Below are 70,535 nucleotides of genomic sequence, written 5' to 3'. Positions count from 1 at the left end.
GCTTTGTGTATTGGAGGAAAAGTTTAATATCTGGATTGTAAATTGTTCCTAAAGCTTAAATATTTACTCATACTTTTGTAAAATCAAACTTGAAGGGACCTACATGGATTGCACTCATTGATAAACAGTGTCTCTTGATGCAGCCAACTGTATATTGCAGGTGGAGTTATTTATAGTATCCTCTTGAATTTCTGTCATGAATCATTGTGCACATGGAGGCTGCATATGCAGGGAGTTATCTGAGTTGTTGGTGATTTCCAGATCTGTTTGCTTTCCTATGATGATGGGACCCATGCTCCTGTCAGCACAAATCAACTCATAAATATCTGCATTTCGGCTGGGAAGTATTGAAATTAATGTTTAATTTTCTTATGTCCTAGTGCTTCTGCTTCTTGTGCATGGTTGTTTGAACTTGCTTGTGCTTTTTTTTTTTTAAATGCCAAATAAACCTTCAGAAATGGAAGCTAAGTGTGTTATATGGATTTAGCTGGAAATGTGACTTTCATCTCCAAACACATTTTCATTAGGGCTTTTCTTCAGCTTGAATCTTTTTGTTCATCTCAACTATGATTCACTCATATGTAAGAGTTGCCTATGTGAGGGAAGGTGACCAGTAGGGAGAAATGACATTCTTCTATATAGGCACAAATGTGAAAGAAACAGACTTATCTGATAGGTCTTTCTAAGAAAAGATGAGAGGCCTGAAAAGGCCATGTATGCTTATGGTAATCAGCAGACATGAGAGACTAGATAAAATAGAAAAATACTAAACATGATGTTTATAAGGGAAACAATAGACTCAAACTCAAAGCACCAACAACAGAAAAGAGGGGGAGAATTCTCCATCTACTCTAGATGTGGGTCTGCCTATGTCAGGATCTCAGACATTGATCTGCACATTGAATCCGGTCAAGCTAACACATGAAGAAAACAGTGGAGATTAGTGCTGGGAGAAAGGAGATATCCCGGAGAAGCAATGAACACCAACAGTTAGGAAATTCATGAGGGAAGACTGACCTCTGCTGATGCCCAGGCAGAAAACAACCCAACAAGCAGTCTGTTGGAATAAGAAGACACTGCCTGTTCACAAACTGGTTTAACAAGTTTGAACCAATCTCAATGGGACAAGAACCTCCTTACATCAAATTATAATGAGAACACCGAGGATACAGAACAAACAATAGAATAAATAGGACAAAAGTGACAACTTTTGTGTAAAATGAAACCCAACAGAAGAGCAGACTTCTCATCAGAAACTAAGCTTCAAGGGAAGCTGGAATGAGATTACATCTGAAAGATAGTAACTGCCAACTCTGATTACCATCTGTAGCAAAATTATCCTTTTGAACCTGGAAGAAAGAGAAAAACTTTCTATGCTAAACATAACTAAAGAAGCTCATGGCCACTAAGTCAGCTCTACTGAAGTAGGTTCAGGATTGGAAAGGGGACTCAAACTGTTCTTATCTCTGAGAATCCAAATACTTCCCTTAAGAGAAAGTTTTTCTGTTTCTAAGTGGTATTTTACAGAAAACTCCACACTTTTGATATCCCCGGACTTGGTCCCTTTCTCTGGGAATTCGGGTAAATGAGAGACTATGGAGGTAAAATGGGGCTCCACAGAGCAGGAGACAATCATTCATCTGATGCCTGTAGCCCATTTCTTTCTATTTGAATGGCAGTTTTGGACACAAAACTGTATTCAGTTTTTTTAATTTGAGTACTTGTCTTCTTGAGGTCATTTTCAATTCTTTATATATTTTGGATATTAACACTCTATCAGATGTGCAATTGGTTAAGATCATTTCCAATTATGTAGCCTGTCACTTTTTCCAAATGATTGTGCCCTTTGTCATAGAAAAGCTTTTCGGTTTCATGAAGTCCCATTTTTAATTGTTGGGCTTAGTGCCTGTGCTATTGGTGTACTGTTTCGACAGTCTCTTCCTATGCTAATCAGATTAAGAATATTCTCCACTTTTCTTCTATCAGATTCAGATTATCTGGAGGCCAGTGCATTGAAAGATAGTGGGAAGGGGTTTATGGGAAGGGTTGGAAGGAGAAGAAATGTTGCAACAGTTAAATTATAATCTGAAAAAAAAATGTAAATCAGTAACAAAATAAATTTTCATAGAATGAAGTGAAATCATAAACAAAACATAAAGGAAACTTATTGTACAACATAAAGATATGGTGATATTTTATTTGTATTAAAATGTTATTTGTATGTTAATAAATAAAGTTGCCCAAGGGTCAGAGCTGTTAGCAAGCCATAGGAAAGCAGGGCAGTGGTGGCATATGCTTGTAATCCCAGCACTTGGTAGGCAGAGCTAGGTAAGTCTCTGTGTGTTCAGGAATACAGCCAGCATTGGATACACATGCCTTTAATCTCAATACCAACCATAGAAGACCTGGAGGTCTATACAGACAGGCCGTGATGAGGCGGTCATGTGGTTGGGTTTACAACCAATGAGAAGGCAGAACAGAAACTCCATATAAAGACTTTAACACAGGAAGTAGAACTGGTTTGGAGAGATAGGACCACCACAGGAGGAAGGGTAAGGTTTTAGCCCTTATTTCTGACCTCTTGGCTTTCTTCTTTGCATTGGTTCTGTTTCTTATTTAATAAGACGGTTGGTTACATCTACACAAAGATAGTTATAAATTGCTTTAAGTGCATACATTCAGAAACCATTTAATGATGCACTGTTGAAACATGGATTAAGAAGAGCAAGTAGTCCCAGCATTTAGGAGGCAGAAGCAGGTAGATCTCTGTATTTGAGGCCAGCCTGGACTAGAGAGTGAGTTTCAGTATAACCAGGGATACTGGTTATACTGAAAGAAACCCTGTCACAAGAAACCAGAACTAAAGAAAAAAAAAAAACAAATCAACCCCCAATTAGTAAAAGGAACCATTATGATCAGTACATGTTCTAGTCTATGCAAATGAAAACAAAGCAAAACAAAACAAACCAAGAACACAAACAACCCACTTACTACCTGGGCCTGTAACTAAATAGAGTTCTCAAGAGAAAAAATACAACTGGACAAATGGCAGAGAACTTTTTTTTTTTTTAACATCCTTGTCTGTGAGGAATACTCAAAACAAAAAAATACTTTGAGATTTCACATTACCTCAATAAGAATGACTAAGAGCAGCAAACAAACAAAAGGAAATGCTAGAGTGGGGATTGAAAAAGGGAAATACTTATTCACTGTTGGAGCAACCACTATGGAAATCAGCATGAAGTTTCCTCAAAAATCTAAAAGTATATCTACCATATGACCCATCCATACCATTCCTGGACATATTCCCAAAAGACTCTATATCCTACCCAAAATACACTTGTTTATCCATTTTCATTACTACTCTATTCTCAATACAAAAAAAATGGAAACAGCATAGATATACATTAACTGATGGATGGATAATGAAATATACACAAAGGAATATCATTTCATTAAGAAATAGAATTATGAAATCCTTAGATAAGTGGATGGATCCTGAAATAATGGTTCTGAGTGAAGTAACTCAGGCCCAGAAACACACTTCTGCAAGTTTGTACTCACATATGCATGCTTCTTTTTTAATCTTTAGTAAATGTGTTTAAACTGGTGTACACATAGAAATCAGAAAACTGATATGGCTTTGGGAGGATTTCAAGAAAACACATGGTATGAAGGAGGAAATGGATACTGGAATATGAAGGGTTTATGGAGTGAAGGATGGACGGGCAGGTTAAGAAGGGAGTATGAAGAGGGATAACAAACAAAATCTTTCATATGCCTTACAGAAATCTACTATTTTAGAAGCTTCCTAAAATATATACCTATTATGAAAAGAATTTAAATGGAGTTGTCATGTATCATGAAAACAATGCTTCTTCCAGACACCATCATCTACCAATGAAAAGAATCAGTGCCAGGTAAGGGAGGACTCTTTCCAAAGTGGCAGTCAGTGGCTCCTATAGTTCACCCCAATCCTTAAAGCCTATTGCAATTGCTCTTGGATACACTCCAGAACTTGATGGTGAGACTCTATTGCTGAAGACATTTGAGTCATAGGGCATGGAGAAATCAAGCTAGTGCTGATCTAGAAGCTTTGGCACTACTAGCTAGATTTCACCATGCTTCAGGATTCCATATACATTACTGGAAAAAAGCTTGTGAGCTACAGTCATCACTGGTATAGCAAGATATGGATACTGGCACAGCAGCAGAACGATTGTTATATGATAACCAACAGTTTTGGTACCTGGCATTCCCAGTATCCTGTGGTCTCCACTGCAACTAAGTCTTCATCCTCACCTATGGCTGTCCTGACCTTTGCAGAGAGACTCTGAACCTGCCACATAGTGTTGAACCTCAGCAGCTCTCCATGACCCCTCATGCATTCAAAAGTTACCATGTGAGAGACTTCTACCCTATGCTCTGTTGTGAGAATTCATTCTGTTCATCAATGGCTTTGGCATACAAGCCATCGTGTGTAGCTTTGTCTGCATATGTGACCTCTGAAGTGCTGAGGGAGAGTCATCATTTGTGCTCTTGAGTGGCCAGGACCAGGTCAAGCAGTGTGGAGCAGCTTGCAGTTGGTCCCCACCCCACCAGAAGCAGAAGGACAGGACAATGGTAGCTGGACCAGCATGATTAGCAGCTGTGTCTTCCTTGTTCTGTATTAGTGAGTCTGTATCCACATTGCACCCTTTCAATAAATTAATAATAGACCTTTGTAGATTGTTGCATTATCTGGTGCCCAATGTGGGGCACAAACACAATGTTGAGCCCCATTTGTTATGAGAATCCATGAGAGTCTGTTCAAGGCTCTCAAGAATTTATTAAGGTATAAAATAGAAATAATACATTCACTGATACAGAATAAGGAAGATGCCACTGCTGATCTTGCTGGTCCAGCTGCCACTGTCTTGTTCTTCTGCCCAGGGTGGCAATGGGGACCCACTGTAAGCTGTTCTATGCTGCTTGACACAGTACTGAGCTAGGGTTTGTTTATAAGTTGTTATAGGGTTGGGGGTGGAACAATAAAGTTTAGACTCAGGAATCTCTTTTGGAATAGAAAAAAAGGGGGATAAATAGGATAATAAGGTAGATTACTATATCTGTCAGTAAACTAAAATAGCAATTGTCAATTTTAGATAATTTGCATTAGTATGGATTCTTGTATATTGATACAAATATAAAATTATTTTCCTATTCCTGTTTAAGATAATTTGTATACTGATACAAAGTCAAAACTGTATTTATCATATTGCACATGTTTTCCAACTTCTGTTTAAAACATTTTCGTATATTGATACAAATGTGAAATTATTTTGCATAATGTATGTATGTTTCTACTTCTGTTTAGGATATTATTTTGCATATTGATGCAAATTAAGCGTATGTTTGTCATATTGCACTATACATTTCTACCTCTGATTAAGGTATTTTTCTATAATGTTACAACTTCCATGTCATTGTCCTTAAGCTACACATCTTTTTAAAGATTATCTATTTTTATAATGTGAAGCTTTAGTGTTTAAGCTATATAGGTTGGTAAGAATTGCAGGTTAATTCACTCTGCCCATGACCTTGGGCTATCTGTCCTGATAGAGGCAGTGCTTCTGGCCTGCCTACATGACCTCTTAAAAGAGAAAATGGAGGGGGTCACAATCTCTCTTTGATGTGGAAGGCTTCCTGATGCATGGTTCAGTGAACTGTTTTGGAGTTTTTCTACATCTTTCCCTGGGAGACAAAGAGGCAACTGCATCACTTCATTTTATATTTGTGAGTGTGTGGTCCCCCTTTTATCCTTTAATAAATAAGTCTTCCCAGATATCCATGGATTTCTTACATTATCTGGTGCCCAACCATAAAACAAATATTTTAGCAGACTTCCATAAATTTACAAAGACCAAAGCTAAGGGTATCAATAAATAACATTATAATTGAAGGAATAGATGTGACTATAATTACATCAGAATCATAGCATTCAAATTGGCCACTTCAGGAGGTAGATGTTCAGCTCCTAGGGATTTGAACTCTCTCTCAGGTAAAACAAAGAATGAGGTGGGTTGAATGCATAGGGTTAGAAGGACAGAAAGGAAGGTTGAGACCATATGTGGCTAATGTAGCAGTGAATATATGGGGTCATGATATGTTACAGCAATGGAATACCCAGATTAATACTCCTCCAATCTCAGAAGCAGACCATAGACCAAGTCATGTTTCTGGGAATAATATTATAAGACATTATAAAAAAAAAAGCAGTCACCAACCATTCAGGCTGTACAAAAACAGGGCATAACAACTGTTGAACTTTAAGAGGTATCAATGACCCTATCTTTAAAATGGCTAACTGATAAACATGTCTGGGTTGGGCAGTGGCCTATGACATCACAGAAACTACAGGTCTTGGAATAGTTTGTTAGGAGCAGCTAAATGCTCGACATATTGAAGAATAAACCATACCTTGGAATTCTCCTGTATTTGTTATTGTGGAGACTACCTACCCAGGGGTAGCATGGCCCACGGTAGTCTGCCTCTCCACCAATGATTAATTCAGATAATGTCTCACAGACATGGCCACAGGCTAGTGTTATGGAACCGATTCCTCAATTTAGGTTTCCTATTCCAAGGTGGCTCATGTTTGTATCAAGTTGACAAAAACCTGTAGCTTACAATTCCAAAATCAGCTAAAGATTCCATGGGGAAAAAAGAAAATGACAAACTAATGTCCATGATTAAATATTTACAAAATATTTGTAAACCAAATTCAAGAACTCATGTAAAAGTTCACTCACCATAAGAGGACTTCATTGTAGAAGGAATGGTTCAATATACATAAATCAATACATGTTGTAAGTAATGCAAATGAGTTCAAGGGAAGAAACCATAGGATTTTCTTAGTAGGTATAAAAATAGATTTTGATGAAACATAACACCATTCGTGATAAAGTTCTTTAAATGGGAAGAAACATAATAATAAATATATTTTTATTTATTTTCAACATAATAAGGGATATATAAAAAGACATTTGTGAAAAAAATGAGAAGAACATGAAATTTCTATATTTTTATTTAATTTAATGCTACAGTCTTCACTAATAAAATAAGACAAGGTAAACAAATAAAAGAGATGTGAGTAGTAATGAGAAGTCAAAGCCTCCTTATTTGCAGGGGACATGATTTGACATGTAAGTGAGCCTAATGCTCTACCAGAAAACACTGAGAACTGAGAAGTGTATACAATTAAATGGAAGAGACCAAATTAAAGTACAATAATCAGTAGCCTTCCTCTGTATAATTGGCAATCATTTTGAGAAATAAATCAGTGAAATAACCTCATCATCAATAGTTTGAGAAAATTATACCTTGCGATTCATTTAACAGTGAATTTGAGAGACTTTTACAATAAATGACTAAAACTTTAAAGAAACTGAGAAACTAAAGAAAAAACAAATATGGCTAAGGATATCGATAATCAATGCTACTGGGAATGGTCCATTTTACAAAAGCCAAATGTACATTCAATGCAGATTATTAAAACTGTGTGTCATTCTCCAATGAAATAGATAAAAATCATCTTAAGTTCTTAAGAAATACAAAATATCCTGCATAGCTAAAACAATCCTAGGAAAAAGAACACTCCTTGATGAATCCCCATGCTAGATTTTCCATAGAGTAGAGCCATAGGAATAAAATAAGCATAATACAGACTAGAAAAACATCCATGTAGATAAAAGTATTCAAATATTACAATAGAAGCCATGAAAATAAATCCATGTGACTACATCCCACTGACTGTAGACAAACATCCCAGAAATACACGTAAGAGGAAAGATAGTGAGAGAGTGGGAGATCTGAATTTCTACCCCACCCCTCATCCCATTTTGCATGGTATTGAAAGGAACTGTCTGTCCCCTGACAGTGCCTGGTGCCCGCTACACTTTATCAACTGGGTGGCAAGTGAAACTGTGTGAAAACCCCTGGCATTGATCAGAGATTTACATCAGCAGTTGGGATGCCCTCTCAAACCCTTTAGAAAAATCAGAGCCCAGAAGCTTCAGCCTGGTCTTAAAATGCTTGAATCCCCAAGAACATCATTCCAGTATTTCTAGTAGCAATGGAAGCCAGGGAGTGATGGGGAGTAAAAACCAACCAGCAGAAGGGCTGCTAGGTGCAGGTCTGTGGAGGTTGTACTAGGCCTCGGTAGTTTCCTATGGCTGTAGAACTAAGGCATCCTGATGCCTGAAGATACTTAACTATTTCTCTCTCCTTCCCCTGCTCCTCCCCAATCTCCCTTCCTCTCTTCTCTCACTCTTCCCTCTTCCGCTCCTGCTCTTCCTTCCCCATTCCCTTCTTTTCCTTCCTCCTTCCTTGCCTCATTTATATTTTGGGGAAAGGTCTTGTCCCATATTTAGACTGTCCTGGAGCTTTGTGGTCAGTTTCACTGTGAACTCAGGATTCTTCCCTTCAACTCCCTGTTGCTGGGTTTCAGCTGTGCCCCACCACACCGGACATAGCTTTCTTTTGTTTTGTTTTGTTTTGTTTTGTTGTTTCTTTCAGTTATTTGAGTGGGAACATCTCCTTTAAAGGTTGCCTTGTGACCCTCTCTACTTCAAGGGGCAATTGAGAGCTTCTCACATGGCCTCCCTTTTCCTCCTCTCAGGCTTGTCTCATGTGTCTAAGTGGAGAAATCTCCTCGCTTTAAGAGATCATGGGGTCAATGAGGCTAACCCATCTAATCATATTGTCTGAAGGCCTTTGTTTGAAAACTTCATTCCACCTACAAAATTTCTTCATAAACTACTAAGATTGTTGTCTTACTAGACTAGATCAGTCTCCAGTGACTGGGAATCTTGAGGAGCCATCTTGGAATTCTGCTTGCTACAAGGGTTTTGTCCTTGTTCTGTCTGCAGTTGTGAGGCTGTTGTGCATTCTTCTGCATTTATACTGATTCCAGTTCACTGAGATATTGGACTGTGGGGTTGTGTCTTCTGTCACTTTAGACCCAAGTCATCCTCAGTCTCTTCCAGCTCCTCCCTTGCTTCTTCTCTCTTGGGCTTGTAAGAGTCAACCAGCATGGAGGATGAATAATGAACAATGGACAATGAACAATGGTTTGTTACCTTTTACCTTTATTTTTTTCTCTGATTCTCTTGAGACAAGATTTATTGGTATGCCCATCATGTTTATGTTTTCATGAAAACCATTGAACAAGTCTTTAATTTTATAGTTTTTTAATATTCTTTCCTATTAGGGAAAAAATGGCATTTCAGAAGTCAGAGAGTAAAAACCTTTTTATTTTTCTTTTTTATTGATTATAAATTCTGTCTTTGAAAATTTGTGGGTAAATGGCACATACCTGACTGGATGGGAGGGAGGATAAGGTCCATCAAATTCCCTGTGAGTTCTATGCAGTTCAGAGGAGAAAGGCAGTGAGAACATGCAAAAGGAAGCTAATATTGTAGATAGTGGGCTGATGTTTCCAGGATACAATGTGGGGTCGCTCCCTTCAGCTTGTTCGCAGCCTCCTTCACCCCCTTCCACCCATGATCCATGTAGTTCTAGTTCCCAAAATTAGAGTGTGACTTTTTACCAATATTTTGGTATAAAGAGAGTTATCAAAGCAGGGTTGGGTAAAGATTGCAACATGAAACAATTAAGAGTTCCAGGAACAGCTTCTGCCTACCAGCTATTGAGGAAGGTGGGAGGGCCCTCTTCTAGTGAAAGTATTCTATGGCAGAACTGGTAAAATATGGATAAGTGAAGAACTTTCACAAAGGAACTGACAAATGCCAAGTTATAATCAATTTTTAAAATCTTTTATCTAATCTGATTATATGGAATACCAGGATGCAACAAGTGTTTGTTTAATCGGTATCTAGTTTTCCCATGATTATACAGCAACTATATGAATCTACAAATTTTAAGTTTAATAGATGGTAAGCCACATATAAAAGTCAGTATTAGATGAGTTCATTCTCAATTTGGAAAAGAATAGTAATTTCATTTCTAATTGTCTCTAAAGATAACTGTCTGAGTAGACTTCAATTTCCTTTTTGAATTTAATTAATTAAAAATTTTTCTTAATTTTTTTTTATCCTGATCAGTTTCTTCTCTCTCCTGTCCTCCCATCCCCTCCCCCTGGTTCCCCTCCCTCTTCCCCTCCCTCACCATCCCCATCCACTTCTCCTTATATTCAGAAAGGAACAGGCCTCCCATGGGCATCAACAAAGCATGGCACTTCAAGTTGAGTCAGAACCAAGCTCTTGCCCCTGCATCAAGACTGCATGTAAGACTGTAATCTAGCATGAGGAATAGGTTTCCAAAAGCCAGCTCAAGCACCAGGGGACAGATCTTGATGCCACTGCTAGGAGCCCCACATAAAGCTCAAGCTGTACAACGGTCACACACATGAAGAGGGCCTACAAGGTCCCAGGTGTGCTCCCTAGCTGTCGGTCCAGTGCTCTTGATCTCCCAAGAGCTCAGATCAGTTGTCCCTGTGAGTTCCCCCATCAGGGTATTGACCCCTCTGGATCTTACAATACCTCCTCCCTCTTTTCAACAGGACTTCTCCTCCAGGAGCTCAGTGCAGGGCTTAGCTGTGGATCTCTGCATCTGATTCCATCAATTACTGGATAAAAGTTTCTGATTACAATTAGAGTAGTCACCAATCTGATTACAGGAGATGGTCAGTTCAGGTACCCTCTCCACTATTGCTAGGAGTCGTAGCTGGCATCATCCTTGTGGATTCCGGTGAGTTTCCCTGGCACCAGGTTTCTCCCTAACCCTGAAATGCCCCCACCCCATAGAGACATCTCTTTCATTACTCTCCCCCTCTGCTCTGCCCCCTACCTGCTCAACTCAATCCCTCATGTTCCCATCCCCCATCCCTTCCCCAGGCCCCACCCCCTATGCCTCGTTTACCCAGGACATCTCTTCTATTTCCCTGTCCTTTGAGCCTTCCTTATTACCTAGCCTCCCTGGAGCTGTGGATTGTAGCCTGGTTATCCTTTGCTTTACACCTAATACCCACTTATGAGGAAGTACACAGCACGTTGTGCTTTCTGAGTCTGGATTATGTGACTCAGGATGAATATTTTCTAGTTCCATACTTTGCCTGCAAATTTCATGATGCCATTTTTTTCAGCTGAGTAATACTCCATTGTGTAAATGTACCACATTTTCTTTATCCATTCTTTGGTTGAGGAACATCTAGGTTGTTTCTAGGTTCTGGCTATTACAAATAACACTGCGATGAACATAGTTGAGCAAGTGTCCTTGTGGCATGATTCAACATCTTTAGAGTATATGCCCAAGATTGGTATAGGTGTGTCTCGATGACCTGTGGTGTAGGCGTTAGCCTTAAGGTTGAATAAATGATACCTATCATTTTACCTTGTTTTTAAACTAATCACTACTTTTTGCAAAATAGCGAGAGAACAAAAGGTTCATTTGGTCCTTTTTTTTTTTTTTTTTTGGTGTGCTCTAATCAGGGTCTTAATGCTTCTGCTCTTCTGGTGTTAAGTGATGAAAGAGGAGCTCACTGATCTAACAAGTTTATGCCATTGCTGCACACTTTATTAGATATTCTGTTGTAAAATCTATTTCACAAAGCTGTACAGTTGTGTAACCAGTTTCATCTGTGGCTTAATCTGAGAAGTGAATGTCAAGTGACTATTGCTAAAATTATCATTTTATCTCAGATAGTTCACCTACTTTTGTCCTACTGCTCCCTAGTCTATATATGAGACGCTGTTGACTGTCACCACACACAAGTTTGGTAAAGATTTATCATGGGGTACAAAACTCTGTGCTTTGGATTCTCCTGTATTCTATTTGCTTATTGTGTTTATTCACCTCTTCCAGAAAATATTGAAGAACCTTGGAGAGTGAGATTGGCAGATACCCTTATAAAAATGACTTCACTTTTGGTAATATATTTTTTCTGGGGAATTGGGATGCTATGCTATAAGTATATTTGAAACTTCTTTTACTTAAAGTGTTTGAAAGAGATTTCAGTTTTCTTTTATTTTTCTTTTCTTTTTTTTGTTTTTGTTTTTGTTTTAGTTGTTTGGTTGATTGTTTTGGTTTGGTTTGGGTTTTGGTTTTTCATGGCAGAATTTCTCTGTGTAATCCTGTTTGTACTGGAACTCACTCTGTAGACAAGACTGACCTTGAACTCAGATATCTGTTTCCCTTTGCCTCCTGAGTACAGTGATAAAAGATATTCACCACCACTTGGCTTTCTTTATGATTTGTAAACCAGATGATATTGCTGTATATTTAATCACTAATATGCTTAACTGATTACCTACAAACAGGAAGACAGATAGTGTTAGCTAAACCACTACATATAGTGACCATATGGCAACATCAGAAAAAAAGAAATAGTATTATCTGAAAAGAATATTTGGAAATTGCTAGAAAGTTTGGAAATGTTTAATGCTTTCAATAATACCAAGGATCCTACAGTCTCTGAAAACTCATTCTTTTATGTCCATTAAGTTTAAAATTTTGTTGAATTTAATCATTTATCATTCTAGTGATTTTCTTTTTCAAGGTAGTTCTCAAGATTTCTGTTCACTGAAACTTTGTGTATTCTTTGTGTTATTGAGGCCTCCAAATAAATTTTGATTTGAGTACATTTGTCACTATTAAATATGTGAGCAGTTTTCTCTATGTTGGTAATGAAGCTGTTATTATAAGTTAGTACAACTAGTATATTTACAATTAGATAAAATGTGTTTTAACTGCATCCAGAAGTGATAGAGGCATTTATTCTATTTTCTCAGATCTCTTTACTACAATTTCACTTTGAAAAAGTCACTGTTATTTATATTTTAAACATGAATATAAAGAGTCAGCATAGAGGGGCTGAAGAGATGGCTCAGTGGTTAAGAGCACTGACTGCTCTTCCAGAGGACATGTATTCATTTCACAGCACCCACATGGCAGCTCACAACTATCTGTAACTCCAGTTCCAGGGGATGCACACCAATGACAAAACACCAATGCACATAAAATAAAAATAAATACGTTTTAAAAATACAATTAAAAATTTAGCATATAAAATTAATGCATAATTTGAGATCAGTCTAGTTTTAAAGTGTTTTATATTTGTATATAGTGGAACACAGTCATATTTTTTGATAAAAATTCATACATTATATTCTGATCATGGTTTCCCCTCTCCCATCCAAGACACTCCTCACCTCCTCACCCATCCACTTCCACCCGTTCTTTCTCTCCTTCTTTAGAAAACGAACAAACAGAAAAGCACAACACACACATACAATTATAAAAACACGGAATTGGAAGCCATAAATTACAAGGAAAAGACCAGTAATATAAAAAAATGGTCCAAAAATGCAATATTAGACAAAACAATATAGAGTTCATTTTGTGCTGGCCATGGGCTTGCCCTCAAGGGAGGTTTATATACCCAGTGAGACACCACTGGAAAATAATAATTTTTGTATTGCAAGCAGGGAATGGTTGGAGATAGCTTCTTGGTTAGTGATAGGAGAGGAGGCCCTCTCCACTTCCCCGTCTCAGCACTGGGACCACATCTGGTTTGAACCTGTGTAGGCCCTGTGCATGCTTCCACAGACTCTGAGTTCCCATGTGTCAGTTCTGTTGTGTGTGGAAGTCACTGGTTCCTTGGTGTCATCTATTTCCTCTGCCTCTTACAATCTTTAACCTCCTCTTCCACATAGCTCCCTGAGCCTTGAGAGAAAGGGTTTGATGAAGACATCACATTCAAGAATGAATATAGCAAAGTCTCTCACTTTCTGCACATTGTCCAGTTGTGGGTATCTGTATTTCTTCCCATTTACCACAGGAAGAAGCTACTCTGATGATGGCTGAGCAAGACACTGATCTATGTGCATAACAGAATTTCATTAGGAGTCATTTATTATCCTTTAGCAAGTCAATAGCATTTGGTTTTCCCCTAGGTCCGTGATCTATTCAGTCTCAGGGTATTACCCACCTGAGCAGAGTCAGCCATAGGTTCCATCTCATAGAGCAGGTCTTAAACCCAGTCAGAGAGTGGTTGGTTACTCCTAAAATATTGTACAACTATTTCACAAGGATATCATGCAGGAAGGTCACCATTGAAAAATCACAGGATGCTGGGCGTTGGTGGCGCACGCCTTTAATCCCAGCACTTGGGAGGCAGAGCCAGGCGGATCTCTGTGAGTTCGAGGCCAGCCTGGGCTAACAAGTGAGCTCCAGGAAAGGCGCAAAGCTACACAGAGAAACCCTGTCTCGAAAAACCAAAAAAAAAAAAAAAGAAAGAAAGAAAGAAAAATCACAGGGTTTGCAGCTGGGTTGGTCTTTATTTTTCTTACCTGGTAGTATACAGAGTGCCTACCAGTGCCATGAACAATAGTCGGTAGGGGAGAGGGCTCTAGTGAGGCAACTGTTCAACTTGTACATGTTGACTGATATGTAGGTGATATCTTCTTAATATCAGTTTATGGAGAGCAACCATTAGTGTGGGAAATGGCTTGAGTTATTGTGAAGTTTTCTTGGTACCCATTTGGTCAATTAATTAATTAAATCAACCCATTTCTGACACTGAACTCAGTTGGTGGTAAAAGATGTCTAGTTGAGGTATTGTCTACTCTGTTATTTGTAACTCCATCTAGATTTCTTTCATATATATATATATGGAATCTTCTAAAACAGTGGCTTTCTAATGATCCCTCGATTTTCAGTTGCTCCTCACAGTATTCCCTCCTGTAACTCACTTTTCCCTCCTCCTTGCCATTTAATCCCCCTGTCCCAGTCTCTCCATTGTCACTCCATAACAATATAATGTATTTCCTGTCCCTTGAGATATCCTCAACTTCCCCATAGTCCCTTACTCCAATGTAACCTCTATATTTATACAGATTGTAGCATGCCTATTGAAATCTTGAAAGCTAACTTCTACATTTAAGAGAACACATACAGTATTTGAGTTACTTCATTCAGGATGATTTGTTTCTTTCTCCACCAATTTACCTACCAATTTTTCCAGTTTTGCAACTGAATAATGTTCCAGTATATAAAGATATCACATTTTCATTATCCTTTAGTCTGCTGGTGGACATCTAGACTGTTTTCCAATTTCTGGCTACTATAAAGAAAGAAGTCATGAAAATGATGAAGTGTCTCTGTAGTAGGATGTAGAGTTCTTCAGGTATATGCCCAAGAGTTGTTTAGCTAGATTTTGAGTTAGATAAATGTCCAGCTTCTGAGGAACTACTACACTGATTTCCATAATGGCTATTCATGTTTGCATTCCCATCATCAAAGCGTAAGTGTATCTCTCACCATCACCAGCCTCAACAGCATGCGCTGCCATTTCTGTTATTGGCTTTAGTCATTCTGACTGATGTAAGATGGAATCTCAAAGTAGTTTGATTTGCATTTCCCTGATGACTAAACACGGGAACATTTCTTCAAGTGTTTCTCAGCCATTTGTGTTTCATCCTTTGAGAACTTTTAGTTATATACCCCATATTAAGTGGGTTCTTTTCTTGATGTCCAGATTTTTAATTCTTAATATAGTTCAGATATTAGCCTGCTACTGAACATATATTCCATAAAGATCTTTTCCCATTCTGTTGTCTAATATTTCGTCCAAATGACATTGTCCTTTGTCTTATAGAACTCTTTCAGTTTCATGAGTTCATATTTATTAGTTGTTGTTCTTAGTGTCTGTGATAATGGTGTCTTGTTCAGAATTCCTCTTCCTCCCTGAATAAGTTCAAGACTATTTCCTACTTTCTCTTCTATCAGATTCAGGGTATCTAGCACTATGCATTGATTCTTGATCCATCTGGAATTGACTTTTATGCAGGATGATAAATATGGATCTATGTAAATTTTTCTATATGCAGCTAACCATTTTGACCGGCACCATTTGTTGAAGGTGCTATCCTTTTTCCAATGTATATTTCTGTCTTCTTTGTCAAAAGTCAGATTGCTACATGTGTGTGGATTTATACCTGGATCTTCAATTTGATTCCATTGATCAGTGTGTATGTTTTTGTGCCAATACCATGCTGTTTTTATTTTTGTAGCTCTGTCATGCAATATGAGATTGGGGATGGTGATACCTATAGCAAGTTTTTAATGCTAAGGATTGTTTTTAGCTATCATGATTATTTTGTGTTTTCATATGAAGCTGAAAATTATCATTCCAATTTCTTGAAGAACTGTGTTGGAATTTTGATGAGGATTACATTGAATCATTAGATTGCTTTTGGTAGGATTGGCATTTTTACTGTATTAATTCAACTGATCCATGAGCATGGGAGATTTTTTCATCTTTTGATATCTTCAATGTCTTAAAACTTTTATCGTAAAAGTCTTTCATTTGCTTGGTTATAATTACTCCAAGATATTTCAGTTTTTGATGTTCTGTGAAAAATATTATTTTCCTGTTTCTTTCCACAAACTCTTCTTCATTTGTATACAGGAAGGCTACTGATTTTTGTGAGTTATTGTTGTATCATGTTACTTTGTTAAAAGTATTTATCTACTGCAGAATTTCCCTGGTGGGGTTTTAGGATCGTTTATGTATGCAATCATATCACCTGCAAATAAGGACAACTTTACTTCTTTTTAATACTTGTATCCACCTGATTGCCTTTAGTTGTCTTATTGTTCTTGCTAAAACTTCAAGTACTATATTGAATAAATTTAAAGACAGTAGACATCATTGTCTTGTTCCTGATTTTAGTGAAAATGATTTTGTTTTATTTTTTTCCTTTTCAGTTAATGTTAGCTATGGGCTTGAAAAAAATGCCTTTATTATATTGAGATATATTGCTTGTATCTCTAGTCTTTCCTGGACTTTTATTATGAAGGGGTGTTGGATTTTGTCCAAGGCTTTTTCTGTATCTAATAAAATGATTTTGTGGATTTTGTCCTTCAGCCTGTTGATATGTTGAATTACATTCATTGATTTCTATATGTTGAACTATCCACACATCCCTATAAGAAAGCCTACTTGGTGGGTGATTTTCTAATGTGTTTTTTGTATTTAGTTTGCAAGGTTTTATTGAGAATTTTTATATCCAGCTTTATAGGGGAAATTGGTCTGTGATTTTCTTTCCTTGTTGGATCTTTCTGTGGCTTGGGTGTCAGGGTAATTGTGGCCCTATAAAAAGGATTAGGTTATGTCCCTTTTCTTTTATGTTGTGGAATAATTTGAGGAATATTGGCATTAATTCTTCTTTGAAGGTTGGTAAAATTCTATGCTGATTCCACGTGACCCTGGGATTTTTGTGGGAAGGTAGTGTTGAGAGACTTTTAATTACATCTTTTATTTCATTAATAGTTATGGGTATGTTTAAATTGCTTACGTGATCTTGGTTTAGCATTGGATGGTTGTATATATCAAGAAATTATTCATTTATTTTAGATTTTCAGTTTGGTAGAGCAGATATTTCTAGTATGTCCTTGTGATTCCATGACTTTCCTCGGTTTCTGTTGTGATGTCTCTGTTTTCATCTATAATTTTTGGGTGATTTTATTTACACTAATTTATTTTTAACAGGTAAGTTTATAGTACAATCCAGTCATACTTATCCCTCCACCTTTTTAAATCCTTCTCCTAACCTTACCAACATTATAGACTTAAACTCTGGCAGATAATTTTCACTCTTTTTGATGTACTGCACTGCAATCTTTCTGGACTCATCTTCATCCCTCTATCAGCCTGTCTGCAGATACTTTACTCTTGCCCTATCTCTACTCCCAGAGGATGCCAATAAATCTTGGTACAGACTCAGATTCACTCTTTCTTATGGACCCTATCAGCCATTCCTATTAAGCCATAGACATTCCTTTGTGTCAGCCCCTGACACTTAGAAACACTCTCCACCTAGGATTCCCAGTGCAGACACATGGCAGGGACTCAGATAGATGACTCATTGTGTCCTTCTTCTCCTCCATTATGATATTTACATTTTTACCTTCTGCCAGATAACAATTGGCTTACACATGCTCATCTCAAATACATTCATTGGAAACTTCAGCTCTCAGTTCAGACCCAAGGTCCCCTTATCACTCTCACCCTTGTCCCTTCAGATTACTTTCCCATAATATAATCTACTGGTAGAATCCCCTCCTCCTACCATATACCTAATACCCTGGGGCCCACATTTATTCCTCTCTATCTCCTACTAACATGCAGAAACACCCTCTACTGGACAATCCACAACTATCACACTTTCTTAAGATCCATGAGAGCAACAAAAATCAAGGAATGAAACACCTACTCAACAATAACAAGACCAGATATCAAGATGTCTCAATCACCTCAATTATCCTGTTGTATAATATTATTTTAACTATGCAAAGGTGTGTTACATTTGTTTATGCTCCAAAATATTACTGTAACTGTATACAACAATAACTCACAAAAATCAGTAGCCTTCCTGTATACAAATGAAGAAGAGTTTGTGGAAAAAAAAACAGGAAAATGATATTTTTCACAGAACATCAAAAATTGAAATATCTTGGAGTAATTATAACCAAGCAAATGAAAGACTTTTACGATAAAAGTTTTAAGACATTGAAGATATCAAAAGATGAAAAAATCTCCCATGCTCATGGATCAATTGAATTAATACAGTAAAAATGCCAACCCTGCCAAAAGCAATCTAATGATTCAATGTAATCCTCATCAAAATTCCAACACAGTTCTTCATAGAAATTGGAATAATTTTCAGCTTCATATGAAAACACAAAATAATCATGATAGCTAAAAACAATTCTCAGCATGTGTTATTTTTGTTTGCGATGCATTTGTTTAACAATGTAAGGATGTGTGTTTAATTATGTAAAGATATGTTGCATCTGTTTCATTTTGCCTGCCTAAGGCACCTGATTGGTCTAATGAAAAGCTCGACAGCCAACAGGTAGGCAGAGAAAGAATAGGTGGGGCTGGCAGACAGAGAAAATAAATAGGAAAAGAAATCTAGGCTTGAAAAGAAGAAGGAGATGAATGAAAGAAAAAGGAGGAGAGAATGAGGGGCACACCCATGGCAAGAAGCCAGGCAGACATAGAAAAGCAGTGAAAATAAGATATACAGCAGTGAGAAAGATAATAAGGCCTGAGGCAAAAGGTAGGTAAAGAGACACAGGTTAATTTAAGTTAAAAGAGCTAGCCAGAACCATGCCTAAACCAGGCTGAGCATTCAAAACTAATAAGTCGCTGTGTCATGATTTGGGAGCTGGTTGGTGGCCCAAAAGAAAAAGCCTTGTACATTTTGGCACCAACATGAGTGCCAAATTTCTACACAAGGCCTGAGTAAGCTAAAAACAAACAAAAAAAAAAAAAAGAAAAAGAAAAAACCATACAGCAGAGCACTTAAACAGCCGTTTTCACATTAGGAACAGCAAGTTAAGGAAGAACACCTACTGCAGCGTGGGCACAGGCATTCCAAGCCTGGGGTGTTGAATGCAGTTCTCTGTCAAAGGCACCTAGGCAGAAGTTTCTTTCTTGCCTGCCAGTTCCCAAATAACGGACACAGAGACACAATATTAATTATAAATGCTCAGCCAATAGCTTATGGTTGTTACTAATTAACTCTTACATTTTCAATTAACTCATATTTTTATCTACTTTTTGCCATGTGGCTTGGTACCTTTTCTCAGTACAGCATGTTCATCTTGCCTCTCTCGCTGAATATGCTGGAGACTCCACACTCCGTCCTTCTCCTTCCCCACATTCTCAGTTTGGCTTTCCCACCTAACCTTATTCTGTTCAGCTATTGGCCAGTCAGCTTCTTTATTAAATCAGTCACAGCAAAATATATTCCTACAGTGTATAGGAATATTCAAAATTTCCCCCTTTTTGTCTAATTAAAAAAAGAAGGTTTTAACTTTAACATAGTAAAATTACACACAACAAAAACAGTTATCAAGTAAGAATTACAGTTACAATATCTAGTTCATTTGTATTTGTCAAAGTTAGAGAAAATATTCTACTATCTATTTTATCTTTGTGACTCTAAAGCTTATACTTAATTTATCTTTTATCCTAACTAACACTTTGACATATGGCTATCTAGTCTTTAACTCCATCAAAGACCCCAGAAATATAAAATGTTACCAATGACAGGGACATCTGCCTACCTGGACAGTTATCCTAAGTTCTTCTGTAACACTGGGGCATACATCTTTGGCTCACAGGCCTAGTATATCTGACGGACTTTTCTGAGAAGCAAGGAATTTTGAAGGACTCTTCTACTTTGTCTGGTTAAAGTTTGGAAGTTGACCATTTTTTGCATCCTGCTGGGCCACTTTACACAGCATACTGTCGGAAGTCGAGGCAAGGGCAGTTTCTTGCCCAGTGGCTATCTTTTGCCACAAAGAAAGCAAACTCTATATGGAGTTTCTTTGATGCCCATCAACTTCTCTGAATTAGGTTGGTGTTGCCAGGAGCAGGTATGTCTCACTGACGTGAAAAGCCTTAGGTTATTAAGCATATTAAATGCCACATTCTGTAAGTCTTGGAAGTGTATTGGTGGCAACTCCACGTAGTTAAAAGGGAGGTTTATTTTGGGGGGTAACTTACAACAAGTAAATGGATAGGCTACAGGGTCAAGGAGAGGTGCAGGGCAGTCCAGTGGTGTTCTCCGGAGAACTCTGCTCAGTCTACCATCCAACAGCCAGGATTACCAGGAACCAAGAGACCAGCACATCTGGATCCTGTCTCAGCCCCACCTCCGGGGTAGACATGACAGTTACCAGAAGCCTCAATGGGGGTAATAATTCTAGGTCAAAGCTGGAACAGCTACCCACTATAGAAGTGTTTGAAAACCACCTATTTAAATACATCTGTGTATTACTTTGGAAACATACCTAATATGACTATGAGTTTGACTATTATAGATGATTGTTAATCTTTATTTCTTAATTATATATTACATTTTTAAATAAGCTGCATAGACATAATAACCCAAACAAGAGTAGAAATATACATACACTGTAACAAAATTAACTTTAAATTTGTATCAATATATAAAAATCCACACCAATGTAAAATATTTAAGACTAGTAGTTGTTCTTTTGATTTAAAAGTAGATTAAATAATCTACCCTATTATCCTATCATTTCTATATCCCTCCTTCTTCTTTTCATAAAGAGATCTTTGGATCCAATCTCCTTTGTTCAGCTTTCTTTCTGACCATACCAATAACAATTTGTACTAACTCTCCTTAAATCACAATAAATATGCATAACCCATCTTTTGAGAATGTGGGTGTCATGCTCTAGACTATTTCCTGTTGTTGTAGGGTGCTGGAAATCTTTGGAGAAACCTTGAGAAAATCAGGATAATTGTTAGGTCTTGACTAGAGTATTCTGTGAGGCTGGATCACTTCTGTCTACTGTGTCCCTTTAGAAAAGAGCCTGCCTCCCAGGGATATCAACAGAACATGTCATAACAAAATGCCATAAGACAAACCATCATATCAAGGCTGGACAGGGTAAGCTAGTAGGAGGAAAGAATCCCAAGAGCAGGCAAAGAGATTTGGAGATACCCAATCTCTTACTGTTATGAGTCCCATAAAAACCCTAAGCTAAACAACCAAAGCTTGGAGGGCCTAGTGCAGGCCCATGCCAGCTCTGTGATTCCTGCTTCAGGTCCCTATGAGTCCTGCTTGGTTGATTTTGTAGGCTGTTTTCTCGTAGTGTCTTTGACCCCTCTAACTCCTGCAATCCTTCCTCCCCCTCTTCTAAAGGCTTCCACAAGCTTCACACCTGTTTTGCTGGGGGTCTCTCTTCTGCTCCCATCGGCTCTCAGAGGAACTCTCTCTGATGAGATCAAGCTAGGCACCAATCTATGAGTAAAGCAAAGTATCTGTGGGGGCTCACAGAGGATCCCTAGTAAGGTCTTACTCAAGGTCAGAAAGTCAGAGCTTGCTTTACCCAGCAGGGCTGCATAATAGGATGATTTGGTGAAGGGCATGTTTACCAAGTGTTTTGAAGGGTCTACACTTGGCTGTATATTGTACTTTGATCTTGAAAGGGGAGGTCTTTTGCCTCTCCCCTTGGTAGTGTATAGAAAGCCCATTAGATTAAATCTCAAGGTGGCTGGGTATTGACCCAGGGCCCTCCTGAAGCTATCCTGTGTCTCTGTCTTACTGTATCTATATTTCTATTTAATATTTCCTCATTCCTCCCTCCTCCCACCAAGAACCCTTCAACAGGTCATAACCAAAGGCCCCCCCTCCCCACCCCTGTGGGTACCTGCCCTGAGGAGATTTCTCCCAGAGTCCTGGGGAATAAGCATACAAGTGACTGGGTATTTAATCTGGAGGATATCAAATGAATCTATGCACATAGTGTCCTTTCAGTCCATTCACTTCATTGTTCTAAGTTAATTATCTGATGTCTTTGCTGTTCTCTCTCTTTTTTTCTTTCTCTGAGTCTACAGCCCCCTTTTCCTCATCATTTTCTCTTACCTGAATTCTCACAATTTTCACAGGAGACTCCTTGCAATCCTAAGAAAAGCGTCAAAACCCTCATGGTCACAGCACATTCCTAGAATAGATGATAGGGAGCAGAGCCATTATCATAGTAACGCAAGGTTCCAAGGTACCAAGACCAGAGGGAGGGATCTCAGTGCCCAGTACCACAAACTCTGAGACATAGTTTTTTATCATCAGACTTGGAAAGTGAAGAATTGGCAGGCTTTTCTTATGGAGTTTTGTATTAGTAGCCTTAAAGAGACACCTGCAACTCTGACCTTGAGCATAACTGTAAAGTTTTAAACTTATGATTGATATGCAAAGGACTTTAGTCTAGTTTGAACTTACTCTGAAGTAAAAATGAGCTAAATGCATGCAGTTTGTGTTAGACTGAGACAAGATTATTATTTTTTGTATTAGTCTGAGCAAAAGGAACAAAGCTGTGTTCAAGTGTCAACACTCTCATGGGACAATGGACCTGGCTGTGAAGTATATCTCTAACACAAATTGCTAAAAGGTCTTATTAATAGAAAACCTGGAACCAGATATTGGGGTGAAAGCTGAAAGATCAGTGAAACAGAACAACCACAGCCAATCTCACCTTGCCAACTGCTTAGCCGATCCTGTTTCCAAAAATGGGTCTCAGTTTAACTGCTGCTTAGTTCCTATCTCCTCATGCTTTATATACTGTTATCTACCCAGCCATGGGATTAAAGGAATGTGTACTTCCCAAGCAAAGCCTACAAAACCTCTAGTTCCTGGTCCTTATATACCTTTCTGCTTCCTGCCATCACTTCCTGGGATTAAAGGCATGCATCCTTTCCAAACAAAGATATAAGATCTCAAGTGCTGAGATTAAAGGTGTGTGCCACAATGCCTGGCTCTGTTTCCAATGTGGCCTTGAGCTCACAGAGATCCAGACATATCTCTGCCTCCCAAGTGATAGAATTAAAAGTATGTGCCACCCCTGTCTGGCCTCTATGTCTAATTGAGTTACTGTCTCAGTCCTCTGGTCCCCAAATAAGTTTTTAAGGTACATAATATATTTGAGGTACACAATATACAGCACATATATCCTAGTATACATTCTATATATCAAAATTATACAACTAAATGAAAAAATCAACTTCTTGACCACCAACAGATATATGTGTCCATAAGACTGAAATGAGATTACATCCATACATTTTATGAAAATGCATGATAATGGGAATATCATAGCTGTAATTGCGTAAGAAGTTTTCAACAAGAAATGATCAATAAAGGCACTAACTCCAACATGGCTTACATGAGAGCTTAGTCCTCTACCAAAACCTTTGGTTCTGTTAGATGGGACTTTTGAACACTAGTTGTCACCTGCTGCATACTCCAATGGCCCTTTGCTACCAGCATCCCTCAATAAGGTCAGAGCTGTTCTCCCATAAGCACCATGAGGAATCATTTCATTAGTTTTCTTTGTCAGTTGAGTTTGGTTCTGTGCTATTTCTCTGAGCTACACAGCTGCCAGTTCCTGGCCGTCTAGGCAGTTTTGGACCTGAGCTTGGGTATAATGTAGATCAGCCATTTGTTGGCAGCTCCCACAAGCTCAGAGTCACCATTGCCCTAGCACGTCTTTCAGGAAGGACAGGTTTGGGTTTGACAGTTTCGTGGCTGGGTTTGTGTCCCTGTCCCACTACTGGAAGCCTTGTCTGGTTATAGAAGATGGATAGCTCAGAGAAATAGGGTGGAACCAAACACAACTGACAAAAAGAAAGAAAGAATTCCTGACGGTAATCTGCTTTACTCATAGGTATTTATCAGCTGTAGGAGTTCCCTAGTAGAATTTTTGGTATTGCTTATATATACTATTATATCATCTGCAAATAATGATACTTTGGCCTCTTCCTTTCCAATTTATATCCCCTTGATCTCCTTCAGTTGTCTGATTTCTCTAGTTAGAATTTCAAACACTGTAATGAATAGATATGGAGAGAGTGGACAGCCTTATCTTGTTCCTCATTTTGATGAGATTACTTTGAGTTTCTGTACATTTAATTTGATGTTGACTATAGACTTGCTGTAAATTACCTTTATTATGTTGAGGTATGTCCCTTGTATCCCTAATCTTTACAAGAATTTTGTTATGTAGTGGTGTTGGATTTTTTTCAAAGACTTTTTTGGCATCTAATGAGATGATCATGTTTGTTTGTTTTTTCATTCAGTTTGTTTATGTGGTGGATTCCATTGACGGATTTTTTTTTTTATGTTAAACCATCCCTGCATCTCTGGGATGAAGACCATGATGTATGATTTTGTATGTGATCTTGGATTGTGTTTTTAAGTATTTTGTTGAGTATTTCCATTTATGTTCATAAGGGAAACTAGTTTCTTTGTTGAATCTTGTGTGGTTTACCTATCAGGGTAACTGTGGCCTCAGAAAATGAATTTGGCAATATTCCTTCTGTTTCTATTTTGTGTAGAATTCTGGTAGAATTCTGGCCAAAAACCATCTAGCCCTGGCTACTTTTCTTAACAGATGTTCTTATATGCATGTTTCTGTATATGCATATTTGCTTTTAAGTTGAGAGCTTTATACTATTGATAAAAAAATTTTAATATGACAAATCAACAGTTCTGATAACATCAATAGTACCTGTCACTCCTCGAAGTATTTTATACGACTGCCATTATGATCTTCTACTTGTTACTTTCTTCTAGAATTTAGCATTTTTTTTTACTTTTGTTTATAAGATCTATAGCCAGGTGGCAGTGGTGCACGCCTTTAATCTCAGCACTCAGAAGGCAGAGGCAGGCGGATTTCTATGAGTTTAAGGCCAGCCTGGGCTACAGAGTGAGTTCCAGGAAAGGTGCAAAGCTACACAGAAAAACCCTGTCTTGAAAAAAAAAAGTTCTATAATGTTTCAGCTAATATACAAAAAAGATTATATGTACCACTGGCCTAGATACATGGCATTTCATCTTGTTCTTCAGTTACTATCTGTGTAAAAATGATTAGCCTTGGGGGTTTCTAGAGACAGTATTCTCACCATTAATGTAGATAGGTATAATATCTGTATGGCTTTATAACCTTAACATCATGAGGCAGACATGCTGTGGGATGTCTTTCTCTATGCTGTGAATATGTATGGCTCCCATTGGGTAATAAATAAAGCTGTGTTGGCCTATGGTAAGAAAGTCTACAGCCAAGTGAGAAATCCAAGCAGAGATACAGAGAAAAGAAGGGTGGAGTAGAGAAAGATGCTAGACACCAGCAAAGAAGTAATAAGATGCCAGCAGACTGGTAATGCCATGGCTGCATGGCAACATATAGGTTAATAGGAATAGATTGATTTAAGATGAAAGAGCTAGCTAGCCAGAAGCTAGAGCCATAGGGCATACAGTTTGTAATTAATATAAACCTATGAGGAATTATTTTCTAAGCAGCTGCAGGACTGCAGGGCCAGGTGGGACCAGGTGGGACCAGAGAAACTTTGGCTACATTTGGCACTCAACGTGGTAGCAAGAATTTCCACCTAAAACCTGAAAAAAGTTTTAAAAAGGGTGCTAAAATGAAGCTAAAAACAGCTTCCTAGTGGTGTCTCTCATGTGAGCTGTGATACTATATATATATTTCTACTCTTGTTTAAGGTATTATGTCTATGCAAGTCATTTTAAATTGTAATGTATAGTTAAGAAATACAGATTAATAACTATGATAATCAAACTTATAGTAGTTAAGTTTTCTAAGTATACATAAGTATATTTCAATTAGGTAGGTGATCTTCAAACACTTCAAAAACCTACAGAATGTGGTATTTAAAATGTTTTAAGTACTTAGACTTTTCTGGACAGTGAGACACATCTGCTCCTGGCAGAACCAATTACTTCAAAGAGGATGATGGGCATCGAAGAAACACATTATGGAGTTTGCTTACTTTATGGAAAAAGTTAGTCACTGGAGAAAAAAAAATGCCCTTGCCTCAACTGCTTCACAGGATGCTGTATGAATTGAAATTGCTGGACCCATAGGAAGGTGACCACTGAACTTTTCAAGGCGAGATGGTCCTTCAGGTTCCTGCTTCACAGAAGAAACTGCCAGACATTCTATAGGACATGGATAGAAGCAACTGATGAACTTTGCCAGGATGAGCAGAACAGTCCTTAAAATTTCCCGCTTCACTGAAGGCTATGCAAGATACTCTAGGCCTGTAGGCTGAAGATAAATGCCCCAATGTTACAGAAGAACTTTAGATGTTTCTGTAATTTCTAGTATTGTGGAAGCTGTTTGCCGTGCACTTCCTGTTTACTCAGGTAATATATCTTTCTGGGGTCTTTGATGGAGTTGAAGACTAAATAGTTCTAATTATAGTTTTCCTTAGTCATGATAAAGATAAATTAGATATAAAACTTTACACTCACAAAAATAGTATAGAAGATAGAATATTTTCTTTAATTTTGCCAAATACAAAGACTAATATTGTAACTATGATTATTGCTTGATAACTGTTTTATAATATATAATTTTACTATGTTAAAGTTACAACCTTCCTTTTTGACTAGACAGAAAAGGGGAAGTGTTGTGTAATGTCTTTCTGTATGCTGTGAATATGTGTGGCTCCCATTGGACAATAAATAAAGTTGTTTAGGCTTATGGCAAGAAAGCTTACAGCCAGGTGAGAAATCCAAGCAGAAGTACAGAGAGAAGGGCAGTGTAGAGAGAGATGCCAGCTGCCACCAAAGGAGCAACAAGATGCCAGCAGACCAGAAACTCCATGGCCATTTGGTAACATATAGATGAATAGAAATTTGGTTAATTTAAGATAAAAGAGCTAGCTAACCAGAAACTGGAGCCATATGGGATACAGTTTGTAATTAATATAAGCCTCTGAGGAATTACTTTATAAGTAGCTGTGGAACCACGGGGACAAGTAGGACTGGAGAAACTTCCAACACAACAGTACATTCTCCAGAAGATTCTAGTCACATAAAAATATACAATGATTTCACTGAAATTGGTTGGTAATATGTTAGATAACTTATCAGAAATTCTAAAGAAAACCTGTTTTCAATGGTATAAGTAAAAAGTGGCTTCTTTTTCCTTCAAGTGATCTTAAGAAAATGAAAAGATGCTGTTTTATAGCTAAAAGGGTGGAATATAAACTATGATTTATATAAGAATTTGATGACATTTTAAAATATTAGACTAAAGTGGAGATGATGGAGACAGCATAGTGGGTAAAACGTTTGCTGAGCACGGGTTCAGGTCTGCCCTCGGGTCTCCAGAACCCACAGTCTGCTGATATGGTAGCCCACATCTCCCTACAGGGAGGGGAGGGGCGGGGAGGAGAATCAAGGAAGCCGCTGGGTCAGAAAGATTGGCATATACAGCTGGAGCAACTGAACCTGTCTTTAACAAGGTCAAAAGATAAGGACCAACACCCAAGTTTATACCTAACTTCCACAAGCACACATGGCCATCATGTTTACACGCACACACAAACACAGATCATTTTATAACACCAAATTGAATGACCAACAAAATAAAATAAAATATTGGAACATACCTAAAATACCGCTTTTCAGATAATTTTGTTTTAGATAAAATTACAGCCAGCTGGTGATGGTACATGCCTTTAATCCCGTCACTTGGGAGACAGAGGCAGGAGGATTTCTATGAGTTCAAGACCAGCCAGGTCTACAGAATGAGTTACAGGACAGCCAGCGCTACACAGAGAAATTCTGTCTCAATATATATAATGAAAAATATATTGAAAAATTTGGTGGCAATAGATGAGATTACTATTACTTCTAAACACAGCATGCTTAATATTTTTTTAATTTTATTTATTTGTACTCCATGCTTTCCCTGTTTTACTAGTTCTTGGCGAATTTCGTACAATGGTGTTTGACCATATTTACCACTCTTGAAACCCCTACTGAGCCACACAACGTTCCTTACTTGTGTTATCTTTTTTCCACACCCATCAAGTCTACACTGGACTTCCTGACTACTCTTGGATGTGTGACTTCTCATAGGCAGACAAGTGACATACCAGAAGCCACACCCATAACAAAATTGACTCTCTCTCTCTGACCAGCTGAAAATTGCCATGAGCTCCTGGGCTAAGGGGAAAGACTGCATGTTTACCCCCATTTTCCATGATGGGATTTATTCTGTTTTGAGTTTACACAGCTTGGTGCATGCTGCCACAATCAGTGACTTCATACATTCAACGGCCATGTTGTACCTTGAGTACTCTGTTTCTTTATATTTATTCAATATCTCTGGCATATACAGCCCTACAGTCTATCGAGGGCCTTTGAGATCCAGCCTCAAGGTCCTCTTCAGGGTTGAGGTCAGACACTACAGGAAGTGAAAGGAACTTAGGGTGTCTGAGGGCAAACAAATTAGCTCACATGCATGCTCTTCAAATCATGTCTCTTTATTGTTCCACATTTCTTCTAATTTTCATGACCTAATTGTCTAATTTCTTCACTCTAATTCTTTCTTCTAGTCTTCCTGCTTCTTTTTCTCTAGCTTAAAAATTCTATTTTTACAGGAGATTTGAAGCAATAAAAAATGCAAGAGTTATCTCTCATTGGTCAAAAACATATTTCCAGGATGAATGATAAGAAGCCAAGCCATTTGCCATGGCAACACAAGGTTTTAAGGTTTCAGGACCAGAGAGAAGGGGCGTAGTGCCCAGTATGGCAAACTTCAAGACATAGCTCTTTGTCAGCAGACTTGGCCAGCAAAGGACTGGCATGCTTTTCTTAGGGTGCTTTGTGTGGATAACCTTGGTTAGACCCCTGCAACTCTGACTTTGTGCATAATTGTAAAGTTTTAAACTTATGATCTATTTACAAAATCCTTTAATCTAGTTTGGACTTGCTCTGAGGTAAAAATGAGCAAAACATGTGCAGTTAGTCTGAGCAAAAGGAACAAAGCAGGCTTTTAAGTGTTTGTGGAACAACAGATCCAGCCATGAAGCACATCTTAGCATATAGTCCATACATCGAATATACAGCTAAAAGAGAAGTCATGATTCTGACCATCCACAAATGCGTGTGCCCATAAGGCTGAGATGCAATCATGAGATCACATGTACATATTACATGAAAATGCATGGTAATAGGAAATTATCATATCTGTTATTGCATAAGTGAAATTACAGATGAAAGCAACTGGTTTTTCAGAGCCTGTGACCCTGCCTAACAGGGTTCCTCCATCAGAAAACCATTTGTCTAGTGGGTTGGCATCTGAATTATCATTATGAATTGCTATAAGCTGTAATTGTGTCATGGCCCACAGTAACTCGGAACAATCACTCCTGACATCAGTCTCCACTTCTGCAATGATCTCTGTGCTTTGGAAGGAGAGAAGGCTCTATAGAAGTTCCATTTAGAGTTGAGTATTCATTAGTCTTTTATTCCCTTTAAGTTAGTTTGTTTTGCATCTCTACATTAATCACAATCTACTACAAACAGAAGCTTGTCTACTGAGGATTGAGAGATGTGTTAACTTATAGGTATAACAGTAAGTCATTAGGAGTCAATTTTTTTGTTTGTTTGTTTGTTTATCGAGACAGGGTTTCTCTGTGTAGCTTTGCGCCTTTCCTGGGACTCACTTGGTAGCCCAGGCTGGCCTCGAACTCACAGAGATCCGCCTGCCTCTGCCTCCCGAGTGCTGGGATTAAAGGCGTGCGCCACCACCGCCCGGCATTAGGAGTCAATTTAATACTACGTACATTTAACAGAGTGGCCATAGTATGTTTTATCCAGGGGCCTATGACCTGTCTATCCTGATTCTTGACCCAACTATGGTATTAGATATAAGTTTCATCTTGTGTAATAGGACTAAAATCCAATAAGAACGTATTTGGTTACCCCCATGATGTTCAAACCACAGATGCAAGAGCAGGTAAGTCTTGCTAGTCCTATGATTATTGTAGTTCATGGGGTTCACAGTTGGGTAAAATTGATGATTACTTTCCTCTCTGGTAAGATACATAGCATGTTTAGCCCAATAAAAGCTAGCAAGTAGGAATGAAGCTTCCAAGCCAATAGACTTAGTATCTCCAAGCATTTATTTATTATTATTGGACAGATTTATGAATTTACCTAATGAATTCCCTTCTCTCACTCCTTCTTGTGTCTACTGGAATCCATTTTCTCACCAGGTTCCCCCACCCACACGCACTTTCAAGTCTTAATTCTTCTGTGCAGTCCAATGAGTTTAATAGAGTTTCTTGCTTGAGCATTGGGAGGAGATTATTTACTGTAGCAAGGGTAACTCATTAACAGCTATGCAAGAAAATGACTCTTTCTTCTTACTAACCTATAACCACCAATATTTTCTCAAAGGGATGGAATTTTATTGATGCATCTGCCATTCATTATGAATTGTTCATGAACCTAATCTTGTGCTGGTCTGGAGCAATTAAACACATTGAGAATTTTATACTACCAAAACACTGTTAGAGATAAAATTGGTCCTCTAAAGTATATCACACTGTTTATTTTTATCATTGCATGAGTGTGTGCAACTTTTGTTATTTAAAAATGTTTAATGTTTAAAACTTTGTCTTCTTATAGGCTACATTATTTGAAAACATAGGTCTTATGAAATATGAAGGCCTATTTTCAATTATAGCAAAAATGCACTTTACAAAACCAGTTTCAGATGAAAACATTACAGTGATTGACACAAACTTTAGTGACATTCCTGTTCGTTTGTACTTGCCAAGAAGGAAATCTGAAAGACAGAGACCAGCTGTAATTTTCATTCATGGTGGTGCCTTCGTCTCAGGAAGCTGCAGTAAGTGTATTTCTGATGTGTGTGTGGTTATTTTATTCATATTCAAATAAGTGCTGTGGATTGACAAAGTACTTATCAATATAATGATGACTTGCTTGAGTAATATGTGCTTCTTAAGTGAGATACATTGGAATTTATGGTTAATGCTTCACACATATTTCATATTGGAAAGTAAAACATCATGGAGAAATAAAATTGTTTATTAAGAAAATTTCACTTTTAAATAAACATATAGATAGCCAAGATTTAAAAGTATAAACAATAAACTCTGAATTCAGACCAAAATAACCTAATCACATAAATTATATGTAACACTGATGTGAACCAGGTCCTTTAATTGTTGGATCTGAAATAATATAATTACTACCATACTGCAGTTGATATTAGTTCAAGTTATAGATTATGATACAACAATGATATAGAATTGCTTAGAATACAAAAATTAATGTTGTATTAAAGTGATAAAATGAAATAATGCTGAGTAATCAGTTCCTGACTTAAGCCAGAGGAGAGTGTAGTAGCTAAGACAGGCAGGCACACACACAGGCATGTGCACACACACACACACACACACACACACACACACACACTCACACACATACACAACACACACAGAGAGAGAGAGAGAGAGAGAGAGAGAGAGAGAGAGAGAGAGAGAGAGAGAGAGACCATTTTAGACTTTTGATGTCTTATGGATTCACTATGTAGCAAAGTGTTGGGATTTCATTCTGTGTACTTAACAAGTGATAACACCCTTTTCTTCAATGAATCTGTAACTTAATTATATATCCAGTATTTTGTTTTCATGAACTGTGGGCATTTCAAGATAAGCAAAAAATGAGGGGATGTGCTTAGTCTTATTATAACTTGATGTATCATGTTTGGTTAATATCCTTGGGAGGCCTGCTCTTTTCTGAAGGGAAAGGAATAGGAGTGGATCTGGAGAAGAGGGGAGGTAGGGGAGGGACTGGAAGGAGATGTGGAGGCCCACAAAGGTTTCCTAGTGATATCTGAGCTTGTTTTACCCAGCAGGGCTGCATTAGAGGATTGCTTAACCATGTGCATGGTTACTAGGTGATTGGAAAGGATCTGCACTTGGCTATGCTGGGGGGAGGTCTTTTCTCCACCCCTTGGCATTCCTATACATATCCTTTCAGAAGAGCCAGAAGAGGCTGGTGGATTAGGATCCAGGCCCTCCTGAGCCTATCCTGTGTTTCTGTTTCTCTCCCCTCTATCCTTGTATCTAAATCACTTATCCCTCACTCTTCAAGAGTACCCCGGGGTAAAATGTGGGAGCCAGTCTCCCAGCTGGCCTCCCACAAGGAGAAGGTGGTGGTGGGGAACTGTGGTCAGTATGTAAGATATGAAAGAAGAGTAAATGAAAACTAAAATAAATAAAAATACTACTGTGTTCAGCTGGGCTGCCAACTGAGTAAGCATTTTTCAGATAGTTATCATCAGTGTTTTAGTGGTAAAGAAATATATGGATTAGAGAATGCTTTCAGGCTGGGCGGTGGTGGCGCACGCCTTTAATCCCAGCACTCGGGAGGCAGAGACAGGCGGATCTCTGTGAGTTCGAGGCCAGCCTGGGCTACCAAGTGAGTTCCAGGAAAGGCGCAAAGCTACACAGAGAAACCCTGTCTCGAAAAAAAACCAAAAAAAAAAAAAAAAAAAAAAAAAAAAAAAAAAAAAAGAATGCTTTCAAAGTTCACACAGTTAGAAAGGGGAGGAAGTAACAGTCTTATTAGCAGAAACCAGGGGATTCAATCTCATGCTCCTGCTGAGCAGACCATCCATGCTCTCACTGTTGCTGGAAAATATCCCCTCTCAAAAGCAGTTAGTCCCTCTGTTTTACTCCAGTGACATTTCTAAATTTCCATCCTGTTTCCAACCTTACCTTCTCCTTGGAGCACAGAAGTCCATATGTTTGGCATCTCCTAGTCTACTTTTCCCTTACCCATCTTGCACTGTCTGAAACTTATGGGCATCTTACTGATCCCTTTTTCACTACTCTTTATCTATATCCTGGGAAAAGATGTGTTTATCTTTTGTCCAAGATGTGTCTCTCTGCTTTCCTTGGGATAGTTCCGTCCAAATCATCATCTGATTTGTGTTTCTTCCACCTTCAGTTGTACACCATTTATAGACTCCTAAGAATATACTGTCTTTTCTGTCTTGACTTCTGTTGACCCAGGTTGGTCTTCTAGTTATTAGCTAAGTGTGCTTTACTTTCAGAGACATGTCTGTCTCTTTCTCTCCTTTCGACTCTGTCTTTGAGCTGTGTAATCTGAAAGCAATGCCCTTTGCTACACTAATACTCTTTACCGTTAGTTTGCATAAATAATTTTTTTACTTCCTTGCTTTATTCCTTCATTTGCAACTACAACTGTAAAACAAAAGAAAAGCTGAAACAATGTGAGATAAGTTATTGTTTCGATGTTACAAATATTAATATTCCAACATTTTAATATTTCATCCTTTATTTGTTGGTTTTATGTTTTTCCCCTTCTTTGTTGTTTACTTGTTTCCGTTCTAGCCCCCATGCCATCCTGTTTTCCATCTCTAACATTGTTGAATAAATTTAACTGTGAAATGGGCTGTATAACTGGCCATTAGTGGATCGTATGCATTCTGTAACAGATATAACATAGTCTCCTCTTACAGAGTAAACAAGGAAATAAATAAAACCCCAACAACACAAGAAAGGCAAATGACCCCCAGTAGTGACCACCATGCTCTGCTTTAGACTGTCTTTTAGATCCTACACTTTGACATATTCTGGCCACAAAATTGTGAGCATCTTCTTGTTCCTTTCCAACTATGTAGATTTCTGTTCTTTCATTCCTGGTTGTTCATCACTGTTTCTTCCTTTCTCTTTCTTTCTTTCTCTGTCTTTCATAATGAGAAAATATGGTGACATCAATTATTGATAAACATTACTGATATATTGACCTCCTATTGATAAATCTTTTGTCAAACATTGAAGTGTAGACCCTCCATTCCTGTTTTCTTATATTGCCCACTTTCTGCCTCTGCACTAACTTTATATTGCAACTATATTTGCTTACATATATTTCCTTGAACTTTGAAAATTCTCATAAACTTATTATTTTTCTTACTAAAAATTATTATTTTCTCTAGTTTATTTGCTGGTGGTTATTACATATTTATATTTAAAATGATGGATGCCAATATATGCATTTTGGGTGAATTAATACATATTGCTATTAAGAGAGTCTTGACATTGCTACCTATTAAAAGTTTAATAAAAACATTTTCCTTTTTCTCCTTTCTAATTCTTTTCAGTTGATTATAACTCTATTCCATCCACAGTTAACTTTTTTAAAGAGCTAAAAATGTAAGAACCTGCTATTACTTGATTTTAATAAAAATTAAATTGTCTCTTTGATACAGAAAGGTAATATGAAGTTTACTTATAAATTAATATAATATGCATGACTTTTTGTAAATATGTAAGCACTAAGTGAAGGAAAAACTCATTTGCTTTAATTACACTAATAGAACATCTTGCTTTAAGTAAGTTGATGTGCATTCATTGAAAAATTTCTTAAAAAATTAACTATAGTGCCGGGCGGTGGTGGCGCACGCCTTTAATCCCAGCACTCGGGAGGCAGAGCCAGGTGGATCGCTGTGAGTTCGAGGCCAGCCTGGACTACCAAGTGAGTCCCAGGAAAGGCGCAAAGCTACACAGAGAAACCCTGTCTCGAAAAACCAAAAAAAAAAAAAAAAAAAATTAACTATAGTAAATCTATGAATTTGTGAAAATTATAATACCGGTTACAATAATATTTTCAACTTAATTCCAGATTTCCTAATTCTTCTACCAAGATTTTTGTGCAATAATGTGTTAATGTGTTATAGCAATCTTATTTTCCTGGACTCTGACAGACTGTTTGTTGCTCTATATGACAACAAAAGTGGGATTTCTCTCAAAAAAATCACAATCTACATTTCTTTCACATTCATATGTATTGGTGGGATTCCATTGTCTTCTATTTACAGTGCACCAATTTATATTTATTTCTACTGTTTCAGAGGTGTCAGCCTATGACGACCTGAACAGATGGACAGCAAACAAGCTTAATGCTGTTGTTGTGGGAATAGAGTAAGAGAATGATAATATTTCTTATCACACCCCTAGCTCTCACAACATAAGCTTAGCTTTCTCAGGACTACACACCCACCTAAGTTTCACAAGTAGCTTATTTTATCTGCAAGTAACATAATAGAATGCATACTCATTATATGCTTGGGATATAGGGTTTTGACATGGTAATAAAACAGTGTAAAGTTAGTGTTGCTCTTGGTTCTAGCATTTTTTTTGGTGAAAATGTTGGTAAAATTTGAATATTTTAAGACATTATATAATTAATTTCTTATTATCTCATGAATTTTACCAACATTTCCAATAACACACAAAAATATAAGCTAGTGCTTATTATTTTATAAACTATTGTGTCCTCTAAACTACTGAGACTCCCTTCAGGAGGATGAAAAGGTTATTGCACATCTAGACAATTCCATAGTGAAATATTATAGAAATAGACTTACAGGATTCTAGACTTCAGACAAGAATCACCTCAAGGAATTTCATAGTTGAGAGTATATTGGGGGCAGGTAGGACATACTAGAGAGATTAGTTCTTTCCTGCTCATAATTAATTGTTAATGGAACCAGACAAATTGCTTATGTTTTGAGAAATATCTAAATTATAATAGTAAGAATGGTATGCCTTTCCTGCAATAATTTTAGCCAAATTTAACATATAATCATTTTTAATAATATTTTAAATGGTGTGATATATTGTATAATGTTTAAGAATTCTACATGATTTTAGGTACTTGCTGTTCTTTACTGTGAAGAGTAATGATATTTGTATGTCATTGTTCATAATATGCTAATTTTCAAATGTTTAAGACACAGCTTAAAATATAAATATCTGCAAGGACCATGTGATGGATATTGTTTAATATAAGCATGTGAATAATTCAGAAATTTAATAGATATTAAGGTGATAGAAATAAAAATGTGATAGCCCAATTGAGGTGTCCTCCAAAGAGAACACGCACACACACACACACACACACACACACACACACACACACACACACAAAGCAAAAATGAAAATACATAGTAGTACTTAGTCTTATGAAATAATTCAATAATTTGAGTAAGATCCACTGGTACATTTAGAATGTTCATGATTCACAATGACTATGGTGATTTAAATTCTGATATTCAATTTGTGATATGAAATTCTACAATTTTATAAATAATGGACCTACATGCATTTATAATTGAAGTCATCTGTCAATAATTTACTCTGATATTATCTGTATTTAAAATTTCTGGGGAATCCTATTGATAACTCTGAACTGCTTTTGAGTTACCAGCACATTGAGGGCCACTGAAGCATACAGGCCTCACAGGATGAATACACCTGTCTCACTCATTTCTCCTTAGAACCATTACCTGAAACCCTGAACCCAAATCTATGCCTCACTTTAAGAAAGAAGTTTCCAATGAGCTTGGGAGTAATTGGTGAGATTTATGATTCAAAGTAAGGCCAAGATCTCAGTGTATCTGTTGGCAAGAATGAGAGCTATCTAATTGTACAATTTTAACGAGGGCTTTGCTGTGTTTTTGTTTGATTTTTCTCTAAAGCTACAGACTTGCTCCTCAGTATCCATTCCCAGCTGCCCTTGAAGATTGTATTTTTGTGATCAAGTTCTTTCTCCAGGATAAAGTGCTTGCAGAATATGGAGTGGATGCCACTCGAATCTGCATTATGGGAGACAGTTCTGGGGGAACCTTGGCAGCAACAGTGGTTCAACTGGTACGTTGTATGTATTATATATGTTTTAATCCTCACATAAAAGAAGCAGTGTTTTAAGTGTATTTGCAGTACTTTTAAACTGTTATCTGTGACATTTAAACTAAACAGGATTAGCCATTTTGCACATTACTTTAGATGTGGCTTTAATTGTCTAGTGCTAAGGGAGGGTTTTACAACCTTACTTATTTTTTTAGGGAGGAGGGGCTTGGGCATTGAATCCAGGGATATGTGCTTGCCAGGCAAGGACTCTACTTGCCACCTTCCCTTTTAAACTTACTGTTTCAAAATAGGTTTTTGATGAGATTCCCTGAGGTTCTTTGTAGTTTGTGCAGGCCTTGAACTTGTGAGCATCCTGTCTCAGCAACTCAAGAACCTGGTATTAGAAAACTGTCACACTGACCATTACTCAACCTGGCTCACCTTGCCAATGTTAGGAAAAGGTTCAACATCATCTATGAACCACTCTATTCATCAATAAGGGATTCTGGGTTCGTAATTTACTGATTTTTTATAGATAAACTATTAAATTATCAATATTTTTGTATCACTGTCATTGATGAGTGTTTAGTTACTTTTTTTTCCTCTGAGACTAAATATCTGACAAGAAGCAATTTAAGGGAAGAGAGGATATAACAGCTCCTGGTTTGGAACATTCAGTGCCTCATGGCCTTGAAGGCATGACAGTGGGAGCTCCTTTTGGCTGTGGTGGTGGAAAGCTGTTTGCTCTCATCTCTCAAGTCTAGAAATCAGAAAGAGATGCTTGCTGGTACTAAGCTTCATTTCTGATTTATCAATCCTCTTCTTTTCTGAAAACTTCGACTTGTAAGATGATGCCTTCATGTTCAGGGTGAATCTTTACTCCTTCGTTAATTCTCTCTAAAATACTCTCATAGACACTCCTAGAGATGTGCTTCATTCTCTTGCATGATTCTAAATTCAGGCGAGTTGATATTGACTAGTAACCATGGCAATGTGGCAAACATGCAGATTGTCATAGATAACATTGGGCAATAAATCACGCTTGTATAGAAGAATTCCTACTGTAATAAAACTAAGTCACCTCATATTAAAATTCTTGCTGAGCAAAGCTAAATAATCACTGCTCAATAAGTGATGTTTTGAAAAGTGATCTTAGTCCAACACATGACTCATATTCCCCCAAATGCTTTTGTAGAACAAAATGAATATTTATTTATTTATTTATTTATTTATTTATTTATTTATTTATTTATTTATTTATTATTTATTTATTTATTTGGTTTTTCAAGACAGGGTTTCTTCATGTAATTTTGGTGCCTGTCCTGGATCTTGCTCTGTAGACCAGGCTGGCCTTGAACTCACAGAGATCCATCTGGCTCTGCCTCCCAAGTGCTGGGATTAAAGGCGTGCCCTACCACTGCCCAGCTTCAAAATGAATATTTTGTATCATTTATACTGCATAGATTAGCTTCCTCTTAGAAAGTAGATGTAGTCTCTGCTGGCAATGGTCGCGAGACGGCAGGAACTGACCTACTCTGGTGATGGGATGGCCAGACACCCAAATAGTGGTGCCATAAACCCCATCCAAGGACTGAGGAATCTGAAGGCAGACATCCACGGCTGGGCCCCTGGTGGAGCACTGGGAGTCTAATTAGTGAGTAAGAAGAGGATTTATATGAGCGAGAATTGTTGAAGCCAAGGTTGGATAAAGCACCGGGACAAATAACCAAATGAATGGAAGCACAGGATCTATGAACCAAAGGCTGAGGGGCCCCCAACTGGATCAGGCCACCTGAACGGGTGAGACAGTCAGTTGGCTTGATCTGTTTGGGAGGCAGCTGTGCATTGGTGCCAGGTCCTGGGCTCGTTGCATGAGTTGGCTGTTTGAATCCTGGGACTTATGCAGGGACACTTGGCTCGGTCTGGGAGGGGGGAATGGACCTGCCTGGACTGAGTCTACCAGGTCAACCCCGGTCCTCGGGGGAGACCTTGATCTGGAGGAGGTGGGAATGGGGGGTGGGCTGGGGGGAGGGGTGGGCGAGAGGGGGAGAACAGGGGATTCTGTGGCTATTATGTTGAACTGAATGGTGTTGTAAAATAATAATAATAATAATAATAAAACCAAAAAAAAAAACCAAAAAAAAAAAAAGAAAGTAGATGTAGTCTCAAAGTTTGTATTTATTGAATTTTACTGAATACTTCTATTTTTATTTGAAATTTACTTCAATCAATAATATGTTTGCTTTACCAAGACTAATTAATTCATTTTAAAACAATTATCCCTTTGATTATTCAACCATTATGAAATGCCATCTCATATAAGCCCATGAAATACTCAAATTTTTTCTTGAATCACTTTGACATTCTATTTGGTGAGGTAATCAGTACATGAACAGGGTCTCAGAATAACAGATTTCTTTTTAAAAAAAAATTCTATAGCGAGTCATAGTTTTTCTAGTAGAAAAACAAAACATAGATGGACTAGAGTACAAAAGATGTGTTTTCTCATGTTTTAAAGAAACATGGCAGCCTGAAGAGATGGCTGAGAAGGTAAAGGCACCTGGTGCCAAGCTAGAAGGCTTGATTTCACCTCAGGGACCCACATGGTAGGAACAAAAATTAACCAAATCCTAAAAGTTGTCATCTTTAGGTGATGGTACATTATTCTTTAATATACCATCAGAAAAAAAAAAAAAAGACCTGACACTATTCTAAACTGTGTGGGTCAAAACTAACATAAAGAGTTAGAGATTAAAAATGTGTCATTTCAGTAGGGAGCAGCACTGTGATGTCTTCATATAAATCCCAAAGTTCACAAGGATCCACCAAATCATTTAGAAAGATGAAAGGATGTTGAATGGATTAGTTCAACAAAGATGTATGGATAAATAGGCAGATTTGTGATGGCTCAGAAAGTGTCAGAAGTGAAGAAATTAAAAAAAAAAACTAAAGTGATGAATAAAGACAGACCACCTTCTCCCCAACTGAATAAGATTTTAGGCATCATGTATACAGTGTTTAACATAAGATGGGAAATGATCATTGAAATCAAGGTAAGTTGCCTTGTAAGTTTTAAGAAATGATTCTTTTGCCTAGGTGTTAACAAGTGTGCATGATTATGGTCAAATTAATTAATACATACTCAAATAAATGGAATAGATATTGCCAGATTGGTAGTTTGTGGTTCAGGCTAGTATAGAATCATTAACTTGGTACACTTTAATCCTTCAGTTCATTTTTGAAAATTAAGTTTGACTTATAACCTGAAATAAGATAGGTAAGAGCACTACATGCTAGATAAGCAAGCATCACATGGAAGGCTTAGGAACATTGGGATTGAAATATCTGTGCCAAAATTAGTTGATTTCAGTCACTGAAAAGTTGATTCACTGTGTAAAGATGCTGGTCACCAACCCTGACCATCTGAGTTCCATCACTGGGTCCAACATGTTGGAGGGAGAGAGTAACTCCTGCAAGATGTCCTCTGACTGACACGTGCACAAAGGCAATTTTCCCACCCCCCCACTCTCTCTGTCTGTCTGTCTCTCTGTCTGCCTGTCTGTCTGTCTGTCTCTCTGCCTCTGTCTCTGTCTCTGTCTCTGTCTCTCTCTCTCTGAAAAATGAATATTATAAAATTGACACATCAGCAAGGAATATCAGAGGATTAGGAGCATGTACTTAAAGACTGAAAAAAGAAACTGTTGTTGTATGAGTGTGAGTTTATGTCAGTTTATGGAATGAAGATATGGCACACCTTAAGGATGTCTCTAGCCTTTCCAGCTGCAGGAGGAATCAGCCTCTGTTGGGACATCTTCCCTTAGCTAAGGTCGCTTTTGTTGTTCTCTATATTTACATTTTTAGCAGGTTGATTTCCAGATCCTCAAAACAAGATGACTAGGTCTCCAAAGGATCAATGCCAAATGTAAATACTCAATCAAGGAATATCATAGTTTGCTGGATTTTTCAAAAACAAGTTTTGCATAGGCTTTGTACCCTTGGGAAACTCTCAGACTAGAGCAACAAGAGAAACAAAAGATGAATTAAGCCAAGTGTTAGCAACTCTTGAACCAGACCAGGAGTATTCCAGTAGGAATTCTCCCACAGATCCCTCCTTCTTTTATATAAAAATTAATTATCTTGGAGGTTATGCATCCTCACAGCATATATAGCTTTTTTTCTTATCTTTCTGTTTTACTATCTTATGTAAGTAAGCCAAAACATATTTTAAAGCCATTAAAGTTACGATTGTTAGCACAAGAATAATGCACACTAAAATAACAAATCTATTAAAGTGATTTACTTGGTGAAATGAAGCTATAGTATTTGCAAGGCTTTCTATAACATCTGTTTCTGTCATATCAGGTAACTTTTTTGTAAAAGTTTTCTTAATTTCTTATGAGATGAATAAGGCCATTGGCAAATATTTTGGTCAGACAGCGCCAAAAACCAATACCAGTAGCTTGAAGAATTTTCAGCTCACCAGCCTCTACTTTGTAAGGTGAATTGCTGAATGGTCTTATTAATTAAAAAAAAAAAAACCAGAGCCTGATATTGGGGTGAAAATTGAAAGGTCAGAGGAATAGAACAAGCCACAGCCAACCTCACCTTACCAACTCCTCAGCCTCCAGAGAGAGCCGCTTCCTGTATACTCATGCCTATATCCTTTCTGTGCCCTACTATCGCACTTCCTCTCTCATCCCAGCTACATCACTTCCTCTTTCTGCCCAGCTTTACCACTTCCTGTCTGTCTGCACAGACCTCCAGACCTCTATTGTTAACTAGTGCTGGGAATGAAGGCGTGTGCTACCACATCTGGCTCTGTTCCCAGTGTGGCCTTGAACTCATAGTGATCCAGATGAATCTCTGGCTCCCGAATGCTAGACATAAAGGCATGTGCTACCATTGCCTGACTTCTGTGTTTAATGTAGTGGCTGGCTTTTATCTGTGATCCTCAGATAAGCTTTATTGGGGTGAACAAATAAAATATCACCACATTTCCACTTTTTATCTAAAATTAAAAAGTTATAACTAATATAAAAAACTATATACAATAATTACAATAAGTGTATATAATATATACAGGCAATAAATATATCAACCATGTCTAGCCCATTTACATTTGACAAATTCAGAGAAAATATTCCATTATCTATCCTATTTTGGTGAGTCTAAAATGTACCTAATTTACTTTCTATCCTAACTTAGATTACCAAACAAAAACTATCTTTTGATGTCTTTCAAACTTATACATTTACACTCTTAGTGGGTTTCTTCTCTGAATTTCTTAACAAGGAAAATTATAACTATAACTATTTAATCTTTAACTCCCTCAGAGACCCAAGAAGGAAATAATATTACCTAGTTAAACAGGAAGTGCATACAAGCAACTTCCAAAAAATGTGTTATGACAGAAACAGCTGGCTGTCTGGATAGTCATCTGAGGTTCCTCGCATTGTTGGGGTACCCATTCTTTTGCCTACAGGGCTAGCATATTTGACAGACTTATCTGTGAAGAAGGATTTTCTAAAGAGCCTTTCTACCTTGTCTTGTCAAGGATTAGCAGTCCTTTCTTTTGTGTCCTGCTTGTCCATTTTGGACACCATACTGTCAGCAGTTAATATGAGAGCACCTTCTTGCCCTCTGGCTTCCTTTTGCCACATTAAAAGTAAACTCCATATGGAGTTTCTTCAATGCCCATCATCTTCTTTGAATTAGATTGGTGCTGCCAGGAGCAGACATGTATCACAGTCATTAAAAAAAGAAAAAAATCTATGTTATTAAAACATCTTAAACGCCATATTTTGTAGATCTCTGAAATGTTTGATGATCTCTCTATCTAAAATGTATCTCTGCTTGACCCTGAAAACATGCTATGACTACAAGTTCAATTGTAATAACTAACTACTAACTTACATTTTTTTAAATCCTACTTAGTTGGTAATAATAACTTTCAAGGATTAGTAAATTGCAGTACATTGCTAAATAAACTATATAGGTACAATATCTTAAACAAGATTAGAAATACATGTACAGTATTTTTTGACAAAATCAATCTCAAATTTATATCAATATACATAATTTGAATACAATATACAAAAATCCAATCCAATGTAAAATATTTAAAACTAGTAGTTTCTGTCTAAAAGTAGATTCAATAATCTAACTTTTTATCTTATCATATCTGTATAAATCAATCTCAAATTTGTATCAATAAACGTAATTTATATACAACATACCGAAATCTAATCCAATCTAAAATATTTAAAACTAGTAGTTGCTTTTTAAAAGCACATTCAGTAATCTATCTTTTATCATCATATATCCATAATTTCTCTTTTTTTCTTTTCAGAGTAGATTCAATAATCTACCCTCTATTTATCATTTATATATCTTTTTTCAGAGCAGATTCAATAATCTACCTTTTATCTAAACCCTCTTTTTTCTTTTCAAACAAGAACAAGAACCTTAAATCTAATCTCCTTTGTTTAGCTTTTTCCCTGTCATTAACAATAACAATTTGTAACCAACCATCCTAAACAATCACAATTATCCGAAACCCATTGAAAGACCAAAAAATGACCCATCCCACCTCTTGGGAATGTAGGCATTATATTCTTAAAATTACTTCCTGCTGTCTGGGGGTGAAGGCATCTTTAGGAGATCCTAAAAAGAAAAATTTTGAGTTAATTGTCAAGTCCTGGGAGAGGTAGTTGTATCATTTGTTGTCCAGTCTCTGCATAATATAAAAATGCAGGGCTTGTCTCAAGTCCTTGCTCAAGTAGTCTGTGAAGCTAGATCATCTCTGCTAGCCATCTTGAAATTGTCCTTAGCAGCTTGTAGTCCAAAGCTAATCTTTGGGTAATGTTTGTCAACTTAGTGATATTATCGTCATCCTGATGGAATCATCATTAGGGGTCCCCAGCATCCTTTTGGAGACTTCAAATTTGCTGTTAGGTGTGGTCATGATTCCCTGTAGAAAACTCATAGAAATTTAAGTGCTGCAAGGCAAAAGAAAATATAATGGAATTCAGTTACTATCACAAAAGCTACTACTTGGAAAGGTCAAGGACATTTCCAAAGGTGAAATCATGGCTAAAGAAGTTTTGGTGATATATTAGCTTTTGTATATATATATTAACCGATTCCTGTAATGATTTTCCTTGTATGCTATGTGTGCTTCTAAGAACTCATAACAGTGTATTTTATCTGAAATACCTATCAAGCATCCAAGATGAAATGATCTCCTGAATTAAGGTAAATTAAGCTCAGACCCTCACTTCTTATATAGCCTTAGTGGTGTTTATACAAATAGTATAGACTCCTAACATTTACCTAACCACCCCTAGGAATGTAGTTTGAGCACATAAATTATATATTAATATACAGAATATCCTAAACAGGAGTAGAACATACATACAGTATGACAGATATAAATTTACATTTGTATCAATATACAAATATTTCAAATAAGAGTAGAAATATATGTACATTATAACAAATATAGTTCTGTATTTGTATCAATATACAAATGATCTTAAACAGGAATATAAAAATAGTTTACATTTGTATCAACATATAAGAATTCATAACAGTGCAAATTATCTAAGGCTGCTATTTTACTAAATTTGTTTACTAGTATATACAATAATCTACCATAATATCCTACACCTATCCATTCCATTTCTTCCCTGCCCCCTTTTTGGAGACACTTTTTTTTAAGGCGAATACTGAGTTCAATATTTTCTTCCACCCCCAACCCTATAACCATCATCCATAACCCTGAGAAATTGCTCCTTAGGGAGAAGGAGCATCGTTTTCTTAGAATTGCTTCCTGATGTTTAGGGCGTGATGGTATCTCTGTTGGGTATTGTGAGAAAGCTCAGATAGTTGAATCTCAGCTAGACTAACTGTAGATTCTGCAGCAAGTCTTAGAGTAATGGATAAAATTGTCTGAAATTCTAGCAAGAAGTGTAGTATGATGATGATTACTATGGCATCAATCTGGATTGGGTAGAGTTGTTGTTGTTGGGGCCCCATCTTCCTTCTGGAAACTTCAGAGATTGCTATTGTAAAAGCTTATTTTTCATTAAAATGGAAAGTTTGGATTTAAAGAGGACATAACATGTAAGAAAGGATTCCAAGAAATCAAGAGTAAGCATGGAGAGAATTAGAATCTTACAGACAATGGTCCCTTTTTATTGGTTTCCTTCTCTCCCACACCAGAGGGCTCGTCTGATATGGGACTGAAGAATCTCTCAAACTTTTCTTTTAGCAATATACTTGGGTTTACAAGACTCTAAATCTCAGGGTCGTGGGTTCGGGCCCCACGTTAGGTTCCAGATATTGGCGAAATTATTAAGGCCACTCCACATAGTTAAAAGGGGGGCTTATTTAGTGGCATACCTTACAAATGAAGGGATAGGTAGGTCCCAGGGTCTGGGAAAGACATAGCGCAGTCCATCGGTGTTCTCTGGAGAACTCTCCTTGGTTTATTTCCAGCGTCCAGGGTCTGGGAACCAAGAGAGACTGTGCACCCAGTCTCGGGTCTTCAGGGTTCTCTCTTGGCCCAGCTTTGTAGGCATGACAGTTACTGAAGCCTCAATGGGGGTTGGAACTTCCAGATCAAGGTTGGAATGGCTACCCACTACACACCTGCATAAAGAGAGAGGCCGGGAATATGGGTCCAGCTTATAAAGCCTGGGTTGCGCATGCATACACAGGCTTATGTGGCTACTCCATGCATGCATGTAGGTCACATGGTTGCATTGCGTGCTTTACGCAACCATGCAAAGCTACTCGGTCCTGGTCACGCAAGACATTTTGACCCGGAAATGGCTAGGCGGAAGTGTCCAGATCCACCGGGCTTGCAAAACCATGCCCAACTGTGGGGGCGTGTTGTGAATCTATCACCTATCACAACTCTGCCTCAGTTTGTAAGCTGTGCTCAAAGCAGAATTTTTTTCCTACTCTTCTGAGAGGTTGCATTTTATCTAGAAAATTCCCATTGCAAAACCACTGGGAAGGAAGACAGACCCTGGAAAGATTCTCTAAACGAAATTTTTATTTCTTTGTTTTCATTCTGAACTTATAAGAGTTCTTTTATACTCTCCTGGAATTTTAAATTAATCGGATGGTTAAACTTGTGATGAGCTAATGAGTTTCATGAAATTCTTTCATTTCATTTGCTTTTATGAGGTCTTGGTCTTGAGAACATTTTGCTTACCTTTGGGATACCCAAAGAATGGCAGTGTATACATTCACTGATGCACAACTGCTGTAGAGGCTGGTGCTGGTTAAGTTCTCATGCTCACAGTGAAGGCTAGGCTCACTGCTGTTCAGTGTACAAGAAGAAAAGAATGTAGCTGCAGACTCAGGACTCCTCTTATTTCTGATAAGATACCGAAGCTACACATGCAACATTCCGCATCTTTCTCTGCTCTTCTGGTTTCCATAAATTATTTTCTATATCTTCTATCACTTCTATCATACCAATCTACTTAGACAAATATTAGGTGTTTCCTTAAGCATGCTAAGTTCCATCAGATTTTATATGTGGGTTTTGGTATTTGTATTACATTATAGATCAAACTCATTATATTAGTTGGGTCAAAATTATTTTAGGGAAACTAGACATAGTAATACATACCTAATTGTAGAATATTTGGGAGACTGAGACAGAGGGGCAGTTTGTTCTCAGACAACTTGAGACGCACAGCACAACCCTATCAAAAACAACAAAAGCTAAATTTATTAAAAGAAACAAAATTTTATTATAGTTATTTTATCATTTTCACTAAGGTGCTCCTGATCTTCCTGATCATATTCCTGTTTGGTTGTCAGATGTGAGCAACAGAATATTCATTATTTCTGCACAGATGAAAGTGGGATGACACACTCTTGTGTCTCTAAATTAGAGTAAATTTTATAGGAAAAATCACCAATAATGTTTCAGGTTAAAAAATTTATTTTACCACAGAGTATTAAAATGCCTACCAATAATTTTGTTTGAAAGCTATTGACTCATGAGTAGTTATTATATTTCTAGTTACAGAATGATCCAGAATACAAAGACAGAATTAAGGCACAAGCCTTGATATACCCTGGCCTGCAGTTGATTGACACCCTTCTGCCATCTCATCGAGAGTATAAACATGGTCCAATTCTGTCCAGGGAGATGTTAATTAAGTTGGTGTGCCTGTATGTGTCTGAAGACAAAGCTCTGCTCCAGGCCGCACTGAGAAATGAACACATGCCTGAAGGATCCAGACACCTGTTCAAGTTTGTTAACTGGAGTGACTTCCTTCCTGAGAAGTTTAAAAAGAACCACGTTTACACTGAGCCCATTCTTGGAAAACTGAATGGTTCCTATCCGGCACTTGTGGATAGCAGGATGTCCCCTTCGCTAGCCAGTGACTCCCAGTTACAGAGTTTGCCTCTGACCTACATCGTCACTTGTGAACATGACCTTATAAGAGATGATGGCCTCATGTATGTAACACGGCTTAGAAATGTTGGGGTTCAAGTTACTCATGACCACATAGAGAAAGGAATCCATGGAGCCATGTCATTTACCAGAGCTCCAGTGTTTCTACAGCTAGGATTGAGAATGAGAGATAGGTATATTAGTTGGTTAGAAGAAAATCTATAAATCAATGATACCTGTAGCTAGGTCTTCAGTAAAGTGTCCTGAAAGTTATATTTTGAACTATTATATTATGAATGAGAACAAAATGATCTGGCTTTTAGATAACGCCACATTTCAATTTGAATGAAGAGTAATGTATATGTCTGAAAAAGTTACTTCATTTTCTCAGTCTTAGAAATATTGCTAAAATGAGGATATTCACTTCAATATTCCCATTAATTACTATGTGTTAGGAAAGATGTACTCTGAGTATTCAAAAATGTTAGGATAATACAAAAAGCAATGTGATGAGACTCAAGGCTGTGATATGAATGGAGTCATGAAGAGTGGGTGGGTTGGCATATTACTATGCAGCATTCTCAAGGAAATAAGGCAGGCAGATTTCTGTGAGTTCAAGATCAGCCTGGTGTTGTAGCTAATTCTCATCCATTCATTGCTCTACAGAGGCATGCAGTCTCAAAACTATGAATGAGGAGAAAATCCGATAAAGAACTATTACAGTGACATTTTAATTGACTGAGCTTTATACTGTACTTCTGCATGGTTTTTCCAGTCATGTTTTGTCCATACATTATTTTTGGGTGCTCTAGGTAAATTAAGTTAATTGTTCTTTTCACTCACTTCACATGAAGTTTGTATACTGCTTTTAAAAAATTCTTTGTGTCTTGGAGGAAAAGGTTAATATCTGGATTGTAAATTATTCCTAGAGCTTAAATAATTGCTTACACTTTAGTAAGATCGAACTTGAAGGTACCTACATGGATTGCATTCATTGATAGGCATTGCCTCTTGATGCATGATGGTACACAGTAGATTGCAGGTGGAGTTACTTATAGTATCCTCATGAATTTCTGTAGTGAATCATTGTGCACACAGAGGCTGCATATCCAGGGAGCTTTCTGAGTTGGTGATCTCCAGAATTGTTTCCTTCCCCGTGATGATCTGACCCATACTCCTGTAAGCACAAATCAACTCACAAATCTCTGCATTTCTGCTGAGAAGTGTTTAAATCAATGTTTAATTTTCTGATATCCTGATGGTTCTGCTGCTTGTGCATGGTTGTTTGACCTGCTTGTGCTTTTTTTAAAATGCTGAATAAACTTTCTGAAATGGAAGCTAAGGGTGTCATATGGATTTAGCTGGTAATGTGATTCTCATCTCCAAACACATTTTCATTAGTGCTTTTCTTCAGCTTGAACTTTTTTGTTCATCTCAACTATGATCCACTCACTAATCTCTCAGATCTCATCATATGAGTGTCTTTCCTGACACTCAGATACTAAGATGTTGTCAGAATATTAGGAAAGGTTGACTAAAAGATTCCTTTGCCGTTCTTTGTGACACAATAACATCTTAAATAAAATCATTTTGCTTGCTTCATTTATAAAAGAGAAGGAATATTGGTCATCTTATATCAAACCACTCTTGATAAAAATCGCTTGTCTTCTATAACTATTAATCACAAATTGAGGGAGGGTTAGAAGGTCATAGGTAGACATGGAAAGTGAACGTGTGTTTCCTCAGATGATAGTTTATTGTTTGAAGAGACATTTTGGAGAAAAAAATGTGGAGATGGGTTGGAAGCAAGTTTCTAATCATAATCAAAAGTGGAAATGGGAGCACCCAGGGGCCCTATAAAGCTCTAAAACCAGAACCTGATTAGCAGATTCCTAGCTTAGGATCTTTCCCATACCGAAGAGATTTCTTTAAAACAAAGCTGCTACTTTATTTTCTCTGTGACTTGGTCATATCTTTCCTGGGTTCCTTTCAAGTAGTTTTTATGGAATGAGCTCAGAAACTCCTAGACAACCAGTCAAATTTTTTTCTTTTTTCAATTAATACTTAAGATTCTGTCAGAATTTAAAAGATCTCTACTCAACAAGTACAGACTCCCTACTGTGTTAATCAAGTTGATTATCATACTTCTGTAGCTTTGACAAAACATATAGATAGAAAATTAGACGATTAGTATGATGGATATTCTTGGTTGTCAACTTGACTACATAAGGAATGGACTACAATCCAGAATGAAGGGCACATCTGTGAGAGATTTTCTGCTTGGTTTAAAGTGGGTGAATCCACTTCTAGTCTGGACCTTTGAGGTAGGAAGGCACTCCTTTCATTGGGATCTTGAAGATAGAAGACGCACCTTTAATCTGGGCTACTCCTTCTGCTGGAAGCCTATCTAGGGACATGGAAGAAGTAAGCTTTTGCTCTTTGTCTGCTTGCTCTTGATTTGCTAGCACATCCATTCCTTGACTGGCACTGGAGCCTCCTTTTTTGCAATTCCAGCATCTACAGAAGACCAGCTGAGACATCCACCCTTGTGAGACTGAGTAACTACTAGATTCTTTAACTTTCTATTCACAGCTAGCTATTGTTGAATTATTGGACTTCAGCCTGTAAATCATTCCATTAAATCCCCTTTACACACACACACACACACACACACACACACACACACACACACACAAATATGTGCACATAAGTATATTCCTAGGAATTTCAGCAAAACCTTCAATGTACCATGTGTTAAATGTACACATATCAGTTTGCCATAGTCTGTAGGATTTAAAAGCACTCAGTCTTTGGGAAAAGGAAGACTCTTTGCTACCAGCTAACAGAAGGATGATGCTGTCTGCAGAGGGGCATCTCTATGTGACTCCTTTTAGTAAAGATTTTTAAAAATCAGATAAAAATATTGAAAGAGATACTTGAAAAGCTTTAAAGCTACAGGGAATAGGTTTTGTTGTATTTTGAAAATACTGATTAATTGACACATTAAAACTTGAGCAACTTGGGGAAAAGGCTTCATTTTGTAAACCACCTTTTGGATAAACATACAACACAACCCAATAAAAGTAAATGAACCCATATGAAACATCTCATGTACTTGAGACAGCCCTGGGTCACAGCATCTTTTATGAAAAGCAGAGAGCTGTTTTGGCAGAGCATAAACAGCATACCAGGCAAAAGAAAATAGTATAATATGGCTAAAAGCTACCTAACTTTTTTGTATGTTCAGTTATTATACACTTATGAAGTATTTTATAGCTGCTGTTGTCAAAGATTACATAGATATTTTGAGGCACCTACAAATAAATAGCACTTTTTGGATAGGTATTAAAATTGGAATTCACTAACAAAACAGTTAAGCCATCAATTAAAAGTAAGTTTAACTCCAAGTATCTTGAGAAGAAAGACTGAACTACCATGAACACTCTACTTCTCTAGGTAACCATGTTGTCTTAATTTCTCCTTTAGTCCATACACTCTTTTCTGTCCCACTCTCTTCCTACCCTCTTTTGTTGACATTATTCTGCCAGTATTTATCCAGTGAAGAGGAAATGAATTGAAAGAAGGGGCATGCACAATAACACAAATTACCTATAAAGACACAGTTGGACACAGGTACATAGGAACCAGAGAAATAATCATGCAGTAGTATTGCAGCCTGAGAGACCAGCTCCCAGGACTGCACCCAGGGTAATAAAAAGAATGCCTTCAGAGTAGCAGGACTTAGAAATAATTCTTATCTATCAAAGGAAATAAGACTCAAACACAAATTGAGAGTCATATGCTTTATTTCTCTACAGCTCCAAAAATTCTTTCTTTTCCTCTTCACCTCCCTCTATATACATCCCAAGGAAAACAATAAAAAGTTACATCTGAGGGGGGTGAGTAACCATGGCAACAAGCTACTGAGGAAATTTTTTAGAGGGGAGCTCTTCATCAGCCAGATGTAGCAAGCTAGGAACTGACACCAAAGTTGCTTTGTTTCTGACCTTGGTTCCACAATTAGACATGTGGGAATTTGTCCTTGTATATTATCTGTGAAGGTTTAACTTATGAGGCATTCAATCTAGTTTGAATTTGTTTTGAGGCCTAAAATCAGCTAATTGTACATAGCTTGTTTTAGAACTGAGAAGTAGTTGCTATTTTCTTTATGTTGGTCTGAATTAATGATATAAAACAGGCTCAAGTGTCTTACAGTCCTTGTGGAGCAATAGATCTAGTTATGAAGCATATCCTAGTGTATTTCTACTCATCAAAATTATAGAGCATCTGTAAACAGATGTATAGTATAGGGACAATGACCTTGAAGTGTGACAATCCACAAAAATATCTTAATCAGAGGTATAAATGTATAGTGCAATATGACAACAATATCTTTAATATATATCAATATAAAAAATAGCCTAATCAGAGGTAGAACATATATAAGCTATGACAAATATAACTTTACATTTGTATCAATATACAAATTATTTCAAACAGGAGCAGGAACATACGTACAATGTGACAAATATAGTTTTGTATTTATATCAATATACAAATTTTAAAAGGGAATAGAAAAATAATTTTACATTTGTATAAATATGCAAGAATCCATACCAATGCAAATTATCTAAAGCTGATAGTTACTGATTTAGTTTACAAGTAGATACAATAATCTACTTTATTATCCTATCCTATCTGTTCCCCTTTTTTCTTTTCCAAAAGAGAATCCTGAGTCTAAACTTTATTGTTCCACCCCCAACCCTTTTACAACTTATAACCAACCCTAACAGATAACAATTATCCACAACCCTGAGAAAACAAAACCTGTTGGAAGAGGGGGCATCGTTTTCTTAAAATTGCTTCGTGCTGTTTAGGGGGTGATTATCTCTGTGGGATCATGTAAAACAATGGTTAAGTCTCATGAGGACTATCTGTAACATTTGTAGCTAGAGTTGTAAGATGGTGGACCATCTCAGCTAGCCATCTTGGAACTATTCTGAACAGTTTATAGTCCAACGCTGACTTGTGTGTGTTGTTTATCACCTCAATGGCATCATTATGAAACATGTGGAATCATTGTGTGGGGCCCCATCTTCCTTCTAGAGATTTCAGAGATCACTATTTTTTGTTCATTGTGGAAAATTTAAACATTATTTATATCAGAATGGAAAATTTAAATTTTAGGATATTACTATATCTAAAGAAAAAAAAAAAGAAAGGTTCAAAAGAGTCAAGAATAAGTATGAGGAGAAATAGAATTTTGACAATAATCCCTAGATTTTTGGTATTCTTCTGTCCCACACCAGGTGTCTCTGTGTGAGACAGAAACTCTTAATTATTTCTTTTACCAGCATTCTTGGATTTAGAGAAGGAGAGAGCCACACTCCAACTCCAAAGCCAGCTTTGATTATAATTGAATTAGGACTACAACTTTCCAATAAAGTTGTAATTTCCAAGAAGCTTATAATTTTTTTCTGGATAGCCTTCCCTTCTGCTTTAGATGTCTAGATGTCCAAGTTCTTTTGACTTCTTGAAGATGAGTATTTCTATTTTCCTGTAAAGACAAAAACAGAACCCTGCCCTGACCCTTGTTTGGTGAGTTTTCCTTATAACTTACAGAATTGTCATATTGGTAAATGAGGCATCACTTCTCCATATCAAGAGGTTTCTCCTGTTCAAGTAGAAATTTTACTAATTTTTATGCTATTCATAGCTTTTCTTCTTCCATGGAAACAAATGTGAAACCCCTTTCCCAATGTAGCACATATACTGGTTTCTATTCTGAGGTCAACACATCTTTGAAGTACACAGGCTGATTTAACTCAGTAGTTTTTCCATTATCTAATATCTCTCTGTAGCTATTGTTCCTTTTTTATCAGCATTAAGAAAATTCAAGGTTAATAATGCATTATGCAATCTGTCTTTGGGGGTTTGGGTTCCCTCTTTCTGTTTATTAAGCATTTCTTTTAAAGTGAAATTGAATCTTTCTACAACCACTTGGCCTATAGGATTGTGTGGTATACCTACAATGTGTTTTATATCATAATATGCAAAAAACTGTTTTATTTTAATGGAGACATATGCTGGAGCATTGTCAGTCTTAATTTGTAAAGATATACCCAGTATGGCCATGACTTCTAATAGGTGTGTAATTACAGAATCAGCCTTTTCAGAACTCAAAGCAGTTGCCCATTGAAACCCTGAAAACGTATCTATTGTATGGTGTGCATATTTAATTTCTCAAATTTTAAAAAATGAAACTCATCCATCTGCTAAATTCATTACTCTGTATACCTTTTGAATTACTTTCTGCAGGTAATAGAGTTTGAAAATAGAAGGAACAAGTAGAACATTTTTTCACTATTTCTTTGGCTCATTGCCAAATGATGGAGAAATATCTTTTTAAACCTTTGCTATTGACATGATTTTTTTATGAAATTCTGAGGCCTCCAGCACACTTCCTATTAATAATCAATCAATTTCATTATTACCTTGTGCTAGAGGACTTGACAGACCCATATGAGATATGATGTGTATTAAATATATATAATTATTCCTATTTCTGATTATTTCCTGTAATTGTATAAATAGTGAAGTTAGTTCTGTTTTATCAGGAATAAATTCAGCAGTTTCAATATGTAAAACAACTCTTTCTGCATATTGAGAATCAGTAACTATATTGAGAAGTTTTGTAAAGTCCATTAGTACTATAAGAATGACATACAATTCTAACTTTTGTACAGAATTGTAAGAGTTTTGAACCACTTTACTTAAATCTCCTGATTTATATCCTGCCTCTCCTGATTTATTTGCATCAGTGTAGAATGTAGGGGCTTCAGAGATTGGTGTTCTCCACACAATGTGAGGAAGGACCCAACTGGTTCTTTTTACGAATTTGATTCTCTTACTTTTAGGAAAACTATTATTAATCTCTCCCAAAAAATTACTGAAAACTCCTTACCAATATTCATTATCTTTCCATAAAGAAGATATTTCCTCATTAGTTAAAGGTACTACAATTTCTGCTGGATCCATTCCCATCAATTGATGAAGTCTTAATTTACCTTTTAAAATCAAATTAGAAATCTTTTCCACATATATCTTTGATTTCTTACTCTGTTTATATGGTGGAAATATCCATTCTAATATAATATCTTCCCTCTGTAGCAAAATCCCTGTAGGGGATTGCCTAGAGGGTAACATAACCAGAATGCAGTTATACTTTGGATTCACATGATCTACATGTGTCTCACATATTTTCTTTTCCACTAGAGCCAATTCCTTCTCAGCTTCAGCTGATAATTCTTTTGGACTATTTAAGTCTTTGTCCCCTTCTAGGTTACAGGGCAACTTTTCAGTTCATCAAGACTTATCCCAATAGTGGGCCATAAATTAGAAATGTCTCCTAGTAATCTTTGAAAGTCATTAAGAGTCCATAATCGAGCTCTCCTAATTTGTAACTTTTGGGGTCTAATTTTTTGGAGACTTATTTTATATCCTAAATAATTAATAGAATCTCCTCTTTATATATTTTTCAGAAGCAATTTATAATCCCCAGTGAGGTAAACCTTTCTTTACTTCCTCAAACATTTTTTCAAAGAATCTACATTTAAATTAGCTAATAAGATATCATCCATATAATGATATATTATAGATTGTGGAAACTGTACATAAATTATTTCCAAATTTTTTTGCAAAAAATATTGGCACAGGATGGGACTGTTTAAGATTCCCTGTGGGTGAAACTTCCATTGATATCTCTTAACTGGCTGAGAATTATTATAAGCAGGCACTGTGAAGGCAAATTTTTCACTATTCTTTTCTTGTAGAGGTATGGTGAAGAAATAGTCTTTTAAGTCAATAACTATAATAGGTCAATCTTTAGTAACAGAGAAGGCAAAGGTATCTCAGACTGGAGAGAGCTCATTGGCTGAATTACTTTATTGATAGCTCTCAGATTTGTCAGCATTCCCCATTTTCCTGATTTTCTTTAATAATAAATACAGAAGAATTCCAAGGGCTTGTTGATTCTTTAATATGTTGAGTATTTAGCTGTTCCTGAACCAGCTGTTCTAATGCCTGTAGTTTCTATGATATCATAGGCCACTGCCCAACCCAGACAGGTTTGTCAGTTAACCATTTTAAAGGTGGAGCAGTTGGTACCTCTGAGAGATCAACAGCTGTTTTTCCCTGTTTTTGTAAAGCTGGAATGGTCAGTGGCTGTTTTTTATAGTCTGTTAAAATAGTTTTCCCAGGAACATGAATTGGTTTATGGTCCATTTCTGAGATTGGAGGAATATTAATCTGGGTATTCCATTGGTGTAACAGATCACTACCCCATAGATTCACTGCTACATTAGCCACATATGGTCTCAGCCTTCCTCTCTGTCCTTCTGGCCCTATGCGTTCAATACATCTCATGTTTTGTTTTACCTGAGATAGGGTTCCAATCCCTAGGAACTGAACATCTACCTCCTAAAGAGGCCAATTCGGATGCCATAATTCTTGTGTAATTATAGTCACACCCACTCCTGTGTCCAGCAAGCCTTCAATTACAATGTTATTTATTCATACCCTTAGCTTTAGTCTTTGTTCTTTTATGGAACTTTGCCATAATATTAGTGTTATGGTTTTTCTTGGGATTTTGGTTCATCTTTCAAAGCTGTTCTACCATCCAGAGCAGTACTGTCTTTTTATGTTAGGCACTGTTCATCTAGTTGTTCTGGGGAGGAGTTTCCTCCACAGTGACTGGGAATGACTCAACCATGTTTGACAAGGGGGCCTGTGAGAGTTCCCCAAGGTGTTTCCAGATGGTAAAGGGTTGTCTTCTTTGTTTCTTATTGATCTGCATTCATTAGTCTAATGTTGGCTTTTGCTGCATCTTCTACATAGTCCAGAAGGTTGGGGCCTTCTGTTTTGGTTATTCCTAGAAGAAACATTGTTTCTAGGAGTGCCCCGTGAACAATTTCTTCTTATATGGCCTGGTTTATCACAATGACAATATTTGACACTTCGATGTCTCTTTATGCCTTTGAAAATTGCCCCTCCTATCTAAACCTCATCACTATAGTTAAGAGATTGATTGTGTGTTGGATCCATTATTCTATATGTGCTGATCTGACCTTTAAAGGCACAATTATCTTTTTGCATTTTAAATTATTTTCAAAAGCCAAAGACTGAATTAGTACTCATTTAACTTCTTGATCTGATATTGTTTTGTTTACAACTATAGTCAGTCTTTCCAAAAAAGTCAGTAAAAGCTTCTTTTGAGCCTTGTATGACCTTAGTATATGGCTCATTTGTTTTTCCTGGTTCTGGAATCTTATCCCAAGCATTTAAGGCTGCCGTATGGCATATGGACAAGGTATGCTCATTGAAGGTAGCTTGTTTATTTACATCAACAAAACAGTCCTCACCAAGAATCTAACCTTGAGAAATCTTAAAACCTCTAATCTTGCTGTTCAAGGGCCTTAACTTCTCTCTACCAGCTTTTCCATTGTAACTGATGACTATATTCTAATATTGCTGAGATTAATTGATTCTAGTCATTTGGAATTATTCTATTCCTTGAGGGCCACATATTTAACATCTTTCTCACATATGGTGAATGCATACCATAGGTAGTAGCTATTGCTTCCTTAATGTCTTTTAAATCTCTCATATGTATAAGCTTTCATTTACAATCTGTGTATCCTTTGGAATAATTAACATTTGCTGGCTTTTTTTCACAAACAGTAACAGAATAAATCATAGCAGGTGAAGTCACAGCCTTAGGCAAATCATGTCTAACTCTGTAAATACTGGAATGGTTAGTTCCCTTCTAACTTCTTTTGTATGTGCCTCAAAGCTCTTTTTACCAGTTTTAATAACTTCTTCTAAGGCTTGAAATCAATTTGACACTGCTTTTTGTAGGGTCTCAACCTCCTGAACAGTAAATGATTCCAGTGACTTCATTAGATCAATCAGTTTCTTTTTTTCTTCATTCACATATGATTCTAAAGATTTCATTTTATCATCAATGCTACTTTGTCATCCTTAGAGATTATTTGTGTGGTATGCAAATTACTTTTCAAAAGCATGGCTCTATCAGCCAATTTTTCATTTCCATGTTCCACAGAATGAATTTTATCTGCCAATTTTTCATTATCATTCTCAATGGAATGAATCCTTTGGGCTAATTTCTCATTACCACTTTGCAAAGTCTGTATCATTTCAATAAGTTTCTCATTCTTGGCACCATTATCAAACCATTTTTTAAGGTTATGATATGAATTGCCAGGCTAATAGCACCTATAGCTAAGAATGTATACATCTCAGGTAGGTCATATATCTCTTGTAAGATTTCTATCCATAGTAGAAACAGTACGGTTTTTAAATTCCCGAACGGTGATATTATCTGCCATTGGCATGGAAGAAGTTTACAAATTGAAAAAGAAAATCATCAGTTTAAAGCATAAAGTTATCAAGTAATTTACCTCAGATACAGTCCTCTGGAGAATGTCCTTGGTGTCCTGGGTGTCCTAAGCTCTTAATTAACCAGGCAAGTATGAATGGCTGGTTTGCCCAGTGATTTTAGGATGTAGTGATGAAGTTTGGTCAGCAGGTGCCACAGGTGTAGTGCCAAAGCAGGCCCTGGAATGCTGCTCTGACTTGGCATTTTGACTTGGTGAGGTTGGCTGACCTAAATTTTTAGCAAAACTTAAATAATATACTGAACAGATGTGGGGAGAGAGAGAGAGAGAGAGAGAGAGAGAGAGAGAGAGAGAGAGAGAGAGAGAGAGAAGAGAGAAGAGAGAAGAGAGAAGAGAGAAGAGAGAAGAGAGAAGAGAGAAGAGAGAAGAGAGAAGAGAGAAGAGAGAAGAGAGGAGAGAGAAGAGAGGAGAGAGAGATAAACGCTGGCTCAGCGGGTCACCCAGGAAGTGTTGCCACACGCAGGAGCTGGGAGTTCCAGCCAGGCAGATCCCAGGCTGGAGGCCAGGGCCTGCCTTTCTCAGAACCCAGTGCTCACCCTGCTGACTGCTAGTGTTTCTGGCAGCAGCTGCGGGGCCCCAGGGAACAGCAAAGTGAAAATGGTTGGTGAGGAGTGAACAGCTCAGCACTCAGCAGGCAGCCAGACACAGCTTTTAAAACCCTGGGTTTATTTCTGTGGTTGTTGCCATCATGCTTCTGAGCTCACGGGAGCTCACGGACTCTGGACTGACAACTAGGAATCCTGCATGGGACTGAACTAGGCCCTCTGAATGTGGGTGAAAGTTGTGTGGCTTGATGTGTTTGTGGGTCCCCAGGCAATGAAACCAGGATTTATCTTGGGTACAGGAACTGGCTTTTTAGACCCCATTCTCTATGGTGCAATGCTTACTCAGCCCTGATGCGGGGGTGGGGGTGGGGGTTGGTCTGGAGTCAACATGGTATATAACAGCCTGTGTTGACTACCCAAGGAAGGCCTTACTCTCTATGAGGAATGGATGGGATGGGGGTAGGCGAGGGGCAGCAGAAGAAGAGAAGGGAGGGGGAACAGGGGTTGGTATGTAAAAGAAAAGATTTTTTTTTAAATAAAAAATTGTATATATACCTGGGTTTGGGATGCACAAGTAGAAAACTCCCACTAGGAGCAGGCCCGCTGGAAAGGGTGGGCTGGCTGTGGGACACAGGCACACAAGGGACTGGAACCTCCAGAGCCAGGAAGCCACCTGGGCTGGGACACTTACCGGCAGCTTGGAAAAGAGTAGAATTGTGCTTCACCACTAGTGAAGTTCTGGCACAAGCAGGGCTGGTTGTGCACAAAACAGCAGTGGTGGTGGCTGGGGCAGGGCGGAGTGGAGCCACTTGGACCGGGCGGGATCTGCTGGGAGCTCGGCTGGACCTGCACCTCAGTGCACTGAGTGCTCGAGGCTCTGGGTCAAGTGAGCCTGCTGTGGCTGAGTGCTGCCGGCTGATAGGGCCCGCAAGCAACTTGAGGGTTGAGGAATGCTTGCACTGCAAGCCGCTAGGAGTGGGGTGGAGTGGAGCCGAGCTGGGCTCTGCTTGGACAGACCAGTTGCATGTGGGCTTGGGGGTGGTGGGGTGCAGCGGCACACAGCATAATTGTATGAGTGCCCAGGGAGCGCTGGGGCAGGGTCTGCCAGGGTAGGCAGCTGCAGAGATGAGACTCGGGCAGGCCATGTGGACTAGCCACAGGTGGTCAGATTCAGGTCATGTTAGGCGTCACTTATAACGAGAGCCTCAATTATATATCACCGGCCAGGGAGCTTGGAATTGAAAGCACAGCGGAGCGGTCTACGGCTCCAGGTCTGTTTCTGTTTAATCTCGCCAAGACCTTGAGCATGAAATTCCAGTAACCTCCAAAGCCACGGGGCACAGCCAAAACAAAGACAAAAACCATCTCTCTAGCTAAACCAAGAAAAGGTCAGATTAGCTAGATAGAGCTACCTCCAGAAACAGAGGAACGTGTTCCATCCCACCCCAGCAAAGTCTGGTGGAGGAGACTGGACTTGTGCTCTCCCGAGCCTTCACTTCAGTGAAGAAATGGAAACAATCATTTCAAGAACACAGAATCAAACAAGGTGTTAGGACACAGAATAAACACACTGAATCAACACTACCTAGCAATTTATTGAATGTGAAAGTTGCATTTCAATTTTGCAATGAATGATGAAATGCCAAACTTAGAAATTCAAGAAATAGTTGGGGTTTTTTGTTGTTGTTGTTGTTTTGTGTGTGTGTGTGTGTGTGTGTGTGTGTGTGTGTGTGTGTGTGTGTGTGTATGTGTGTGTGTGTATATGTGTGTGTGTGTTTTAAGTTACCAAATTGCTGGGATACCAAAGGAAACTTGAAAAGACAGGGAGTGTGGAGGGAAACAACAAAGATGTTTCCATGTACAATAGCCAGCTCTTGGGTCCCTGGACATTGCTAGGTTTGAACTGGGAAGGCATTATATATAAAAGAATCAAAGTAGTTATTAAGGGAGTAACAATATGATTGTGCCGGTGGGTTCAGGATGAGTTTCAAACCATTTAGCCCACGATTTTGGTGCCCTCTGTTGGAATTTTGAAACATAGTCAGCTAAAATTTTTGCTGTCTCTAACCAGACCAGAATGATTTACATAAAAGTAGATTCCAGGGCTTTTGTTGATGTTTTTCATTGTTGCTGTTATTTATTTGTTTGTTTGTTGTTTTCTTTTTCTCCTCTCAAGTGATCTAGGCCTCTCCTATTTTTTAGTGTAACCTCTGCCAAGGAGTCACCTGGACTTGGATTTTGACAGCTTTGAGAGATTTCGTCAAGGATTTCTTGAATGTTTCAAGACAAAGAATGATAGTGTATGTGTCACTGATATGGCCAAAGTCCATATCCCTGTGAAAACATCTGCTACTATACTTAATTCTACAGAGGAGGGGAACTGTTTGCATGTGCTGTCAATTAAGAAAACTGGAATTATCTGGTTTTAGGGACCAGATTTATATTTGTGGATAAGTATGTTAAGGTACAAGTCCCAGACCCATTGGTAGGAAGACAGAAGTAGGCTGATGTGCTAAGGAAGAAAATGCCCTGTTCTGATAGGTAGGTGATTTGATGGAAAAAGAAACTGAGTAATCATGGAAAGAAGGAGGAGAGCTCATTTGTGGATTGTGGCTGGTACTTGGAAGTAGTGATGTGGAGTGAGTGATGTCTCATCCCAGAAGTGGAGTGGAACAGGAGGGGATAACCAAGAAGGAATGAATGAAGGTTAGTAAGTCTAAATCACAGGAGAGTGGCTATGTTTTCTGGGGTTTGAAAATAATGCCTTCAATCCCCATAGTAGTGATGGAAGATGGACTTGGTTGTCATGAGTGCTCAATTAAGGTCAGTGCATAGCCCCCAAGTCTAAAATAATTGGTTTGCTATCACATATGGTGTTATCCTGGCAGTGGAGATTTGGAACCCTTATTTAGAGTCCACTCGTAAGAGGTCATGAATTAGCAATCCTGGTTAGATATTTACAGCTGGAAGTTTCTCTGGTCCCACCCAGCCCCCCACCCATGGTCCTGCAGTTGCTTATAAAATAATCACTCAGAGGCTTAATATTATTTACAAACTGTATGACCTATGGCCTGCCTCTTGCTAGCTAGCTCTTATATTTTAAATTAACACATTTCTATTAATCTATGTATGGCCACGTGTTCCATAGCTTTACTGGTCTGCTGGCATGCTGCTCCTTGGGGGGCAGGTTGGCATCTCTCCCGACTTTGCCTTTCCCTTTTCTCTCTCTCTCTCTCTCCTTGAATTTCCCACCTGCCGCTAAGCTGCCTTGCCATAGGCCAAAGCAGCTTATTTATTAGCCAGTGGGAACAACATATATTCACAACATACAGAAAGACATCCCCCAGCCGATATTGAAATGGTTGGCCTCTACAGAGAACTTGAGAACAACCCTTTCCAATGTTCTCTCACATTGTACACTGGACATGTTCTCAGCAGAGTTCATGGGTTAAGAAATATGCTAGCCCCATGTCTACATTGGCTACAGTTAAAGCAAGGCCCTAGTAGTGGTGTGTTGTGAGGGAAAGATTGTTTTTGGTTGTCCTGGATGGTAATATTGATTAGTCGTTTTTTTAGTCTGATATCTTGTCCACTTTTGTATAGTTTCTTGCTCTACCATTATTAAAGACTTTGAAGACTGTTATAATTTTTAGTAGGGTGAAGTTCATCACCCAGTTTGAGGAGTTTTTTCTTTGGTGTCTGAGGAAGACTGGGGAAAAAAATAAGTGCGCAAATATAGTCTCCTACCTCAGAGTTATGATTTAGTTTAATATATTTAAGAAGTACTTCTTTAACCTAGATCACAAAGGCATTTACCAGGTTCTCATTAGCCCATCAGGTTATTTCTTGGATCTTGCCATAATGGGCTACCTTGAGAAAAGCCTTCCCCATTTCCTTCATTAGAGGGGGTATGAAATGGGACATGCCTGTCTACTGGGAAATTGAACCTACAATTCTATTTAGAATCAAAGAGGGCACTGATGTATTCTTTGTGGAGACTGGTGTAAGCCCTGAAAAGGAAAAGAATCTATAAAAGCCACTTCTGAAGGCCAAATATGGTTGGTTTTTTGTTTGTTTGTTTGTTTGTTTACTGTTGTGCAAAAAGAAATGATCTAGTTGTCCTAGAAGGTCACATTATGAAAATGTAACATGTTAGAATTCCATAGTGTGTTGAGGAGTCTCTGTACACAAGGGACCCAGACAATTCCAATTTGGGAAGGCCAGAAAGGGATAAAGGTATACCTTAATGGACACTATCCTTGGCTGGAGTGATTTCATGTCTGCATAGCTAGGAAGCAGAGGATTTTTGTAGAAAATTGAAAAGGAAAGGTAGAGGGCAGCAAAAGATGGCACAAAAGAGTGTTAGAAGCAAGATGTGAGGCCAAGAGAGTATTTGACTTTTGTGGTAGCTTTAAGGGGAGGAAAGTTATGGTAGAACCAGGGAAAAGACATTGAAAAAGGTGGTTCTGGGACTAGTTGGAGGCAATTTGCAGAAGTTGGGGCTATGTCTTTTTTGTTTGTTTGTTTGTTGGTTTTTTGGTTTTTTGGTTTTTCAAGACAGGGTTTCTCTGTGTGGCTTTGAGCTTTTCCTGGATCTCACTTGGTAGCCCAGGCTGGCCTCGAACTCACAGAGATCCACCTGTCTCTGCCTCCCAAGTGCTGGGATTAAAGGCGTGCGCCACCACTGCCCGGCTGGGACTATGTCTTTAAAGGCATAGGAGGAATTATCTACAGGATCAAAGTATGAAGAGGAGACATAGGTTTTTCAGATTCAGGTGCTGTTTCCTAGGATGGAGGGGTGGTCTTTGAGTGGAACAGGATTTTGTGTAGTAACAGAGTTTGAGATGTAGAACATCATTGAAAGAGAAAGGGACACCTATAGAGTTAGAAGCTGAATGTAAGGGATTTCAGATCATTTGGATGCCTCCGAGTTTCCTGGGATAAACATACCGTTATCAGACTGTTTGTTGGATGCCATTATCTAGTTTGTGTTATGGACAAATAGTATGATCTATTGGAGAAATTATTTTGGCCACTCCACGTAGTTAAAAGGATATTTATTTAATGGCATAACTCACAAATTAAGTAATGGGTAGGTCGCAGGGTCTGGGGAAGGTGTAATGCAGTCCAGCGGTGTTCTCCGGAGCTCTGCACAGTCAATCTGCACCGGTCAGCGTCCCGGCACCGAGCGAGCGCCCAGAGAGAGCGCTGGCCCATCCAGCTCTCGGGTCCCCAGGCGCCTCCCCTCGCCCCGCCTCGTAGGCATGACAGTTGCCAGAGTCTCAATGGGGGTTGGAACTTCCAGAACCAAGCTGGAATGGCTACCCACTACATCTCCCCCCTTTTGTCTAAATAAGAAGGTTCTAAACTAATACAAGACTATATACAAAGGAATGGTTATCAAATATTGTCCAGAAATAATGAGAGATAATGACCTAGATAAGATGTAACTACAACCAATGCAAACAATATCAAGCAAGAAACACATACTAAAATCCAGAGAAGTATAGAGCATAGGTAAACAGCATGTTATAAAGATCATTCAAAGGTGTCCTATTCTAAAGAACCTGAATCTAATACTTAATATGTTCTATCTAAGATATTATATATACTAAGTTGTAACTATAACTGCTAGTCTTCAATCCCATCAAAGACCTGAGAAGGAACATAATGGTACCTGAGAAATGGTAGATGGATGCAAGCAACTTTCAGGAATCTTGCAAGAGTAGACCAAGACAGCTGGCAGCCTGGACAGTCACCTAATGTTTCTCAGCATTGTTGGTGCATTCAAATTGGCTACAGGCCTAGAGTATCTGACAGACCATTTTCAGAAGCAGGATTTCTGAAAGACCATCTTACCCTGTCTTGGCAGAGTACAGTGGTCGCTTTCCTTGTGTCCCGCTTGTCCAGAAAGGAGAGCATTGCATTTGTACTGTCAGAGCATCAAGGCAAGGGCAGTTCTTTGCCCAGTAGGCCATTTTGTGCCAAAAGACAAACTTCCAAATGGAAATGTCTTAGAAGCCCAACATTCTCTCGGGATTTATTGGTGCAGCCAGGAGCAATTGTGTCTCACGTCAACAGAATTCTAAGTTATTTAAATGCCATATTCTCCAGGTCTATGAAGTGTTTGAAGATTACCTGCCCATCTGACCTATGTATCTGTAAATCTGGATAACCTAACTAATGTAACTATAGAGATGACAGGCATAGGCGACTATAAATCTATAAATCTTATCTATTGAAATAATCTAAGGACTAAGGCTTCACATAAATAAGGTAAACAGTCTATAAGCAAATGTATGGTGAAAAACGATGACTTCAAAATTGTGACAATACACAAGATATTTATAACAGAGGTAGGAATATACAGTGTGATATGCAATATGACAATAATATTAAATATATATCAATATACCGAATATCCTAAACATCTCTACAGAGGATACTGGAAGGAATACTTAGGTCTAAAGAGAAAATTAAGCATGCCAAAGAAACTACAAGAGCAAACAAGTGGTTCTGGAACACTGAATCAATCTAACAGAGCACCAGAAATGCAACAAAATGATAGGAATTAATATACATTATGCAATAATAACTCCTAATATTAATGGTCTCATCTCTGCAATATAGAGATATGGGTTGACAAATTAGATTAGAAAACAAAATCCATTTTTCTGCTGCCTCCAAAAAACATATCTCGCAACATTAGGGGAAAGGATGCAGAGAGTTATCCCAAGAAAATGGAACTAAGAAATAATCAAGTGTGGCTATTTTAATATCCAACAAAATAGACTTCAAACCAAAACTAAAAAGAAGAGATAAGGGGAAGGCTTCACACTTACTAAAGTAAAAATTTCAACAACAAGATATTACAATCTAAACAAGTAAGCACCAACAAAAGTACACCCAATTTCAAAAAAGAAGCACTGTTAGAATTAAAATCACAGATCAACCTCAACACAGTGATGAGTGATACCTAATTCACCCACAGGCTGGTCATCTGGAAAAAACAACAACCAAAAAACTAAATAGAGGCCAGTTGTGGTGGTGCATGCCAGTAGGACTTGCTGAAGGAGGTGAAGGCAGGAGGATCACGAGTTTGAAGCCAGCCTGGGCTATAGAGTGAGTTCCAGGAAAGGCCCAAAGCTATGCAGAGAAACCCTGCCTCAACAAAACAAAACAAAACAAAACAAAAAAAAAAAAAAACCTAAATAGAGACATAATAGATCAAATGGACCTAACAGATATCTAGATAACATTCTAACCAAACACTAAGGAATACATGTTATTTTCTGCTGTGGATATTGATCGCTCTGTATGCTGTGAAGGTGCTGCTCTGATTTATTGATAAATAAAATGCTGATTGGCCAGTAGCCAGGCAGGAAATATAGTGTTGGCGGGATAAGGAGAGAGGAGAATTCTGGGAAGTGGAAGGCTGAGTCAGGAGATGCTGCCAGCCCCCACTGCCATGAAAAGTAAGATGTAAAGTTACTGGTAAGCCACGAGCCATGTGGCAAGGTATAGATTTATAGAAATGGGTTAATTTAAGATATAAGAACTAGACAGCAAGAAGCTTGCTACGGCCATACAGTTTGTAAGTAATGTAAGTCTCTGTGTGTTTACTTGGGTCTGAGTGGCTGCAGGCCCCAGTGGGACCGGAGAAAACTCCAGCTATAATTTTCAGAATCTCATGGAATATTCTCCAAAATATGCCACATATTATGACACAAAACAATTGAAATCACATTCTGCATTCTGTCTACCCACCATAGATTAAAGCTGGATATTAACAACAAAATTGGATAAAGGGAGAAATGAAGAAGGAAATTTTAAAATGTTGAGAATGGAATATAATGAAAAACACTGCATACCAAAATCTGTAGTACATAATGAAGGATGTCATAAAAGGAAAGCTTAGCCGGGCAGTGGTAGCACATGCCTTTAATCCCAGCACTTGGGAGGCAGAGGCAGGTGGATCTTTGTGAGTTTAAGACCAGCCTGGTCTACAGAACGAGATCCAGAAAAGGCACAAAGCTACACAGAGAATCTCTGTCTTGAAAAAAAAAAGGAAAGCTTAAAGCCCTATGTGCCTATCAAGAAAATTATATATCTTTAATTAATAACTTAATGATGACCCTGAAGGCCTTAGAAAAAAAAGAAAAATCAACACTTAAAAAATTAGACAGGAAAAGTTAAGCAAAATCAGGGTTAAAACCAATGAAATAGAAAATGTAAAAATACAAAGAATATATGAATGCAAAATTTGATTCTTTCAAAACATGATTGCCACATCATTATCAAAACTAAATCAAAATAAATAGATGATAATAAAATTAGAGATTAAAATGGAGGAGACATGACAGTAGGCAATAAAGATGTCCCAAGAATCTTAAGTACTATAAATGAAAAACTGAAAAACCTAAAAGAAAATGGTAACATTCTAAATATATGTGAGTGATGGTAATTAAATCAAATTAAGTAAATAATGTAGATAGACTAATAACTGTGGTTGATATATTGTGCACCACAATAAACATATCTGGAGGTCAGAGAACAGAACAGCTACTATATTAAACATAGAGGGTAGGCATGGTAGCACAAACCTTTAATCCTAGCATTCTGAAGGCAGAGATCCATCCTGATCTCTGTTAGTTCAAAGCCACACTGGAAACAGCCAGACATGGTGACACACCTTTAATCCCAGCACTTGAGATCTCATGTCTTGCTTGGAATAGACACACACCTTTAATCTTAGGAAATGATGGCAGGAAGCAGAAAGGTATATAAGGTGTGAGGACCAAGAACTAGAGGCTTTTAAGCTTTTAGGCTTTTAGCAGCAGTTCAGCTGAGATCCATTCTGGATGAGGATTCAGAGGGTTTCAGTGTGAGGAAACAGCATCAGCTGAGGAGTTGGCAAGGTAAAGTTGGCTGTGACTTGTTCTGTTTCTCTGATCTTTCAGCGATCACCCCACTATCTGGCTCCATGTTTTTATTAATAAGATCTTTTAGTGATCCGTGCTACACATAACCAGTGAGATAGAAGTGGTAATTTAAAATCTCACAGCTGAAAAATAAAAATCAAGTCAAATGTATTCAATGCAGAATTCTTAGACCTTCAAAGAAAAATTATGATTAAGACTCTTCAAGCTATTTCACAAAATAGAAAAGGAACAAACTACCCTGATACCAAAACCAACAAAAGACCAAACCAATAAAGATAAATTATAGGTCAATATATCATTAAAAAATTTCACTGAAATTTTCTTTGAAAATTCTCAATGAAATTCTTGTGAATTGAATTTAAGAGCACATTAAAAAGCTTATCCGCCATGATGAAGTAGGTTTCATCCCAGAGATACAGGGATGGTTCAACATATGTAAATCAATAAATATGATAAACCACATAAATATACCAAAAGGCAGAAACTGCACGATCATCTCATTAAATGCAAAGGAAGCCTTTGACAATATCCAACATCCATTCATGATAAAAGTCTTGGAGAGCATAGAGATACAAGGAACATATCTCAACATAATATACAAGCCCATTGCCATCATCATCCTAAAGAGAGAAAAACAAAGCATTTCCAGTAAAATCAGGAACTATAGAAAGATGTCTACTTTCCCTGCTGCTACTTTCTAGCTTTTGTAGTGCTGGCTGGTGCTGTGCACACTAACAAAGGAGAAAAGTAATTACCAATGGTATTTAGCTGCAAATCTTGTGAGCTTCAGTAATGACTGACCTTGTATGACATGCTCACTGGTAAAATAATGACATAAACATCACGGCAGTAATGAACCACTTTTTGATTGAATTTAAGTCTTACTCTATAAGATGAAACCCATTCCTGGCACCTACTATCAAGCCAAGAAACTATAAATAGATAGGTCATAAGCTTTCACCATTATTCTGCTAAATGGACAAAGTATTAAAACCACTCTTAATGACTTATCATTATAAACACAGCTCAAACACATCTCTAACCCCTCATCTGAGACTACTCTGATTGCAGAAGATAGTGATCAACACAAAGACGTACAATTGGCCAAGGTACAGAGAATAAGAGACTGCCAACTTCTGCAGCTTCTCCTTCAAAGGCCCAGGATATTACAGAAGAGAAGACAAAAGGAATGTAAGAGTCAGAGCTGGTAGATGAATACTAGGAAACAGTCTCTTCTAAACACAACAAGGAAGCTTCATATACAGACTCACAGTGGTTAGGACAGCAAGCCCAAGCTAGACTAAAACTCAGCATAGAGATGAGAATTGAGTACGAAATCCCATCTGCATTGATAGAGCTATTTGGAATCTTTAGCTGATGAGAAAGGGAGAGATAGTTTTCTCTAAGAATATAGTTCTTGTTAAGTTGACCACACACCAGTGGAAGGCTACACATCCAAGAATATTTTCATAGTACAAATTAATCTTTTTTTCAGATATTTTTTCCTTTTATTTTATTTTACAATACCATTCAGTTCTACATAACAGCCACAGATTTCCTTGTTCTCCCCCTTCTTGCCCCCTTCCCTTCCCCCCAGTCCATCCCCCATTCCCACCTCCTCCAGTACAAATTAATCTTGATGGGTTTTGTTTCAAAAGGTGTTTAGGGAAGAGTGGATAGATCTAAGAAGAGTTGGGAAAAGGGAATATGATCAAAACAAGCTGTATGAAACAATCAAAGAGCTAATAAAAATAAATAATAACACTAGTAAATGTTTAAATTATTTACTTCTAACATACTTATTTTCTGTTCATCCGAGAATCATCAAAATAAGAGATCCAAAAGTAATGTAATATCTTTTCAGGAAAGCTATTGATAAGATATATTTTTAGAGAACTTTTTAAATTATGTGTACTCATGTGTGTTATGTGAGTATGTAAACTTAAGTACAGCTGCTCTTGGAAACCAGAATAGGGTGTTAGATTTTCTTAGATCTGAACTCAGGTCCTCTGCATCTGCAAAAGCATTATTTGCTCTTAAATGCTGATCCATCTCTTTAGCATATATAATGTGTGTGTGTGTGTGTGTGTGTGTGTGTGTGTGTGTGTGTGTGTGTGTGTGTGTTGCTGGTATTTAGGGCCTTGTACATGCTAAGCCAGCACTATTCTATACTGAGATACATTCCCATCTTAAACGGTATATTTATAGTTTTATTGTACTTTAAAAGTTATGCTATGTTTATGTGATCTCCTTCCTATCTATGAGTCTGGGATTAGGTCATCATAAAAATACATGATTGTTTTATATCATTCCATTCCTGTTATGGTTAATCTTGACTGTCAACTTGATGAGATTTAGAACCACAAGGAAAACAAGTATCTTGACATGTCTATTAGCAATTACCTAGATTGGGTTAAAGCAAGGTGGGAAGACTCTCCCTAAATTCGGGTAGTACCATTCCATTGATTGGGGTCTTGGACTGAATAACAAAGAGAAAGCCTGCTAAGCACTGGAGTTTTCATCTTCCCAGCTTCCTGATAATGGAATCAGTGTGACTGGCCTTGCTTTTGTTGTCATGATAGACCGCATCCCCTGGAAATAGAAGCCAAAGGAATCCTTCCTCCTGTAAGTTGTGTTTGTCAGATATTTTGTCTTAGCAAGAGAAGAAACTAGGACAGTGCTCTTCCTCACGCCTTCATAGTATTCATTACATAGGATAGAGTTTAGGCATAATCTTCTCCCAAGTCTTCCATGTAGTTTCTTTTCTTCCTGTTCCCTGCTTCTCTGCATTAATATCATTCATTTGCCCCTTTTAATCATCAACCATGGACAATGGCTTTCAGTGCCAGCATTTCAACTTCAGTCCACTCCACTGAAAAGATGAGTTTGTAGACGAATTTCTAAACAGTCTTATAAAATAAGAAACACAGAGCCAAATACAGATGCAATAGCTGAAGAGATCAAAGAAATAGCAAATAGCCATGACTAGCCTTAACTTACCACCATGCTGTAGCTTTCCCAGAGAGAGAGCTTCTTTCTGTC

At 37.7% G+C, this 70,535-nt stretch overlaps 1 protein-coding gene and 1 long non-coding RNA gene across 2 annotated transcripts; one reads left to right on the top strand and one right to left on the bottom strand.

Annotated features, from left to right (window-relative positions):
* The first annotated feature begins 11,765 nt into the window (after positions 1 to 11,765).
* On the top strand, positions 11,766 to 48,265 carry LOC102914090 (arylacetamide deacetylase-like 2). Its single transcript, XM_006994655.2, has 5 exons — positions 11,766 to 11,927; positions 31,050 to 31,272; positions 35,329 to 35,398; positions 36,958 to 37,129; positions 47,154 to 48,265. Exons 1-5 carry the CDS (start codon positions 11,790 to 11,792, stop codon positions 47,754 to 47,756), a joined length of 1,206 nt encoding a protein of 401 aa, XP_006994717.1. The 5' UTR covers positions 11,766 to 11,789; the 3' UTR covers positions 47,757 to 48,265.
* Positions 45,518 to 58,415, bottom strand: LOC143273853 (uncharacterized). Its single transcript, XR_013052075.1, has 3 exons — positions 58,010 to 58,415; positions 46,755 to 46,830; positions 45,518 to 45,760 (listed from the first exon to the last, which is right to left on the bottom strand). It is a non-coding gene; the product is annotated as an uncharacterized LOC143273853 (long non-coding RNA).
* Positions 58,416 to 70,535: the final 12,120 nt, after the last annotated feature.

This window comes from Peromyscus maniculatus, chromosome 6 (genome assembly GCF_049852395.1).
Source record: "Peromyscus maniculatus bairdii isolate BWxNUB_F1_BW_parent chromosome 6, HU_Pman_BW_mat_3.1, whole genome shotgun sequence".
In the NCBI taxonomy this organism is placed as follows: Eukaryota; Metazoa; Chordata; class Mammalia; order Rodentia; family Cricetidae; genus Peromyscus; species Peromyscus maniculatus.
The sequence above is the reverse complement of the archived record's forward strand: the minus strand, read 5'-3'. Positions and strand labels throughout refer to the sequence as shown.

Excerpts from the sequence above, each read along its gene's own strand:
- LOC102914090 (XM_006994655.2), top strand. The coding sequence starts at position 11,790 with ATGGGGTACAAAACTCTGTGCTTTGGATTCTCCTGTATTCTATTTGCT. Across the intron at positions 11,928-31,049 it reads TAAAAATGACTTCACTTTTG|GCTACATTATTTGAAAACAT; the intron begins GTAATATATTTT and ends GTCTTCTTATAG. Across the intron at positions 35,399-36,957 it reads GCTGTTGTTGTGGGAATAGA|CTACAGACTTGCTCCTCAGT; the intron begins GTAAGAGAATGA and ends TTTTCTCTAAAG.